Source organism: Cannabis sativa, chromosome 6 (genome assembly GCF_029168945.1).
Source record: "Cannabis sativa cultivar Pink pepper isolate KNU-18-1 chromosome 6, ASM2916894v1, whole genome shotgun sequence".
In the NCBI taxonomy this organism is placed as follows: domain Eukaryota; kingdom Viridiplantae; phylum Streptophyta; class Magnoliopsida; order Rosales; family Cannabaceae; genus Cannabis; species Cannabis sativa.
This window is the reverse complement of record NC_083606.1, coordinates 61,066,661-61,138,749: the sequence shown is the minus strand read 5'-3', so window position 1 is coordinate 61,138,749 and position 72,089 is coordinate 61,066,661. Positions and strand designations below refer to the sequence as shown.

At 35.9% G+C, this 72,089-nt stretch overlaps 3 protein-coding genes and 1 long non-coding RNA gene across 6 annotated transcripts in view; all 4 read right to left on the bottom strand.

Moving 5' to 3' along the window:
• The window catches only part of LOC115695666 (probable plastid-lipid-associated protein 4, chloroplastic), a 6,282-nt gene extending 635 nt beyond the window's left edge, over positions 1-5,647 (bottom strand). The window contains exons 1-6 of one of the 2 annotated variants that reach the window (XM_030622724.2): positions 5,180-5,641; positions 4,523-4,636; positions 3,722-3,817; positions 3,146-3,220; positions 2,507-2,574; positions 1-79 (exon numbers count right to left, since the gene is read on the bottom strand). The exon at positions 1-79 is cut by the window's left edge and continues 635 nt beyond it. In XM_030622724.2, the coding sequence (XP_030478584.1) occupies positions 70-79; positions 2,507-2,574; positions 3,146-3,220; positions 3,722-3,817; positions 4,523-4,636; positions 5,180-5,512 (696 nt within the window). In that variant the 5' untranslated portion in view covers positions 5,513-5,641 and the 3' untranslated portion in view covers positions 1-69. Of the gene's footprint in view, positions 80-805; positions 1,372-2,506; positions 2,575-3,145; positions 3,221-3,721; positions 3,818-4,522; positions 4,637-5,179 lie in introns of those variants that run through there. The other variant, XM_030622723.2, reaches the window with a different exon arrangement.
• A 21,718-nt stretch (positions 5,648-27,365) lies between these two features.
• Positions 27,366-29,162, bottom strand: LOC133039501 (uncharacterized). Its single transcript, XR_009688646.1, has 3 exons — positions 28,861-29,162; positions 28,084-28,146; positions 27,366-27,597 (listed from the first exon to the last, which is right to left on the bottom strand). It is a non-coding gene; the product is annotated as an uncharacterized LOC133039501 (long non-coding RNA).
• Positions 29,163-58,291: 29,129 nt separating this feature from the next.
• Positions 58,292-60,208, bottom strand: LOC115724716 (B3 domain-containing protein At3g19184). Of its 2 annotated transcripts, XM_030654055.2 has the most exons (7): positions 59,814-60,208; positions 59,612-59,710; positions 59,490-59,521; positions 59,229-59,391; positions 58,912-59,118; positions 58,688-58,765; positions 58,292-58,503 (listed from the first exon to the last, which is right to left on the bottom strand). In XM_030654055.2, the coding sequence occupies exons 1-6, from the start codon at positions 59,952-59,954 to the stop codon at positions 58,736-58,738; spliced, it is 672 nt and encodes a 223-aa protein (XP_030509915.1). In that variant the 5' UTR covers positions 59,955-60,208; the 3' UTR covers positions 58,292-58,503; positions 58,688-58,735. The 2 variants fall into 2 exon arrangements, with proteins under 2 accessions (XP_030509915.1, XP_060973326.1); XM_061117343.1 differs by having other exon boundaries at positions 58,292-58,765; positions 59,814-60,204.
• Positions 60,209-63,152: 2,944 nt separating this feature from the next.
• Positions 63,153-65,668, bottom strand: LOC115695988 (uncharacterized). The gene is made up of 5 exons (XM_030623104.2): positions 65,160-65,668; positions 64,933-65,061; positions 64,685-64,849; positions 63,536-63,841; positions 63,153-63,391 (listed from the first exon to the last, which is right to left on the bottom strand). Exons 1-5 carry the CDS (start codon positions 65,427-65,429, stop codon positions 63,251-63,253), a joined length of 1,011 nt encoding a protein of 336 aa, XP_030478964.1. The 5' UTR covers positions 65,430-65,668; the 3' UTR covers positions 63,153-63,250.
• Positions 65,669-72,089: the final 6,421 nt, after the last annotated feature.

The following is a 72,089-nucleotide window of genomic DNA, read 5'->3' as shown; positions in this document are numbered from 1 at the left end:
CGCATGAGCAGTGGAGGAGGAGGCATTCGCCATTGTTGCAGGTGCAGAAACAGATGAAGAAAACGTTCGTCAAAGGCATCTGGTACCATGAAACAGTAGGAAAGTGAAAAATGCTAATTGAGATTAGCTTGACAAAAACTAACCTAACAATTAGAGTAGTCCTTTATTTATATAAGCCACAAGAGTTTGTTACAAAGCAAGAAAGAAATCAAGACAATAACTAACAACTACCTAACCAATACTAACAGATTTTTAACTAACAAAACAGAAAAGTTGTTATGTGTTATCAGTTCCTACTAACCAAGTTTGCTTTGGGCGTGGAAACAACACTATAGAAGATATCAGCCACGCTCTTTAGAATTGCAAGGTTGAAAAGTATATTTGGGAAAAGAACAGTTTTGGAGATGAAGTCAAGCTTTCACAACAAAGACATCACTTCCTGGTTGAGATTATCCTAAGATGACTTCGAGTGGTTCATTGTCTGGTTTACCCGTCAAAAGGAAAAAAAAACAAAATGCAGTCATGGTGGGTATAACCTAATTAGATTGCTGTTGGAATTATATGTATGAGTTTAGGGGTTGTAACACGAGATCTACCAAAGGAAAAAATGGCTCCCTAAGATCAATGTGGATGCTGGTACTTGTTTTATAACCGGCAACTGTCGTCTTGGGCTAGTGGCCAGAACTTCTGATGGTTTACCGGTGAGTGCTAAGAAAGTGTTTATTCAGCAACCTTATTGCGTTAAGTATTTTAATGCAAGTAAATTCTTTTCCCAAGTCTAATGCAATAAAGGGCACTCTAAAGCTTTTATATAAGAAAATTTTGAATTTCTTTATGAATGATGGGCACATGTGATAAGAGATCTGTAAAAATATTTCTTATACAAGCATGAACTCATCTCTAATACTTGAGATACTACTACCAAATCCCAAGCATTCCACAATGTCACTTATTCCACTTTATGTTACAAGTCAACTCTTGAATCTGTTTCCAAGGGAAGAATAAAAAGAAATCTAATTTACATTACACTAGATTACATTACAAGTACTCCACAAAGCAATAGTTCACTATTATTGCTTTTCTTGATGGTTTCTGTGCAAATGATGATGGTAGCTGAACAATTGGAGGAAAAGTTTCTGGCTTCCAAGTAACTAGCATTGTATATATGAGGAGAGACAAACAAGTTGGTTGGAGTTTCTTCCAGCAAAATCATCAAGTTTCAGAATTCAAGTTCATTTATCAAAGCTATTAAAGCATTTGATCAGGGGCAATGTGAAAGACAGCTAGTTGAGAACCAGTCAGACAGGAACCCGGTATGACGGGTCAATCATTTTCAAGATGAACAAGTTTCCCTTATCACCTCTAGACACACTGCCAATGAAACAAGACATATCACCTTTCATGAGTTGGTATTTATTATCATTTGCATATGGTCCATAACAGAAAATCAAAGGAAAATGGCATCTTTTCAAGTTCTACTAATTTTCTGTCAAAACAACGTTTGAGGACATGTTAATGAACAACAGCCACTCTAGTAGAAAGAATTTAGCACTTTCACTAATATCGAATGAGACAAAAAGAAATCAAAACACAATGTTTAGTAAAGAACTTTGTTGTCCTTTTAGGCCACTCAATCCTAGAACAGAAATACAAATGGGGATTATTGCAATTGAAAACTGACTGAAGTGAGGCATTTGATAAGATGTAATTCTGAAGTCTGATTAGTAAACCGCCGTACAAATAAAAATTTCTCCTCTTTTTTTTTCATTTGCTTCTTTCGGAAAAACATTTGTGATATAATTTTATTCTAAAAGATATATTTACCACTTGAAAAGTGTATTATAATTATAAATTACTACTGAGTAAATCAAAATAATAAATTATTGTGATTAGAAAGATTAGTCTTGGCTATCAATATCATAAATTCTCTTGCTTTGCTATTATTTATTTTCTTCCATTTTTGTCAAGGCTCTCAGACCATAAAGTGCTCATACTAAAAGACAAAGGAATGAGATGTCTTAAGTTAAAAGGATTTAACCGAACTCTCATATCATTACTATTTCTAGTTAGTAGACTGTATTAAGAATGTCTTCCTCCATATCATCAATATATTGAGCAAATAAGTTTAATATGGTTGGAATAGTAAGGATCATTGATGACACAAAGGCTGTTTTCTTTATCATATCTAATTCTTTAATTAATTCTATTTTCCCTAAAGAACATTAGGAGTATGTATTTTTAGCATCTATAGGACTTAGTTCTCAGCATAGATAGTGAATACGAGTTTCAAGCTGTATGAACAAAAAATTTCACAAAACCAACCTACCAGACCTCTTTCTACACGGTAAGAGTTTGTGTTTTTCAAGCAAAACTATAAGTTTGAGGTCCTTTTATATGTAACAGCAAATTTCAGGAAATCAATTTAGCAAGACTCTTTGGATGTCTTATTTGTTTTGAGGTTGATATATGCATATGTATTTGTGATTTTCAAGGATGTTTAACTTACCGTAACTCTTCATCCAAGTATGTTATTTCTAATTCTCCACGGGCTCTATCAGGAGCTTTAACTGGAATCTGTATATCATGAAATAAGCAAATATGAATTCAACCATCATAGAAAACAGTTCTACTGATCACATTTTTTTTACATGGCTGAAGCCATTATATTATCAATGAAGAATTAAGCATGTATCAGTAATTATTTAACCGAGACATCAAGATCAGACTACGAACTACCTTTTATGAAATCTTATCTATTGTAATGGAGAGAAAAAAAACTTGGAACGTTGTAGGAGAACTAAAATATGTTAGAGCACACAAATTTGAAATTAGTTAAAGAAAGTAATTTATTAAAGTTTAAAATAGGTGTCTAGAAGTTCCAGCATTCCCTAGGAAAGAGTTTTACCAATTTTTTACCCCTATGCGAAAATGGTATTGCCATATGATTTTGTTTAATCTATAAAAATGAATAATGCTAGGCACAAACTCATTTTAAAAATAGTGTGGTCGAACCTATAAATAGTGGGCACAAATTAGAATGATTCGACATCACATTCAGACATAATATTATAAACCAAGAAGAAGAATTTCCCTTCTCCAAAATTAGAAAAATAAATAAATATATAAGAAGAAGAAAAATACTTACAAGACCTCCAATTTTGAAGTAATCAAACTTTACTGCCACCTTTCTTGAGTTTAAAGGTGTTAAATCTGCCGTTACCTACAAAACGTTAATGAAAATTTTGAAAGAAAAAAATGTGTTTAAGAGTATTGTGCATGGTGGAAAATGTTATCCTATGCTGCTAACTCTGAGTTGAATGAAAAAAATTCACTTTGGAACTTTGCAATAGCATGTGTGGTAAGATGGGTTTCCCAAGGTTACAATAGTTTAATGATTTCCTTACATTTTCAATAAAATAGTATATTTGAGACTGAATCTTCTTGAGAAAAGCTATTAATATCTAATGTTAATGACCTACAATACAACATGTTGTAATCAACAGAGGATTCCAAGCCTTTTAAACAATGAAGCTGTCATATGTTTCTTGAACTGTTCCCTCAATTACTACCAGTTGGAGGTGATTAATGATTCATTAAAACAAATTAATGCTTTGATATAAGGCTTTACAAACATGCTATTGAGTATTGTACAGCCATGGATCATGAAGCTGTGGCAAAAAATACAATAATTGATTAACAAATATAAGAGAGAAACCAATACCTGATTAAAGAAAGGCCAGGATTCCATATTTTGCGCCCTAAGTGTCTCCACATTGATAGCTTGGTAATTTGCAATTGATCTTAAAAATTTAGGTCTCTGTCATAATAACATTATTTATGCGAATGTCATTTGAACATGTATGAAACAAGTTTTTAACTATTGGTTTGACAAGAAACTGTAGTAACAATTGTCATATTGATGTCTTGTGCCAAATAGAAAATCTAGTGATGCATTAAAAACAAATGATCAAACTAACTGCCAAAAAGATGGAAGTAACATAAAATGACTAAAGTATTACCCTTTTAAAAATTCCTAAGGACAAAAGATAACTGGGAAAGACATTACAGGAGTTGAGACTATATAGAAATGTGCAGACCCTTTGTGATAAAAAAGTTGAAGAAATAAAGAGGAGATGTTTACGTTTTTATGGAGAGAGTGCATTTTCCTGAGGTATGTTATAATTTTTCATCCCCAACACAGTGCAACAATACGTGGAAAAGAACATAATTACTTTATTATTACAAAAAGAAGCAAATAAAATCAATATTTTTCTAGTTTTGGGTTTAAGCTCAGGACCAAGCACAAGGCTAGAATATTCTAGTTTCTTGAAATCAGTTCATAAACTGACTTATACAAGTATAAATAAGGACCTTAAGTTCCTTCCTAATGTGATCAAAGTGTCCGAGTCTTGGTGTAATCACTTTTGTAATTATAGTAGTAATAGCTTTTGTGCTATGTTGTTCTACCTTATCTGACATAATTAAAAACATAAACAAAGTGAAATGAGGAGTTGAAATTCACCCCGGTTTGCAAAATCGATCTTGACGTAGTGTATATGAGTTCCCATTTTCCGTCCAATAAATCAGATTTAAGTGGCTCTTTTGTTGGATTAGCTGCTTCAAGTTTGCGGGCAATCTATTTAGAGATAAATGCAAGAATCAAAACACAAAAATGTGTACACACATTAGTAATAAATAATGTAAGATAAATTACAGCTCAAACTTTTCCACAAAAGAATCTATCCTAAGTTAGAGATTCAAGTAAAATAAAAGATGTTATACAATAATAGTATATGGGGCATCAAAGAGGCCTATAGGACCCCAGAACCATATGCAGCCTTTTATAATTTTGTATAGGTCAATCCTAATTATTTAATATCATAAAAAAAATCACACAAGAGATTTAATGATTATCATCCATACAAAACAATTATCCTCCAAAAATATAATGTATGCTTTTGCTTACTAACACTTATGTTGGCAATCTAAATATCCTTAAAGCCCCCAATCAGATACAAAATTCAAACATGAACAATATTTCCATTCCTCAACACACAGTCACACACACACACCATACAATTACTCCATACATTTTAAGTAATGCAATTCATTTCAAAGGTGAAAAATCAATAAAACCCAAAAGTTAAGTATAAGAAAGGAAAAAAAAAAAAAAGGAAACCTGATCAATTCTCTCCTGGTCTTCTGGGGTGGCCTCTGCGCCACGATCAAGAGGGGCAATGGCCTCGAGAAGCTCTTCCTTGAGCTCTGTAGCGTCTTTGCCTTTTTTGGGCAAGAGTGAAGAAAAGAATGAGACATTGGTTCTCCACTTGTGGGGATCAGAAGTAGTAGTTAACGGCGTGTGGATGGCGGTGAGGGGTTGGGAGGTTGGGAAGTAGTGATTTAATGGCGTTAATGTCGGAGAAGAAGTGAGGAGTAGTCTCGGAGCTGAAGAAGATGAGGAAGAATGGAGGGTGGGAAGGGATAGTGGAGAGTATGAAGATAAGAAAGCCATGATTATAAATAATTATGGGTTTTACAGTATGTATTATGTAATGTATGAAAGTTGTGATTATTTAAGTGACAAAGAGTTGGTTGGGATAGCAGTTGTGGGATATTATTTCGTGAATCAAATCTCTTATCATTTTCTCACATAATAAGATAAAATTTCTCAAAAAGGAAAAAAGACAAAAAAAATAAATAAATAAATAAATACTCTACAAACAGGACAATTGTCAACCAAGATTAATGGATAAATACGATTGTTGAACTTGTGTTTTGCTTCTTTCCAAAAAAGAAATAAATAAATAACTTGTCTTTTACAAAAATTACTAATTAGATTTTCTATTTTATTAAATGATAAAATGAACTTTATATTTTTTAAAATAATAAAAATAAGACTCTAAGCTCAATTTTTAACAATTTTATTTTTAAATATAATCAATTTTTAACACGAATAGATACAGAATAACAATAATTTTTAACACGAATAGATACAGAATAACCATTTTTATCATAACATCATCAGATTATTATTAAGTTTTATTTCGACAAAAAATCAGTTCAGGATCTTATTAGTACAATTTTAAAAAATACAGAGTTTATTTTATCATTTAATAAAATAGAGAGTCAAATTAGTAACTTTTATAAAATACAAGATTTAAAATAGTACTTACTTAAAATTAAATAAAGGTTAGTATTAAAATATATTTAGGATTCCATATTAAATTACACTAAAAATTATATAATATTTATCGTGATATCGGCCAACCTAAAATGTTATTAGCAATTTTTATTGTGTAAAGGTACAAGGCAACAAGTAGTAGTACCGTTCAAATCATATGCTACGAAAGTTTATATTCTTTTAATTAGTTAGTGTTGTGATTCATAAAAACACAAGACCATGCAATGTGAATTAGAACAAGTGCAATGCTAAAAAGAAAAAGATGAACTGAATTTAACAAAATACATGAGACGTAAAACAGAACACCAAATCTTAACCAAGTTTGAACAAGATGATGAAGTTTACATCACAAGCCTACTCTCCAGCCAGAACAACTCCAATGGCTTTAGAATCTTTATTGATCTAAGAATATAGTTGCATTAAAATCAATTCACTCAATGAATACTTGAACTCAAGACTCAAAGAAGTTTTGCATCAATTACAATTTATCCTCACTTGTGGCTATAGTGATGAGATACACACTATGTCATTGTAACCTTCCATTTCTTTCTTTTTCTCTCTCAAAAATAGCTCACTAACCCTCTCTGAGATTCCCTATCGGTGCCTAGAATTACAAATGAGTAGTTATTTATAGCTTATAAGGTTTGGAACTGGTTCTAACTGTCATAACAGACAGTTAATACAGGTAGCTTAGGAAATGTCCCTTAATTAGTGACCAAACATAACAATTATCCCCCCTTGATCATTAAGTGAGGACTTAGCCATAGAGACTTGGGATTGGACTGGACTTTATTCCTTAACTAGCACTTGAAGATGTTTAGCAAGTTTAGATAAAGTCTAAACTTAGCTAAACTCACATACTTGGTCATCATGTTTGTTGGGTTCTCTTTTGTCCCAATTTTCTTCATAGACACTTCATTTTCTGTTATGATATCTCTGATGAAGTGCAGCTTGATATTTATGTGTTTTGACCTCTCATGGAATATTAGATTTCTCATGAAATGCAGTGCACTTTATTTGTCACAATTCATTATTATTTCATTTGATTTGAACCCCAATTCCTTTGTAAGACCCTTGAGCCAAATTGCTTCTTTTTATGGCCTCTGTTGCAGAAATATAATCAGCCTTAGTTGATGATAGGGCAACCACATTTTAGAGATTAGATTTCTAGCTAACACATCAACTTAAAACTGTGACAGCATATCCTATAATTGATTTCCTTGTGTCTCTGCTTTATGCATAGTGAGAAATAACATAATAATATTCACTTTAGTTTCATCTTTTGACTTGTTGTAAATAAGTCCTACATCTATTGTCCCTTTTAGATACCTTAGTATTCATTTCACAGCAAACCAATGCTCTTTCCCTGGATCTGAAATGAATATGTTGACCATGCTTAGTGCATAGGCCAAGTCAAGCCTAGTGCATACCATGTAGTCCATTAGGCTGCCCACGCATGATGCATAGGGTACTATATCCATATACATCTTCTCTTCTTCTGTCTTACGTGTGTGTCCTTGTATCAATTTAAAATGTTGTGCTAAAAGGGTGCTGACAAGCTTTGCCTCACTGATACAAAATTTGTGAATAATTTTCTATATGTAGTTCCTCTAAGATAGTGATATTTTTTCAGCTCTTTATCTTTTGATATCTATTCCAAGTATTCTCTTTGCCTCCCCTAGATCTTTCATTTCAAATTCTGAGCTTAATTGCATTTTCAATTAGTCTATTGCATCTCTTTTCTTTTCTATGATGAGAATATCATCAACATATAATAATAACAAGATTGGTTCATTATTATAGTACACATATGGACTATAATCACTCCTTGTATATCCAATGTAAATCATGAACCCATGGAATCTTAAATTCCACTATCTGGGGGCTTACTTGCTTGAGCCCATAAAGAGATTTCTGCAATAGACATACCTGATCTAGTTTGTTACTTTTGTAGCCATCTGGTTCTTCTATGTATATTTGCAATTCAAGTTTGCCATGGAGAAATGTTGTCTTTACATCCATTTGATCCATTTTTAGATCAAATTGAGCTACCTTTTTCATCATGATTACGATAGAAGTCTGTGTTTACACCAAAAGTAGCCCTGATGATGTGGACATCAATATTTGACATATGGAAAGAAAGAACACATCTTGAAGTTGAGTAGTCTCGAATCATAGCAAGTTGACCTGAGAGGGGTCCCTAGCCCTGCACCTAGGTTGACTTCGAGAACTCTGAAATGGATGTTTAGATCCTGCCAAGTTGTTTTTAACTCACTATCTTTCAATATTCTATACCATGAAGACATGAAGCATTCAAGTCCAGGCCCCAGGAATAAAAAATACACGAATCAACACCTCAAAAATCAACTTGGACACCTAGGGTTTCACCTAACGTCCAGGTTGACAACCTTAATTAGGGTTTCAGTTTTTGGAATAGTCTTAGTGCAAATGGGTTGAATTTTGCATCATAACATAAACTAGACATACCACGAACATATTTTAGGCATTAGAATCAGATTCAGAGAACTTTCATTTTTGAGCAGCCAGACACCCGGTGCCTGAGCACCCCTACGCCCAAGTTGACAATCTATCAACCCAGACCACTTCTAAGCATCAGATCAAAAATCTGACTCGTGCATCTTCTTTGTCTTCATCAAAAATGGGGAAATAAGTACTTTTGGGGAAGAAGCAGCCCGTCCTGGGTGCCAGAATAAGGGACCAATGCCTAGGTTGACACCTAAGGCTGGCCCAACACCCAGGTTGACATTTTTTCAACCCGAACCAATTTCGAGGATTTTTTCCAAAAATAATTCCTAGCATATTCTCCATTTTCACTAAAGATTAAGATTTAACTATTTTTGGGGACCAAGAAAAATTTTCAGGTGGCTTGAAATTGGACCCAACGCCCAAGTTGACACCTGGTGCTGGGCCCAGTGCCCTAGTTGACAAATTATCAACCTAGGCTATTTTGAATTAGTTTCCTGAAAAAGTGTTCAAAGCATTTTTTCTCCATCATCAAAAATAATGAAAATACAAGCAAACTCGGAGATAAAACCACAATCACAAGGGCATCAAAACTGAGCCCATCGCCCAGGTTGACCTGGTGCTTGGCCCAGCGCCCAGGTTGACAATCAACCTGGTTCGTTGGTTTTCATCATTCAAATGTCAATTTTTCTTCGAGCATTGTCTCTAAAATTGTCAAAAATGGGATAGGAGACCTCATCCTTAAGTTCTATAACCTTGGAAGTATCAAAACAACATCTCAGAAACACCAACAAAAAAATAATCTCGTGACAACTATAATACAATTATAAAACAACAAAAAAATGGTTTATTATTTTTATTGAAGATGTATTTTGTAAATAAAAAACTTCAAAGAGTAAAAAAAATTCGTGTTAAAGTATTTTTGTAAATTTTTTTTTTTCAAAATTTTGGCCATATTTTGTAATTTTTTTTATATTATTTGTGAATTTTATTTATTTTTTTGTCAAGAATATTATTTGTGGACTTGATATTGAGTATATTAATTCTTTAATTTTTTGGGCAAAGAAATCGATTTATTTTGATCAAAGGATATAATGCAAATAGATAAAAAATTATTATTATTATTATTATTATTATTATTATTATTATTATTATTATTATTATTATTATTATGTATATATTTTCATATATGCATAAAATATGTCATGATCACATAGATAATGTTTGGAATAAATAAAGCAAATAGTATTTTTTTTTTCAAATAGTATTTTTTTTTTCAAAAAGTATAAAAAAAGGACACTAAAATATTCAATGATTAAATTTTGGAATCATTCATGGTTTAGAAAAAAAAAAAAAACTAAGAATAATCAATTATTAAAACCAAATATATATTTTAAGAAAAATCACTATCTATACAATAAGTCACCAACAAGTTACCTATTTCTTGTATATTTTTAAAAGAATAAATAATTTATCGTATTTAATATTTTTGTTCATTGTATTAACTATTAGATTCAGATCTAAAGATTATAAACAAATCACTATGAGTAGTGATTAATGTGTCTATCTAACGATTTTCGTTGGTTTAACAAAATATTTAAGAATATAAGAATATTTCGTTAAATTTAATGGTATTAGTAGTGTGACAGTCAGTAGTCTCGTGATCCGTAAGAAAAAATACCGAGTAAGCTGTGTTGGGTTTTATGCCCTAAATAAAACTCATTTCAATATAATCAGATTTACTTATTAATATAGATCAGAAATAACATTTAATGTTGCATGGTTCACATGACTTATTTCATGATTATATGTACATAATGTATGAATTCGTCTGAAACCCTTTTCACATACTTGATCCTGTTTATTGTGATGTCAACACATTGGAAAGTAAACATGACTATGTGAATAAAGTTTCCTAGATTTATCAGACACAAGGTTTTACTGATATGATAATCTACAACAGAGTTTACTTGCATTTGGAGAAGTACTATGTTCTTTCCAGAGCATTGGTTAAAGTAAAGCTCAGGTTGGATGCATGGAGTATGCATCGGAAGGGACCGATATTGAACTTTGATTTAGATTTATTAAACTTACCGTAATATCTATTCAAGTCAATATCGCCTAGTTGATCCTACATCAAATGATCTTAATCCTGTTATGATTAGGCTCAATCTTAAGAGGCTATTCGTGTTCTTTGATTGGTTAGTTAAGCCTACTTTTAGGTCAGGGTGATACGTACATTTTGGGAACACGGTAGTGCAATTGAGTGGGAGCGCTAACATGAACATGGAATCTATAGCTTCTATCTGACGAATAGTAAGTAAAGGATGATCTCCTTCGAGCTTGACCAAACGAAAATAAATGGTGGAGATCTCATTTCACTTAGCTAAAATATCATTTATACGGGGTTAAGTGTTTTAAGGATTAAATACATTGTAGGGTGTAACAGTAATCTAATCCCTTTACAGTGTAGATCATTCATATAGAGGATCATTGATCAAATTAGGATTATAACAATGGATAACTAATGATGTGTCTATATGGTGGAACATATAGAGCATTCTATATACTGAGAGTGCAATTCTAAGTTCTATGCGTGGGTTCAACGAAAAATTAATAAGTTAGTGAATTTTAGTAATAAATTCTTGATCTGCTTATTGGAAGCTCGGTCATATTGACTCATGGTCCCCGCACTAGTTGAGATAATATTGCTTGTAAGACTCATATAATTGGTGTTGATTAATCAATTATAATTCTCAATTTAGACTATGTCTATTTGTGAATTTTTCACTAAGTAAGGGCGAAATTGTAATGAAAGAGTTTTAGGGGCATATTTGTTAATTATGATACTGTGTATGGTTCAATTAATAAATATGATAAATGACAATATTATTTAATAATTATTTATAATTATTAAATAGTTAGAATTGGCATTTAAATGGTTTAATTAGAAAATTGGCGTTTTTGAGAAAATCAAATGCAGAAAAGATAAAACTGCAAAATTACAAAAAGTGAGGCCCAAATCCACTTGTATAGGGTCGGCCACTTTTGTAGGGAATTTAAACTGATATTTTTATTATTTTAATGCCAAATAATTCAAACCTAACCCTAGTGGAATGCTATACATAGATAGTGAAGGCTTCAAGAAAATTACACTTCTGATTTAGAAAAAACTGAGCCTCTCTCTCTCCCTATCTTTGGCCGACCTCTTCTCCTCTTTCTTCTTCATTGAAATTTCGAAATTCTTAGTGTGAGAATAGTGCCCACACACAGCAAGTGATACCTCAATCATAGTGAGGAAGATCGTGAAGAAAGACTTTCAACAAGAAGGAGTTTCAGCATCAAAGAATCAGAGAAAGAGATCCAGGTTCAGATATTGATAATGCTCTGCTACAGAAAGGAATCAAGGGCTAGATATCTGAACGGAAGGAGTCATTATATTCCGCTGCACCCAATGTAAGGTTTCCTAAACTTTATATGTGTTTATTTCATCGTTTTAGAAAGTTCATATTTAGGGTGTTAATCAACATACTTGTTAGTAGATGTAAGATCCTGGTAAAATAATTTCCAACAACTGGCCTCAGAGCCATGGTAATTGATTTGTTTGCAAGAAATTTGGACTTTAAAACGATTGTTTGATGTTTTGGATTGTATCATGTTGTATTGAGTGTTATTTGATGATTGATTGATGTTTGTGAATTTTCGTGAAAAATATTTGAATATCTGTTTCTAGAATTATTTTTATTGGATAGTATGGAAAAAATTAAGCAAGTTACTTTTTTACAGAACTTAATTTCGGTTTAATTTAAATTAGTTATGATTTTTTGAAGTTTCGAAAAAATATCGGGCAACAGGGACATGCGCGCGGAACAGGCTGCATGCAGCCTCCTGCGCCCACATCCCTCGCCCATGCAGCCCCTTGTGCGCCCTGGACAGTATGCTGTACAGCTCGCATTTTTTTTCGTTTTTCTTCGATTTTTCATACTTTTTCATGGATTTAACTTCCGATTTTTTGTGTAGTTCTGTATTTATACATTTACTATTCCTAATTCAATTCTAATTATCATAATTAAATTAATTAATATTTTTTAAATTTAATTCATGATATTAGTGTAATTTGAATTTGAAAAATAGTAAATATTTATCTTTTTTGCTTAATTATCTATCTTATTTTTAAATTTGATTATATCTTATCTTATTTTTAAATTTAAGGTCAGATATTAAATTTTTTTAAATAATTTGACCTTATTTAAATTTAAAATAAGATAACTATAATCATGTAATTTTAAATAGATGTAAGATATTTTGCTAACTTTTAAATTTTGTTATTTTATTTATTTAAATTAAATTATAAAATCTGAAAAAGATATTTATTTATCTTTTTTAATTTTTATTTAATTTTTATTTAATTTTTATTTATAAAATAACATTAAATTTTAAAAGTAGTTAGCAAATTTTGAAATGATATTTAGGTTGGTTGAAACCTAATTTTTCAAAATTGTAGGTTTAATTTTAAATATTAAAATATTAATTTTGAAATTTATTAAATTTTATTTTATTAAATTAATTTTCGAAATAATTTTTTTTTATTTAATTATTTTTTCGAAATTATTTATTTAAAATTAAATAAATCCTACATCCAACTATCCAGCTAACCTTATTGCAGGAGTATGTGTTTTAGCTTGTTTGTAAGCTTTTAAAACCTATTATTGCTTGATTGCAAATAGCCATGGTTAACTTGTTGACAGATCCAATGATCTGATTTTAACTCATGGCTCCCTTGGTCAAGTAAATAATATGTAAGAGGTATATTTACAATCTTCTTTCATCTGTGTATGACCTAGCAACATGATAGGATCCATCCAAATTGTGTGCCTGCGTGAGCCTATGTGTTTAATTTTATTATAGATGCATATAGGTTGTTGTTGCTAAATAAAATATCATAGTTTTTGATAGATTTTATTTAGGCCCATTTAGTTTTTGGGCCTATTCAATTAATAGCAGTTGTTCATTTTAAGGTTAAATTCTTCTCTTTTGGGCCTTGTGTGAGAGTTGGGAGCCATAGTAGTGGGTACGACATACTGAACCTAGCACCCCCTCACATGAACTACCCCTATTGTGAAGGCCCATTTGCCTGATTTGAATAACTGTGCTAGGTTAATTAAACTAGTTTAACCTAATAAAATTGATTAGCAACATAATTAATTTCATTTATTTTGAAATTAATTTAAGAAAATCATAGTTTAAAGAATTTTTTTCTAAGTTAAACTATATGTATTTTCTTGTATTTAATTAAATATAGAATTATAACCATCTAGATTCTTTCTGAAGCTTAATTTAAATTTTTCATTAAATATTCTTATTTAAGTTGATATTTAGTTATCTATAACTAATCAACTTGAATCTGAATATCTTTTGGATTCAAAATTTCAAAATTAAGTTGAGGAATTTTAGAAATTGGTTATTAAGATTCTTTAGATATTTTTTAAGTTAATATCTATTCGAATATTAACTTAAAATAGAATATTTTAGATATTTTTTAAGTTAATATCTTTTCGAATATTAACTTAAAATGGAATATTTTCAAATTAAGTGGTTACAACTTAATTTTTGATATTTAATTAAATTTAAATTTGAAAATATTTAAGTTCTAGATTTTTTCTAGTACAACTTAAATTAGATATTTTTTCAAATTTTATGGAAAATATACTTAGTCAAATAAGATATTTTCTAGATAGTTATTTCTAGACTACTTATTATTTCTAATATTAAATGGGAAAATATTATAAATTGTGAAATTAATTATTTAAATAATTAATTTTGGTACAACTTATTTTAAGTATATTTTTCTTAGTATTAAACTAGAGATTAATAATTAAGCCTTCTCTACACTTAATTATTTATTTCTTGAATTTAATACATTTAATTAATTTGAAAATTAAATATCTAAGTTGATTTTCATCATGATACTTAAATATTTCTTTTTCATGACATTTAATTAAATAGAAAATTATTTTGAGTTGAAATTTATTTTTTCAACTGAAATTTAAATAATTTTTCAAAATATATTTTTCTTTATTTTATTAATCAAATTTCGAAATTGCATTTCTTAAATGCTGGAATTTCAAATTTTATTTGAAAAATAGATTAAAGTTGTAAATTATTTATTTTAATTTTGGACCAACTTAAATCAATGATTTTTTTTTTCATTTATTGATTAATTTAAAATAAATGAATTAAAGTATATTATTAGAAATTGAATTAATTAGTCAAAGGAAAATCTAGATAGATATTATCTGTGTATGCTTGAAGTATTTTTCTAGTGTATTTAATTAAATAGAAAATTAATATTTAAGTTGATTTTCATAATCATACTTAAATATTTGAAATTTTTCTTATATATTTAATTAAATAGGAAAATTATATTTTTTTGTTGTAAATTAATTTTATTAATTAATTTTGGGCCAACATTAAATTAGAATAATTTTTCCAGGATTTATTTTTTATTTTAACATGCATTTTCGAAAATTGTATTCTTAAATACTTTAATTTTTCGAAATGCAATATATATTTATAGAAAATTAAATTTGAGTTGTAAATTAATTTAAATTAATTTTGTAACAACTTAAATTGAATATTTTTCTAAATATTTATTGGAAATTATTACTAAGATGGAAATCATTCATGTTATTTTCATATCCATCTAAGTAAAATTTATAAATATTAAATTAAAATTTATATTTAGAATTTTTCATTCTAAATTGGAAATTTTAATTAAATAAATATATATTTAAAATAAATAGATTAAATAAAGAGAATCAAAGAAAATACAACTCTCTTTAAATAATGAGCTTTATTATTAAGATATTCGATCTCCATTGTTAGTTTTACATCGCGTTTGTTTTAGTGAGTAATCCTCCCTAATGGAGGAACGTTCATTAGCAATTTCGCACCGTTTAATCTCGAAAGATAAGTAGTTTGTAAGTGTTTTATATGGTATGGATCACCCTAATGGTGGCGACCATATTTGACTTGAAAATTGCGAAACAATGGTGGAAGCTCATAAGATAGAATTGCCTTGACTCTCGCCTAAACGGGACAACGTTGAATTCCAATCTTGATCGAATAAAAGGTTGCTAGAATGTTTAACATTTTAGATGAGCTGACAACTCTATTCAATGGATGGTAGCTTTGACTCTCGCCTAAACGGGACACTGATATCAGTTTGTTGAAAACCTTGGAAATTATTTAGGATTGTATGTTTTAGTATTTTCACTTGTCATTCCTACTTGCTATATGTTTAATAATTTTTGAATTGTGTATGAATTTATATTGAACCATGTTATTTTCTGTTATTAAGTTGTAGTTTAATTTCGAATCTTCATTGTTGGTCTAACTTGGTTTGTTTATCTAATGAGATAAATCCCTAATGGATTTTCACCATTAGACATACATAATAGTGTTAGATCTCGACAGATAAATATTATATCTGCGACATCTAGCTGTTCATCAATTGATGACACCTTAGACTAGTATTTTTACGATATGAAACAAGAAGATTATATAAATAAGATTACTTTGACTTTCGTTAATCGAAGCATCGTTGGATTCTTATTTAAACAACGAAATTATCCTAATTCCTCTTAGCTTATTCATTTCGAATTAGCTCAATAACATATCATTGGATGAATGGTCTATAAATCATTTCATGTCATTCTATATTTTCTCTTAAAAATTAAATGACGCATATGATTATAATCCCAAAATTCTATTCCCAATTGATATAAATCCTCAATCTTAGAAATCTCCTACTTGTATGGGCAAATCAGACTTAGAGTTAAATTAGTAGTGGTGGTCCAAGAAAGAATTACTCATTATATTTGGTTGAATTTAAGTCTTTGACTTTAATTTTAGAATCCAAACAGAAATTTTCTTATATTTCTATTTCCAGGAAGCAATATAGTTACACTTTCCAAGTGTTTAATATCCATCTTCTATTAATGGATTCAAACTGTATGGAATATGAGTTTGGTATTCTGTGACCAGGATCCACTTGCACTATTCTAAGAACTCTTTGATGTAACTAAACCTAAGTCATCAAAACGACACAACCACATTTTTATTAATCTATGGCATTGTATCTTGTTCATAGTGGATTTGACAAGATCAATCTCTGCAAAACTTCCTGTTCCTAGTATTATAGGTTTGAGTTTATCTAAACCTATGGCTTGTGGTATACCTGGTATTTACTTACTCTAATGCAAGCAACTTACTTTAATAAGATGCTAAAGCATTTTCTTTCTAATGGCAATCTATAGAAGCTTCACAACTTCTTAGGCATAGATTTTATTTATCTAAGAAAAAGTCTCAACTATTCCAGAAAAGATAAAGCCATGAAAGAATTTCTTAAATCAACAGTGAGAGGTCTTAGATATGCTTTTGTATGCCTTAGACCAGACACCTGCTGTTGAGTGGGAGTAATGAGTAGGTATCAGATTAATCCAAGAGAAGAACATTGGAAGACAATCAAGTAAATCTTAAGATTAAGAAGAGGAACTATATGTTAGTCTATAAGGGTGTGTTTAAAACTCTTAGACTACACCACATCAGATTTCAAAATTTGCCTTTGTGCTAGAAAATCTTTCTGATAAGATGGTGATTACTCTGGGGGTGGAATAGTGATTTTGGAGAAGTATAAAAACCTATCTGAAGTCTCTAGGTCTACCAGGAAGGGACTGAATGTTAAATTTGCAGGAAAGGTACTTATTCAGTCTAAGGAAAGTTCTATATATTTTTGGCACCATTCCAAATTGCCTTAACTACTAGTGTTAATTTCCTGATTAACCAAAAAGTAGTTGCCAAAGGTATAGAATCTAGTATCCCAAGAGAGTAGACATATAGAGAGGAATTTCACATTATCAATGATTTTGTAATTAAGGAAGAGTAATGGTGGAGAAAAGGTTGTGTTTAATTCAACCTTTCAGATCCTATTACGAGGAGTTTACTACTACTACACTTGATTTGTATATCAAGGTGTTGAGATTATTTGAAATGCACATTTTGTTTTATATTAGTGCAAGTGGGAGTTTGTTGGGTTTTATGACCTAAATAAAACTCATTTCAATATAATCAGATTTACTTATTAATATAGATCAGAAATAACATTTAATGTTGCATGGTTCACATGACTTATTTCATGATTATATGTACATAATGTATGAATTCGTCTGAAACCCTTTTCACATACTTGATCCTGTTTATTGTGCTGTCAACACATTGGAAAGTAAACATGACTATGTGAATAAAGTTTCCTAGATTTATCAGACACAGGGTTTTACTAATATGATAATCTACAACAAGAGTTTACTTGCATTTGGAGAAATGCTATGTTCTTTCTAGAGCATTGGTTAAAGTAAAGCTCAGGTTGGATGCATGGAGTATGAATCGGAAGGGACCGATATTGAACTTTGACTTAGATTTATTAAACTTACCGTAATATCTATTCAAGTCAATATCGCCTAGTTGATCCTAGATCAAATGATCTTAATCCTGTTACGATTAGGCTCAATCTCAAGAGGCTATTCGTGTTCTTTGATTTGTTAGTTAAGCCTACTTTTAGGTCAGGGTGATACGTACATTTTGGGAACACGGTAGTGCAATTGAGTGGGAGCGCTAACATGAACATGGAATCTATAGCTTCTATCTGGTGAATAGTAAGTAAAGGATGATCTCCTTCGAGCTTGACCAAACGAAAATAAATGGTAGAGATCTCATTTCACTTAGCTGAAATATCATTTATACGGGGTTAAGTGTTTTAAGGATTAAATACATTATAGGGTGTAACGGTAATCTAACCCCTTTACAGTGTAGATCATTCATATAGAGGATCATTGATCAAATTAGGATTATAACAATGGATAACTAATGATGTGTCTATATGGTGGAACATATAGAGCATTCTATATACTGAGAGTGCAATTCTAAGTTCTATGCGTGGGTTCAACGAAGAATTAATAAGTTAGTGAATTTTAGTAATAAATTCTTGATCTGCTTATTGGAAGCTCGGTTATATAGACCCATGATCCCCGCACTAGTTGAGATAATATTGCTTGTAAGACTCATATAATTGGTTTTGATTAATCAATTATAATTCTCAATTTAGACTATGTCTATTTGTGAATTTTTCACTAAGTAAGGGCGAAATTGTAAAGAAAGAGTTTTAGGGGCATATTTGTTAATTATGATACTATGTATGGTTCAATTAATCAATATGATAAATGATAATATTATTTAATAATTATTTATAGTTATTAAATAGTTAGAATTGACATTTAAATGGTTGAATTAGAAAATTGGCGTTTTGAGAAAATCAAATGCAGGAAAGATAAAACTGCAAAATTGCAAAAAGTGAGGCCCAAATCCACTTGTATAGGGCCGGCCACTTTTGTAGGGAATTTAAACTGATATTTTCATTATTTTAATGCCAAATAATTCAAACCTAACCCTAGTGGAATGCTATAAATAGATAGTGAAGGCTTCAGGAAAATTACACTTCTGATTGAGAAAAAACTGAGCCTCTCTCTCTCCCTATCTTTGGCCGACCTCTTCTCCTCTTTCTTCTTCATTGAAATTTCGAAATTCTTAGTGTGAGAATAGTGCCCACACACAGCAAGTGATACCTCAATCATAGTGAGGAAGATTGTGAAGAAAGACTTTCAACAAGAAGAAGTTTCAGCATCAAAGAATCAGAGAAAGAGATCCAGGTTCAGATATTGATAATGCTCTGCTACAGAAAGGAATCAAGGGCTAGATATCTGAACGGAAGGAGTCATTATATTCCGCTGCACCCAATGTAAGGTTTCCTAAACTTTATATGTGTTTATTTCATCGTTTTAGAAAGTTCATATTTAGGGTGTTAATCAACATACTTGTGAGTAGATCTAAGATCCTGGTAAAATAATTTCCAACAAGCTGTGCATTTCCACGCCTCCTAGGGAAGGCCAAGTGTAACGATTTTAAGATTTTGTAGCTATGGACTACATAGTTGAAGAGGACTAAAATGGATTAATTGGTATTGTTTTCCCAAATTTGGCACTCTGATGTGGCATCACGAGAATGGTGACAGGTGGACTCTACTTAGAGCATCTGTTCGGATCAACATGCCGAGCAGGATTCCTCGCTGGCATATCCAAAATGGAATATTCGACGAGCCGTGCAGAAGGAGCAACACTTAGCGAATTCAACTAAACGCATCGTGAGTCACCAGCTCAATTCCTATAACTCAGGGATCAACTTACGTGGATGTGGCATACACACGATCCCACTATCAGTGTATTCAGCCTCAATCCCACGATCCTTGCATTCAGCATTGATCACACGATCTTTCTGTTTATGCGCATTGGACGTGAGAGGAAACTCTTCCTCCTCAAGTTTCCAGCCGTATAAATAGTGAGGAATGTTCACTGGGCAAAGGATCGGAAAAACTGTAATCCAAGAGATTGTACACCGAAACGCTATAAGCTAAGGCTATCTAAGAATTATATATTCAGAGATACTATTGTAAGAGCTATAAGAAAATGAAACTTCTTCCTTATTCTTAAGTCAATACAACTAACGAGGATTAGGCTATTACCGAACTGCTCGGGGCTGAACCTCTATAAAATTTCTGTGTCTTATTATTGCTTTACTACATATTCTTATTACGACATATCGTTTATCGCTTATCAAAAAGACTCATTGTCGTTGGCTAAAAGGGAAGTTAACATTTTGGTGCTTTCATTGAGAGCAGAATCACAAATCGCTCTTTCGACGCGATGGTACAAACTCGTAGAGGCCTGTCCGACCCAGCAAACTCACAGATGCTGGATCCGACGTTGCAGAACCCAGGGAGTTCAAGGGTTCCACCCGCTGTCAATCCTGGACAGGCGTGAAGCGTGGTGAATGGTGGGACAACTCCTGTTACTGAAACTGCGCCTGGTGTGCAAGAGACTGGAAACGACGGTTCCGCACACAGCCAGGGCGTTCATAACACGACTGTTCCACCAGGCATCAATGCCCAGACGACCATCGGAGACACAACCAAATTAGAAAATCTTCGCGCTGCGCTCGGACTCATGCAGGGTCACAACAATACCATACATCACGATCAGGAGGAATTACGTGTCGCAGTAAACCTTGCGTTTGACGAACAGAGGCGTATGTTCGCCGAGTGGAGGGACAAAGAGATGGAGGCATTAAGGGCTCACCATGCAGAAATCGAAGATCGTAGTCGGCAAGCCACTGTGTTGATACGAAGAGCCTATCAGACTATAGGCCAGCAAACGCCGAGCGTCATTCCCCTAGGAGAAACTGAGGATGACCCAACGGTGAATGCTTCCCAGACAACCAACGGTCAGCCGTCCAATCCCCGGTCACGAGTTCTACTCGTGGGCCAAGAGGTAGGCGGACAGACCTTGTCTGGGAATTCATCAGGAGGGGTCATGCTCAACGGATCCACACAAAATAATGGAGCTATTCCACCTGCCAACCAAGCGAACCAATCGCTAAAGCAGCCAGGTTCTTCTGTGTTCGATAGGTTGGGAACAACCCATGACCTAAGGGACCATCTAAACAGAAGAAGGGGAACAGACGAGTAGAATACTACAGCGAACGTGCAGTCCGGAGCCCACACTCAAATCCCCGCTCAGAAAGATGCTGACATAATCCAGCTCGACCAGAATGCCAATCAAGTCAGCCTATAGGCCCAGCTCGACGAACTGAAGAATATGTTTCATGGCATGGCCAGGCAGCGTGACAACGGTCTTGAGTTAGACCGTGCACGCGGAACTCCTTTCTCACCAGAAATCAATCTCATGCCACTACCTCACAAGTTCAAGATGCCAACGTGGAAAATGTACACTGGGAGAGAAGATCCTCTCTCCCATCTCAAGTATTTCGAGATGCAAATGGATTTACAAGGGGTACGAGGAGACATATGTTGCAGAATCTTCCCCGCTACTCTGTCGGAGGCTGCACAGCAATGGTATTTCAAGTTGGCTCTTGGAAAGTTTAGTTCATGGAAAACCTTCTCTTCGGAATTCCATGCACAATTCTCTTCCTCACGCCAACTCCCATTGCATCTGGGAGATTTGGTCGAAGTAAAACAACGACCAGGCGAGCCACTCTGGGCATACATCAGCAGGTTCATGACGGAAGCGACCAAGGTATCACGGGTAACCGAGGATGGAAAGTTATCCGCAATACTGGGGGGCATTGAAGTCCTTGGCGAACTATGGAAGGATATAAGGAAAAACGGACTGGTCGACTTAATGAGTGATTTCCTTGACCGAGCCGAAGGTTTCATCAAGCTTGAAGAAGCCATTTAGCAAGCAGAAGGTGAGCAAAAGCCGAACAAAACGAAGGTTCCTTCTAGTAGAACGTCCGCCCAGCTTCCCCAATATTCCAACAATTCAAGTGGCAAGCGTTCAGGCAACAACCACAAGCAAGGAAATGGGACGAAGGGAAAGTTCATCGAAAAACCCGGGCAGACTCCCCGTGATCGCGCCAAACACACTGCATTCACTATCTTAACTGAAGATATAGAAAGTGTGTATATAGCGACTCAGTCGCTAATTCTGTACAAGAAGCCCGGGCCCATGAAGAAAGATACCAACAAAAGGGACACGACAAAGTTCTGTCGGTTCCATGGAGACTACAGCCACGACACCAACGAATGCTACAACTTGAAGCGGGAAATAGAACTTCTGATCAAGAAAAACAACCTGCACTTGCAGAAGTATGTCAAGGCCAACCAAGGTCAGAACAACCAGGATCTGATGCCTCCGCCAATAGATGGACACTTGCAAGTCATCATTGGAGGCCCGCACATCGCTGGAGACACGGGCAAAGCTCGAGAACGATATGCCCGTACAGCTCAATACGAGCAAGAAGAAGTCATCCTGGTCGTGGAAGAGAGGAAGCCCAAAGTTCCACGTGCAGGAGAGCCAACTATAACATTCAACGACAAAGATGCTGTCCAGATAAGATTTCCGCACAACGACCCGCTAGTCGTGGAAGTCCAGATAGCAAACAAAATGGTGTCCAGGACCATGATCGATAATGAGGCTTCTTTAAATATCTTGTTTAAGACTGCTTACGAGAAGATGGGGCTCCAGCTCAAGGATTTAACTCCATGCCTTCAGCCCGTCTATGGTTTCTCCGGCTAAGGAGTTGCGCCTCTAGGACAAATCCGGCTACCCCTCAAAGTTAGACAAGCTCCGACGAGCATAACTATCATGGCACAATTCCTGATATTAGATGTTCCTTCAGCCTTTAACGTAATGCTAGGTCGACCAGCCTTGTATAACTTAAAAGTTGTCACATCAATATTCCACTCGTGCTTGAAGTTTCCAACCAAAAACGGGGTAGGGTGTCTTAGAGGGAATCAGCAATCTGCTCGGGAATGTTACAACCTTGTAGTGGCCAAGGCTAAGAAGGAAGTATCCTCCAGCCAGAGCCCAGACAAGGGAATAAATATTCCCAAGTAGGAAACTTCCCAAGGCGAGGATGAAGATGTAGATCCTCGACTTGGGGACCCAAGTACCAATGTTGGACCTGTGGAAGAATTAGAGGAGATCGAGATCGATCCAGCTATCCCGACTAGAAAGCTAAAAATTGGAAAGGGTTTGTTGCTCAAAGTAAAATCGAAATTGATAAAATTTCTGAGAGCAAACCTAGATGTTTTCGCCTGGTCACATGCGGATATGGTCGAAATCGATCCTTCTATTATTTCGCACATCTTGAATATCGATCCTAACATCCGACCAGTTCAGCAAAAACGAAGATTGCTGGATAAAGAACGAGCAATAGCCCTGAAAGACGAAGTTGAAAAGCTACGCAACAACAACTTCATCATTGAAGCCTTTTACCCGGCTTGGGTCGCGAACCCTGTACTCGTGCCTAAGCCAAACAAGAAATGGCGAGTCTGTATTGACTTCACAGACCTCAACAAAGCGTGCCCTAAAGAATGTTTCCTACTTCCAAGAATCGATCAGCTCGTCAATGCAACAGCCGGGCACGAAATATTAAGCTTCATGGATGCTTATTCGGGCTACAATCAAATCAAGATGCATCCACCAGACCAAGAACATACAAGTTTTTGGACAGATATGGGTATCTACTGCTACAAAGTCATGTCGTTTGGTCTTAAAAACGCCGGAGCTACATACCAAAGATTGGTCAACAAGATGTTTAAAGATCAGATCGGCAGAAATATAGAAGTGTACGTGGATGAGATGCTCGTCAAATCTAGAAAGGTTGGGGGGCACATAGACGACCTGGATGAATGTTTTAAAGTCCTCAGGAAATACAACATGAAACTAAATCCCTTAAAATGCTCCTTCGAAGTCAGCTCGGGAAAGTTTCTAGGCTTCATCGTCAATGCTCGAGGAATTGAAGCCAATCCGGAAAAAATCCAAGCCCTCCTGGATATGAACTCGCTAACAAAAAGAGGTACAAAGCCTAACCGATCGAATCGCCGCACTTAGCAGATTCGTGTCAAAATCAACGGATAAATGCGTCCCATTCTTCAACATCCTGCGAGGAAACAAAAAGTTCGAATGGACAAAAGAATGCAAACGAGCTTTTCAAGACCTAAAGGCATAGCTCGCAAAACCCCCCATCCTTTCTAAACCTCTGGACGGTGAGGAACTGGGGATATACCTAGCAGTAACGGAGCATGCCATAAGCGCCGTACTAATCAGAGAAGAAGACGGCGTGCAACATCCAGTCTATTACATCAGTAAAAGACTCGTCGAGGCCGAAGGCCGATATCCGTTGATAGAAAAGCTCGCCTACTGCCTCATCTTAGCAACAAGAAAGCTAAGACCTTACTTTCAAGCTCATCCTGTTCGGGTATACACCGACCAACCACTACGACAAATACTGCAAACGCCAGATGCCTCTGGACGGTTACTCAAGTGGGCGGTGGAATTGGGGCAGTACGAAATCAACTTCCAACCCCGAACAGCAATCAAAGGCCAAGCCTTGGCTAACTTTGTGGTGGAATGCACAGGAAAAACTGAAAGCATCCCAGAAGGCGATCTCGAGTCAACACCACAGCCAAGCAACACTAAAAATAAGCCGACCTGGAAGCTACATGTGGATGGGTCGGCCATAGATCAGCTATCTGGCGCAGGAATTGCCCTTGTCACACCTGGGGGGGCAACACCTGCATGCAGCGGTCAAATTCAGATTCAAAACCTCCAACAACGAGGCCGAATATGAAGCCCTAATCGCTGGACTCAAACTAGCGAATGAGATGAAGGCCGAACACATCGAGATCTGAAGTGACTCACAGCTAGTGGTAAATCATGTATCCGACGAATACGAGGCTCGGGGAGAAAAAATAATAGCATATCTAAGCAAAATACATGATCTGCTCACACAATTCAAAAGCTATAGCCTCAGGCAAATTCCAAGAGAAGAAAATACAACGGGAGATGCGCTAGCCCGATTGGCGAGCAGCAACATAAGTGACAAGGCGAACCTGGTCCCGATCCAATTTCTTGAAGAGCCTAGCATCACCGGCACGGAAGAAATTGAAATGATCGACACATCTCCGAACTAGATGACACCAAGAGCAGCCTATCTCAACTCTGGGGAACTCCCAGATAACCGAAATGAAGCTCGAAAAATGAGAAGAAAGGCAGCACGGTACATCATCGTAGACGGGATCATGTACAGAAGAGGATTCTCAATGCCATTGCTCAGATGCGTCACCCAAAATGAAGCTGCACGACTTCTATATGAAGTTCACGACAGATTCTGTGGAAATCATGCAGCCGGACAAAGCTTATCCAAGAAAATTCTAAGGCAAGGCTACTTCTGGCCGACGATGATTGAAGATTCGAAAGCTTATGTCAAGAAGTGCGACAAATGCCAGAGATTTTCAAAGATACCAAGAGCTCCGCCCAACGAGCTGACATAAATGCAAATTCCATGGCCCTTTGTCGTCTGGGGAATTGACCTAATAGGACAGTTACCTAAAGGCAAAGGCGGAGTGCAGTACGCAGTGGTAGCAGCCGACTACTTTACCAAGTGGACTGAAGCCGAACCACTCGCAACTATCACATCAAAGAAGGTTCAAGACTTTATAGTGAAGAACATCATATGCCGGTTCGAACTATCGTACAAAATAGTTTTGGACAACGGCAAGCAGTTCGACAGTCAATCTTTCACTGATATTTGTGTGAACCATGGCATCATAAAAAGCTTCTCTGCAGTGGCACATCCCCAAGCAGATGGTCAAGTTGAAGCAGTCAACAAGACCTTGAAGGATACACTAAAGAAGAAACTTGAAGATGACAAAGGAAATTGGCCGAAAGAACTCACCGAAGTTCTATGGTCATACCGTACAACGGAAAAAACACCAACCGGTCAGACACCATTCTCAATGGCGTACGGTTATGAAGCTATGCTGCCCGTCAAACTCGAGTCACCATCCCACAGAAGGTTGACGTACGATCAAGGTACCAATCACATACTCCTTACAGAATCACTTGATGAAATCGAAGAAAAACGAGTAACTACAAACTTAAAGTTGGTAGCTCATCAACAAAAAGTAGCTCAGTATTTCAACAAACAAGTGAAAGCTCGGAAATTCTTTGCGGGAGATATGGTCCTAAGAAGGGTATTCCTAAACACCAAAGACAGCACAACAGGCGTACTAGGACCCAACTGGGAAGGACCATACCAGGTGGTCGAAGTTCTCGACTCCGGAGCATACAAACTGGTAAGTATGAAGAAAAAATGCAACTCATTCTAGTACCACGGTATTGGAATGGAGAACATTTAAGGCAATACTACCAATAGAGTACTCAGGTCAGGTAGACCACTTCAAAGTACTCTGGTCGAATAGACCACTTCAAAGTACTTAGGTCGGGTAGACCACATTAAAGTACTATTGAACATTCGCTTCTAAGTGAATGGCCTCTTAGGCGGAGTACGCGCAAAGACTTCAGAAACAAAAGTACTCAGGTCAGGTAGACCACTTTAAAGTACAGTTCACTATTTGTTTTATGTCATGTTAAGCTAAAAAGATCAAATTAGATCACTAGCTCTAATGTAAGTTACTACGGTAACAAATACATTTTCGATCAATAAAAGAATAAAGATAGTATTTCCAATCTATTGAGTCGAAAAAATCAGCATGATTATAATTTACCTAAAGTGCGTACAAAAGGTTTTAGTCGAACCCAAAACACCGAACAGAAAAGCAATATATTTGCAAAAGACAAGTGACCAAGAGTCATACGTCTGCTCGGTCACTTGGGGGGCACCTATACCTGCACAAAGCATTTGGTAAACATAAAACAATCACAATTGCACTGCAATTATAAACAGAGAATAAAATTCATTAAGGATAACAAGAGCATATAGTATCGGGATTAAAAGCTGCCCGGTCAGCCCGTTGTCCGAAAAATAAAACATAATTCCAAGTTTAAAGACCGCTTGGTCAGTCGTGATGTCTTAAAGGCCTTGAGGCCATATAATATATATATATAAACAAGAGATAAAAAGAGAAGTGTTCAAACAGCTGGAGTCCCAGGCTGTAACGCCCTAAATAATTAGGCACGCTACCCAAAAAGATTATGAAACCCTAATCCCCTAAACGGGATTACTAATTAAAAATAGCGCAGAATTTAAACTTTTATATTAAACAGACTGAAAATAAACTTGTAATATATTTAAACTTTTCAAACATAGTTGGGATCCCAAAAATAATTACAAAATTATTACAAGTTCTTTCTTACTAGCCGACCTAAGCGGCAAAACAGAATACAAAAGTCAACACTGCTAGACCCATAACCCGCTTGGTCTGAAGTGGCGTGAACATGTACATTCTTCGTCTGCTCCTGAAACTCATGGTTGATCAGCTATTGCCTTACCCTTTCCTGCACAGTAGAGCACCCGTGAGCCAAGCCCAACAAGACAGTATAAATCATAACACATATATTATGCTTATTCACATATATGTCTGTATGGCACAGACCTGATCACTATATCAACATGCCTATTTATGTCTACGTGGCGTAGACCTATGTGTTGTGCTCACACATCTATTTAAATCTACGTGACGTAGACCCACGTGTTGCTCTCACACGTCTAATTACATTAAGGCCTTAGAATGGTTCCTCTCGGTTCTAGTTACCGAGTCCAACCTGGTTATGCCTTGAACACATAACCCTAAATCTCAACATATTCATATATATAACATGGCATAGCATTTACACAACATATATCACTAGGGTAATAACCCTAGGCTATCAAACCGCTCACATTAGGGTAATAACCCTAATCCCGGTTATTAATTACTCACATATTCCATTTCCAATATAAGCGCCACCGCGCATAACTCTACGTGCTAACTACTATCTTACCTGTTGTCCCGCAATAGTAGAGATTCCAAATCCCCGGGTGCTCCTGACCAGGTGCCGGTAATCCTAGTCACAATACCGGGATTTACACAAATAGGGTTAATCCCTAAATCTCACTTCCACAAAAATATAAAATTGGCATCCAAATCACATATAATCACATAGAGCTCGAAAAGAGCTTTCCAACGGTATAAAGAACGTCCCAAACGGAGTCCCGAGTCAAAAGTTATGGCAAAAAAAAATAGCAATCTGCCATTATCGTGGTCGCGACCATGGTCGCGACCACTGGGTTTAAAACCCAGAAAACCCAAATTTCAGCTTCGAAAATATGCCAAACTCACCCCCAATTCAACCCAAACATGCATGTAACTCAAAATCACCAAGTAGAGCTGCTAGCATATATCAAAGGATCAAAAACACATATCTCATGCATCAAAATCCCATAACAAAAACCAATATTCAGATTGCACAACACTCAACTCATGCTTAAACTTGCAATACTCAAACTCAAGAACATTGAGCTTCATTCTCAACAACTCAAACTATTTTCCAGCAATTAAACACCCTAGAAACACATAAATCAAAGCTCAAAACATACCATAAAATCTCAGCTTAACCTATCAAAGAAGCATACAACAATAAGAAGCCCAATTCCACAAGATTCATCAATTCTCATCATCAAGCAACAAGAAAATTCCAAACTTAAGAACATGCTTTTTACCCTAAAATTCAGCAAGAGAAATCACCAATAATCTTTACACAAACTCAGCAAGAAATTACCTAATTCCAAGCTCAAGAATCCACAATTCAAAAGCTTTAATCCACACCCAACTTCAAGCAATTTCTCAACAATTCAATTTTGAAAATGGAAAGGGTTAAAGGGAGAGAGAGAGTTCGGGTGAGAGAGAGATAATACCAGAAAATACAATTCATTTTCTCTCAAAATCCATTAAATTCAATATAACTCAATAATGGTCAAATGACCATTTTGCCCTTAAGGCTATAAAACATACATATTCATTTTCAAGGGAAAATATGCCATTTCACACTCAAATATTGCCAAATAAATTTCAGATTTCATAATATCAAATATAATGCCAATTAATTCAATCCAATTTGCATTTCGAGCCGAGAACCCGATTCGGCCCGAAATACCCGGTTGTGACTATACCGCGCTAACCTGTCAGAACACACCTGAAAAGACAACACAGGCATACTATATAATAATATAGTTCTATTAAGCACGTAATTAAATTAATTTCATCATTTTACCCTTCTCGGGTCATAATTACTAAAATGCCCCTGGCTCACCAACGGGGTCTTAACATAATAAAATTCATATAATTTCACATATATTGAACTATATAATAATATAATTCCTCAATTATGCATAATTATCTAGTTAGGGTTTTGCTAATCCATTTCTTAATTCCGGGTATTACAATTACCCCCTCCTTATAGAAATTTCGTCCCGAAATTTACCTGAACAACTCTGGATATTTCTGCTGCATATCCGTCTCGAGTTCCCAGGTTGCCTCTTCTACTTTACTGTTCATCCACAGTACTTTCACCAGTGCCCCTGTCTTGCTTCTCAAGACTTTTTCTCTTCTATCAAGTATCTGCACTGGTTGCTCCTCATATGACAAATCTGACTGGAGTTCCAATGCTTCATAACTCAGAACATGGGACGAGTCTGAGACATATTTTCGAAGCATTGAAACATGAAACACATTATGTACAGCCCATTGTGTGGGGGCATAGCCAACCTGTACGCTACTTGCCCTATCCTCTCAAGGATTTCAAAAGGTCCAATGAACCTCGGGCTAAGCTTTCCTTTCTTCCCAAAGCGTTTTATGCCTTTCATCGGAGATATTCGGAGAAATACCATGTCCCCGACCTGGAAATCAATATCTCGACGCTTTGGATCGGCATAACTCTTTTGCCTACTCTGAGCCGCGAGCATTCGCGCTCTAATCTTATCAATTGCCTCACTTGTTTTCTGAACAACTTCGGGACCCAAGAACTTTCTTTCACCCACTTCATCCCAGTGAATAGGTGATCTACATTTTCTTCCATATAAAAGTTCGTAAGGAGCCATCCCGATTGTTGCCTGATAGCTGTTATTATAAGAAAACTCGATCAGGGGAAGGTACTTTACCAATGATCCCTCAAAGTCAAGCACACATGCCCGTAGCATGTCCTCTAAAATCTGAATGGTCCTCTCGGATTGCCCATCCGTCTGAGGATGAAAAGCTGTGCTGAACTTTAACTGAGTACCCATAGCTTGATGTAAACTTTCCCAGAATCTTGATGTAAACTTCGGATCTCTATCCGATACAATGGACTTTGGGACACCATGCAAACGAACAATTTCTCTGACATATAACTCAGCATACTGATCAATGGAGAAGTTCGTCCGAACAGGTAAAAAGTGAGCAGACTTTGTAAACCTGTCCACTATGACCCACACAGAGTCAAACTGTCCCGTGGTTCTAGGCATACCTACCACAAAGTCCATAGCTATATCTTCCCATTTCCATTCTGGTATTTTCAACGGTTGCAGCAACCCTGCAGGTCGTTGGTGTTCAGCCTTCACTTGCTGACACGTAAGGCACTTTGCAACATACTCAGCGATGTCATTCTTCATGCCTGGCCACCAAAACATGGCTTTCAGGTCTTGGTACATCTTTGTCGACCCTGGATGAACTGAATAAGGAGTCGTGTGAGACTCATCCATGATTTCTTTCTTGATGTTCTCATCCATAGGTACACAAACTCGACTTCCAAATTTCAACATTCCCGTTTCATCTACTGAGAAATCACTAGCCTTCCCAGCCAAAACCCTAGCTCGGGTTTTTATCAATTCCGAATCCTGCTTTTGTGCTTCTTTAATTCTCTCTAAAAGAGTGGATTGCAGGGTAATATTAGCCAATTGCCCCACAACCAACTCAATTTGAGCTCGAGTCATTTCATTTGCTAACTGTCGGGAGATTTGCTTCATAGTACTCAACTGACTCTGACCTTTTCTACTTAAAGCGTCAGCAACCACATTGGCCTTACCAGGATGATAAAGGATCTCACAATCATAATCCTTCACCAATTCTAGCCAACGTCTTTGTCTCATATTCAAGTCCTTCTGGGTGAAGAAGTATTTCAGACTTTTATGATCAGTGTATATCTCACATTTCTCGCCATAAAGGTAATGCCGCCAAATCTTTAGCGCTAATACCACTGCTGCGAGTTCTAAATCGTGAGTAGGGTACCTCTTCTCGTACTCCTTTAACTGCCGAGAAGCATAAGCTATTACCCTCCCAGCCTGCATAAGCACACAGCCGAGACCTTATCTGAAGGAAGAGTTAGTACAGGAGCGGTAATCAAGCGTTGCTTTAACTCCAGGAAACTTTTCTCACACCGATCAGTCCAAACAAACTTCTGGTTCTTTCGGGTCAGCTCCGTTAAGGGTACAACGATCTTTGAGAAACCCTCAACGAACCGACGATAATAACCAGCCAAACCCAGAAAACTTCTGACCTCCGTAGCTGACTTCGGTGCTGGCCAATCCCGAACAGCTTCAATTTTGACCGGATCCACCATGATCCCATCTTTATCCACTATGTGCCCCAAAAATGAGACACGAGATAACCAGAATTCACACTTTTTGAACTTAGCATAAAGCTTGTGATCCCGTAACCTTTGCAAAACCGCTCTGAGATGCAACTCATGATCTTTTTCTGTCTCAGAGTACACCAAAATGTCATCGATAAACACAATCACGAACCTATCCAGGTAATCTTTAAACACCCGGTTCATCAAATCCATGAATGCCGCCGGGGCATTAGTGAGTCCAAAAGACATCACAAGAAATTCATAGTGTCCATACCGAGTACGGAACGCAGTTTTCGGGATATCTTCCTCTCGAATTCTCAACTGATGATAGCCTGAGCGAAGATCGATCTTGGAAAAGACCGTCTTCCCCTTCAGTTGATCAAACAGATCATCAATTCGAGGTAAAGGATACTTGTTCTTAATGGTAAGCTTGTTCAACTCCCGGTAGTCAATACACATCCGCAGGGTTCCGTCTTTCTTCTTCACAAACAAAACCGGAGCTCCCCAAGGTGAGTAGCTCGGTCTAATGAATCCCAGATTCAGCAACTCTTGCAATTGTATCTTCAATTCCTTCAACTCAGCTGGAGCCATTCGGTACGGTGCCTTAGACACTGGATCCACTCCCGGAGCCAATTCAATAACAAATTCAATCTCATACGGTGGCAATCCCGGTAGATCTTCTGGAAAGACATCAAGAAACTCGCATACCAATCTCGTATTTTCAGGCCCTGATGTCACAGGTTGGCTAGTGTCCACTGCAGTAACTATGAACCCTAGACAACCTCTACCCATCAGGTCTTTAGCTTTCAACAATGATATTCTCGGTATGCGTGCCCCCTGAACTTTACCCACGAACACCGCTGGGTTAGCACTCTCGGGCTCAAACACTACCATCTTCCGTTTACAGTCGATCATTGCTCCATACTTAGACAGAAAATCCATTCCCAGGATTATGTCAAAATCAAACAATTGTAACTCAATTAGATTGGCGGTCAACTCACAACCGTCAATCCAAAAAGATAAAGACAGAATCCACCTTGTGGATACTATCAGGTTTCCCGAGGGTAACAGGGTTCCAAACCCCGAAGTATAATTATCACATGGCTTATGCAAACTTTCTATCACCCTACTCGATACATATGAATGAGTAGCTCCAGAATCAAATAACACAGTATAAGCACAACCATTAATAGATAATCGACTGTCTGGCGACGGACTAGCATCAGCATCTGCCTGAGTTATAGTGAAAAGTCTCCCCGGGTTCTGAGCAACATTCTTCTTAGGCTCTTCTCTCTTAGCTTGGGGACAATCCCTGATAAAGTGGCCCACCACGCCACACTGGAAACATGTCTTGGCTCGGCACTCACCAGGATGATGCTTCTTGCATTTAGGACACTCGGGGTATGACCGGAATGAGGAACTGCGGCCTTGACGGCCACCTCTGTTTCCCTGAAACTTTCTATTTCCTCCTGAAGCTCCGGAAGCCTCAGCCTTCCGCTTGTGCTCAGGGTTGCTACTATCGATCCCCTTACTGAAATTACCACCAGCAGGAGGGTTTGATGCCATGGCGGCATCCTTTGCAGCCTGCTCCTTCATTACTTGCTGCTCGGCCTCCTCAGCAATTAAGGCCAAGTCTACCACTCTCTTATACAGAGTGTCATGTGATGTGGTAATCTTCAAGTCCCGACTAATTGTAGCATTTAGTCCTCGAACATATTTCTGCTTTCTGGTAAAATCTGTAGGCACCAAATCACCAGCAAATTTAGATAACCGATCGAATTCCAGAGTATATTCGGCCACAGACATTTTCCCCTGAGTCAACTTCACAAAATCTTCTTGGTGTGAAGTCCTCACTGCAACGTTATAAAACTTTTCTTCAAAAAGTTTCTTGAACTCTTCCCATGTCATGACACTGACATCTCGAGTCTGATTCACTATATCCCACCATACGCGGGCATGATCTTGAAACATAAAGGCCGCACAATTCACCCTCTCAGTTCCCGTCACCCCCATATTATCGAGGATACGGGTAACAGTACTCATCCATTGATCGGCCTTAATAATATCAATGCCTCCCAGAAAAGCCGGAGGTTGCAGCTTCACAAACCGCTCGAACACAGAGTCCTGGTGCGGCATAATATACCCTTGGTTACCCACCGCTGGCACAGGAGCTGGTTGTAACCCTTGATTAGCTGGGATAGCTTGTTGCCTCAAACGTTGCAACTCTTCCTCTTGACGAAGTATGACACTTCGCATTTCATGAAACATTTGCTGCCAGTCAGCAGGAGGATTAGCATTAACAGCCCCCGCATTATCCCCCAGATTTTGCGGAGGTGGAGGCGGTGCGGGTGGATCGGTTCGGGTAGCCCCGGGCTCTACTTGCTCGCCCTGTGGTCTGGATGATTGCAGAGGGTCCATTACTAGTACCCCTGAAATCAACAACCCCAGCGAGTTAAGCACCGATACCACACTTACGCACTTATTGCCTTAAACCCTAACTCATCTATTTACCTCATTCATATACACATAATAATTAACATTTATAACATGGCATCACATAACACATACATACTCTAGATGCTTGCATACTGCCTAAAATGGAAAGCGGTAAACAGATGATCACACATTCAGTCAAGTATTTACTCTCAATACTTACTGCACCATGAGTCGAGCTTATCTCTGACGACGAATGTACATGTTCGGCCGGTCTACAGGAAGTTTAAAAACCTTGGCGCTCTGATACCAAATTGTAACGCCCTAAATAATTAGGCACGCTACCCAAAAAGATTATGAAACCCTAATCCCCTAAACGAGATTACTAATTAAAAATAGCGCAGAATTTAAACTTTTATATTAAACAGACTGAAAATAAACTTGTAATATATTTAAACTTTTCAAACATAGTTGGGATCCCAAAAATAATTACAAAATTATTACAAGTTCTTTCTTACTAGCCGACCTAAGCGGCAAAACAGAATACAAAAGTCAACACTGCTAGACCCATAACCCGCTTGGTCTGAAGTGGCGTGAACATGTACATTCTTCGTACGCTCACAGGCGATGGGCGATCGGCTATTGCCTTACCCTTTCTGCACGATAGAGCACCCGTGAGCCAAGCCCATGAGACAGTATAAATCATAACACATATATTATGCTTATTCACATATATGTCTGTATGGCACAGACCTGATCACTATATCAACATGCCTATTTATGTCTACGTGGCGTAGACCTATGTGTTGCGCTCACACATCTATTTAAATCTACGTGACGTAGACCCACGTGTTGCTCTCACACGTCTAATTACATTAAGGCCTTAGAATGGTTCCTCTCGGTTCTAGTTACCGAGTCCAACCTGGTTATGCCTTGAACACATAACCCTAAATCTCAACATATTCATATATATAACATGGCATAGCATTTACACAACATATATCACTAGGGTAATAACCCTAGGCTATCAAACCGCTCACATTAGGGTAATAACCCTAATCCCGGTTATTAATTACTCACATATTCCATTTCCAATATAAGCACCACCGCGCATAACTCTACGTGCTAACTACTATCTTACCTGTTGTCCCGCAATAGTAGAGATTCCAAATCCCCGGGTGCTCCTGACCAGGTGCCGGTAATCCTAGTCACAATACCGGGATTTACACAAATAGGGTTAATCCCTAAATCTCACTTCCACAAAAATATAAAATTGGCATCCAAATCACATATAATCACATAGAGCTCAAAAAGAGCTTTCCAACGGTATAAAGAACGTCCCAAACGGAGTCCCGAGTCAAAAGTTATGGCAAAAACAAATAGCAATCTGCCATTATCGTGGTCGCGACCATGGTCGCGACCACTGGGTTTAAAAACCCAGAAAACCCAAATTTCAGCTTCGAAAATATGCCAAACTCACCCCCAATTCAACCCAAACATGCATATAACTCAAAATCACCAAGTAGAGCTGCTAGCATATATCAAAGGATCAAAAACACATATCTCATGCATCAAAATCCCATAACAAAAACCAATATTCAGATTGCACAACACTCAACTCATGCTTAAACTTGCAATACTCAAACTCAAGAACATTGAGCTTCATTCTCAACAACTCAAACTATTTTCCAGCAATTAAACACCCTAGAAACACATAAATCAAAGCTCAAAACATACCATAAAATCTCAGCTTAACCTATCAAAGAAGCATACAACAATAAGAAGCCCAATTCCACAAGATTCATCAATTCTCATCATCAAGCAACAAGAAAATTCCAAACTTAAGAACATGCTTTTTACCCTAAAATTCAGCAAGAGAAATCACCAATAATCTTTACACAAACTCAGCAAGAAATTACATAATTCCAAGCTCAAGAATCCACAATTCAAAAGCTTTAATCCACACCCAACTTCAAGCAATTTCTCAACAATTCAATTTTGAAAATGGAAAGGGTTAAAGGGAGAGAGAGAGTTCGGGTGAGAGAGAGATAATACCAGAAAATACAATTCATTTTCTCTCAAAATCCATTAAATTCAATATAACTCAATAATGGTCAAATGACCATTTTGCCCTTAAGGCTATAAAACATACATATTCATTTTCAAGGGAAAATATGCCATTTCACACTCAAATATTGCCAAATAAATTTCAGATTTCATAATATCAAATATAATGCCAATTAATTCAATCCAATTTGCATTTCAGGCCCGAACCCGATTCGGCCCGAAATACCCGGTTGTGACTATACCGCGCTAACCTGTCAGAACACACCTGAAAAGACAACACAGACATACTATATAATAATATAGTTCTATTAAGCACGTAATTAAATTAATTTCATCATTTTACCCTTCTCGGGTCATAATTACTAAAATGCCCCTGGCTCACCAACGGGGTCTTAACATAATAAAATTCATATAATTTCACATATATTGAACTATATAATAATATAATTCCTCAATTATGCATAATTATCTAGTTAGGGTTTTGCTAATCCATTTCTTAATTCCGGGTATTACACAGGCTTTGGGTTCAGTTCTTCTGAGCCAACTGGAGCAGGAGGATTTGTTGCTCGAGCAGGAGAAGCATCTGCAGCCTGGTCAGAAGCCTAGCCGGAAGTTGAAGCAGCCACCTCTTTCCCACCATAGGCAACTTAGGCCGCATAGTACTCGAGGTACATGTCCTTAGCGTCGCCCAAGTAGTCAAAGTTGGCCTGGGGATTAGCCTTCCAAAAATCAAAGAAGAGCTCAAGGCCGGCAGTGTTAGAAAAATATGAGATATCAATAGAAGAATAACAATAAGATGAATAAAGAGACCAAGAAAATTACAACTCTATGCAACAAAATTACAAGGACTATAGATTAAATAAAAGTTACAATCCCAAAGCACAAAATACAAATAAAGAGAAAGAAAAGATGAGGACAAAGATACAACTCAAAGCAAATATATACACATAAATGTAAAAGTAAAAAGAGAATATATATATATATATAATAAAGAGATATATATATATATATGATATATAGTGGATATATAGTATATATATATTAATGAATATAGAAGAGATATAATATATGTATATATAATAAAGAGAAGAAGAGGCAGAAAACAAATAGGAAAAAGAAGATGAAGAAGAACACAAGTAAGTAAAGGGGGATCACCAAAGGCTTGAACAAGGTTTAAACACCTTTGTCCAAAAAGCTTATTTCCCCCTATAAAAAAACTTAGGGAACAGAATGGAAATGCTTTTGGGAATAAACAAGCCTCTCAATATTTTCTAGCTTAGTGTTTAGAAGATAGAAAATTGTTGTTGTCTACAAGTGAACCAAAGCCCTCTATTTATAGTGTTTTGAGGATCACATTTGAAAATCAAATTCCTTCATCACATGGCTGTTACCAACACACTAATTTGTATTTAATGAGATAAAAACGTTGGACAAGAGAGCTGGAAACATGCTCAATTAATTTGTATACGTTTATGAACATTTTCAAAAATCAGTTCCAGATGTTCGAAAACAACCATAAAACAACATACAAACAACTATTAAACAACTGTTTCCTGAGAACTCAAAATGTAACTCCTCTCCGAGTTAAATCATTTCCAAACGTCCCAATAGCCATTTAAATGATATAATTGAGTATTGTAACAGTTTCTAACAGCTAGAAACTTATCTCATTCATTCCATAACTCCCATATGTAACAACTCACATAATTACATATTTATCAATTTTTGATCCTTAGGTTACAATCTATTTCAGATTTGTAACTCCTCATTTGTTACAATTTGTGTATTATTATACTATAATGATATAATAACCTCCAACACATAATATATATTAATCTCATATTAATATATAATATGCCACATTTTAATCTTCATTATATATTTGTTAAATAACAAATATATAACAGGCAGTCTCCAAAGCATTAACCTTCTCCTTCAAACGGTCCACCTCGGCCACCTGAGCGTCCTTATCTTCCTTTAGCCGAAGAAGGACTAGCCGCAGAGAACTCCTCTCATCTCGATGACGATCAACTTCAACAGACAAGGTCCCGATGGTTTCCTCAAAGCGATTAGCAGCCTCAAGGTCCTTCGTTAGCACGGTTGTAATACCCGGAATTAAGAAAAGGATTAGCAAAACCCTAATTAGATAATTATGAATTAATTGAGGAATTATATGATTGTATAGTTCAATATATGTAAAAGTATATGAAATTTAACATGTTAAGACCCCGTTGGTGAGCCAGGGGCATTTTGGTAATTATGACCCGAGAAGGGTAAATTGATGAAATTAATTTAATTACGTGCCTAATAGAACTATATTATTATATAGTATGCCTGTGTTGTCTTTTCAGGTGTGTTCTGACAGGTCGGCGCGGTATAGTCACAACCGGGAATTTCGGGCCGAACCGGGTTCGGGCCCGAAATGTGAAATGGATTGGTTTAATTGGCATTTTATTTGATGAGTGATAATCTGAAATTTATTGTGAATTATTTATGCATGGAATGACTAAATTACCCTTGTGAGGGTGTATGTGTGAATTTAGGCCATGAGGGAAAAATGGTCATTTGACCAAATTAATTTACATTGAATTAAAAGTGATTTTGAAGGAAAATGAATAAACTTTCTGGATTTTTCTCCCTCTCACCCGAACACTCTCTCTCCCTTTAACCCATTTGATTTCAAAGCTTGAATTGTTGAAGAAAGCTTGGTTTTGGTTGTGATTTAAGCTTTTGGAGTTGTGGGTCTTGAGCTTGGAGTTTAGGTAACTTCTTGTTGTGTTTTTGTAGAATTTAATGGTGGTATCTTGCTGAATTTATTGTGGTAAAAGCATGATTTGAATTGTATTTTGCTCTTGTGATTGCATGTTCTTAAGTGTTGTTGTGATCTTGATAAATTGAGTGTGTTAATCTTTGGATTTGAGTTCTTGATCATGGATTTTGATCTTAGGGTGTTTTCTAGTGTTGAATCATGTGATATGGTGATATTTGTTGGCTGGAAAATTGTTTAAATTGTTGAAGATGAAGCTCTTGTTCTTGAGCTTGGGATTTGCTTAGTTTGAGCATGATATTATTGTGTTTCTCAATCTGAAATTTTGGTTTTTTTTATGAGAATTTGGATGCATGAAGTATGTTATTTGAGCATCTTATAATTGCTAGTGATCCTAATTGTTATATTGTGAGTTTGGTTATGAATTTGGGGTGAAAATAGTGAAGTTCTTGCTGAAAATTCGAAGTTTGCTTGCTGGTTTCTGGGTTCTGCACCCAGATGTCGCGGCCCGCTCCTCTGTATGGACCTGGGAATTTGTCCCAGGTGCCACGGCATGGTATGGGCATGCCATGGCCCGCCCTCGTGTTTTTGGGCAGTTTTGAGTTGATTTTCGAAAGTTTGTAACTTTTGATTCCGAACTTCGATTTGGGAGTTCTTTATATCGTTGGAAAGCTCGTTCCGAGCTCTGTATGATTATCTGAATTGTAAATGCCATGCTTGAATTTTATGGAGTTTAAAGTCAGGGGTTAACCTTAAGTGTGCAAATCCTGGGTTTGTGTGACTAGGATTACCGGCACCTGATCAGGAGCACCCGGGGATTCGGAATCTCCTTCTATTGCTGGACAACAGGTAAGACAGTAGTTTGCACGTAGAGTATGCGCAGTGGCGCTTATGTTGAATATGATATATGTGAGTTATTATAATCGGGATTAGGGTTATTACCCTAATAGGAACGGTTTGATAGCTTAGGGTTATTACCCTAGTGAAATATGTGTATAAATGCCATGCCATGTTGATTGAAATGAGATTTAGGGATTATGCGCTCAAGGCATAATCAGGTTGGACTCGGTACTCATAACCGAGATGAACCACTTCTAAGGCCTTAATGTATTTAGACATGTGACATGTGGGTCTACGTCACGTAGATTTAATTAGATGTGTGAGCGCAACACATAGGTCTACGCCACGTAGACATAAATGGGCATGTTGATATAATGATCAGGTCTGTGCTATACAGACATATGTGAATGAGCATATTATATTTGTTATGATTTATACTGTCTTGCTGGGCTTGGCTCACGGGTGCTCTACTGTGCAGGAAAGGGTAAGGCATTAGCCGATCAGCCATGCGTTTCAGGAGCAGGGCGAAGAATGTACATGGTCATGCCACTTCAGACCAAGCGGGTTATGGGTCTAGCAGTGTTGAACTTTTGTATTCTGTTTTGCCGCTTAGGTCGGCTAGAAAGAAAGGACTTGTAATAAGTTTGTAAATATTTTTGGGATCTCAACTATTTTGAAAAGTTTAAATATATTACAAGTTTATTTTCATTCTGATTAATATAAAAGTTTAAATTCTGTGCTATTTTAATTAGTAATCCCGATTAGGGGATTAGGGTTTCGTAAGTGTTTTGGGTAGCGCGCCTAATTATTTAGGGCGTTACAACAGTGATCTTCTTCTCGGCGGCAAACAGCTTCTTGTTGGCCTCATCCAACTCATGACGAACAACCGCAGTCTCCGCCCTGGCCTCCTCAGCTTCCTTCTTGGCCAAGTCTGCCTCCGCCCTCAAGGTGTCAGATAGAGTCGCACTCTTGGAAGTAACAGATTTAGCCCGGGAGTAGGTGTAAGCCAACTTCATCCCGACCTGCATAAAGGAAAAAGTCAGCATATTGAGCTAAGTGTGAAAAGTTAAAAGGGAAGTATCAAAAAAGGCTAACCCTGGTGAGCTCCTTCAAGACTCCGCCCACCAACACATCCAGAGATAAGTCGTCAGCACCAGCCAGTTGCTCACCGACCTCAGGAACCAGTCGGTTCATGTTATGAGCCATCACCTCCTTGCCATTCTTGGCCTCAGGCAGCACGGGCACGGGTGGAGTCGGTGCCTGCACCCGCTCAGGGATCCTCCTGACGAGTTCGGACCCAGTTGTTGGTGGCCCAGACTCCTTAGACTTGGCACATTTGGAAGTGGAAGGATTCGCAGCAGTCAGCTCCTCGGAAAGGTTAATAACCTCTCCAAAAGGCCTCTTCTCTGAAGACCCCTATCCGCCCTTAGACTTCTTGGTCGGAGGGGAGGCGCTAGAATTTTTTCCCATCCTCTTCCTCAGAGCGTCAATCATCTGCCGAGACATGTCTGCACTGAACAAAAACAGTATGGTTAGCACAAACCAGCAAAAATACAAAGCATGAAATTCAAGAAGCTGAAAAGAAGTAAAACGCAGAGTGACTGCCCGCCCAGAAAGTCAGAAGTCCATCATCACCTGATATCTCAGACATAACAGCCTTCCCTTTTCCAGCATAGGGATAAGATGGCCGAACATGTGAAATGGGCTCCCTTATGCGAAGTGCATGTTCAACAAGCCTGGGCGTGGCCGGGAGTTTCTTCTTCCTCTTCAAATGAGTCACCTGCTCAGCCTCAGCCTCAGCCTCGGCTTCATCTTCAGGATTCATAAACTCCTGAGCATACTGCTTTGCCCGGGCACCTCCCTTCAACTTAGCCTCACGCTTGAGTTGAATGAGCTCATCCTCCTTATTAGCTCATTCGGGCCGGGCAGCATCAGATTTCCCCTTCTTCCCCGCCACGGACTTAGGAGAAAAGTCCTCAGGGTAAAGCCCGTACTGCACCAAATTCTCGATGGAGGTCAACTGGATGATATCCCTGTCTTCTGCCGGCAACCGGGCAAGTTTTTGAGCTCTATCCCTAAGAGCAAGAATGAGGGGAGGACGGTGATATGTCGGGATCTGCTGAAACCAAGTCCGGTAGATGCTCGGATCCTTCACCATGAAGTACTCATCAACAAAACGCCCTATTTTGCTGATGGCCTTGTGGTTCGTCCCGCTCAACCACTTGAAGCTTGGTTGAGAGAAGTAAAAATACCCCGACCTACCTTGCTTGGGGGTAGACTTCAGGTCAAAGAACCAAGCGACCTCGTGGGGAGAAGGAGCATCCCATCCCTGGGAAGCGTATAGGACGAAGAGAGCGGACAAATACTTAAATGCCCTTGGGAGTAATCTGGGCCAAGCAGAGCCCGAAGAAGTCCGCCACATCCCAGAAGTACTTATGCAAGGGCATCAGCGCCCCTTTGCCGGCCGTGAACCCCCGACCAGGCACACATCCCCTTATCAGGGTTTGTGGCACGATTGTCGTGGGCGGGAATGTAGCAGTCCAGCTCGCCCAGGTATCCTTCCTGGTCGAGAGTGCGGAGGCGTGCCTCTGAAATCTTGGACAGAGGACTTACCCACCTGGCGCCCAAGGCACCTTGCCTCCTGTGAGGAACCGCCTCAGCAAGCTCCACACTGACGTAGTCAACGCCCTCAACAAGGACGTCCCCGTCAGCATCGACTGGTTGCCCAGCCTCATTGTACTCCCCGAAGTTAGGGGGTTTAACCTCTTCCTCTCCCTCCTCAGCGGGAGGACTGCCCGGACGCGCTTTGTCCAGCTCATCAACCTCTTGGATCTCAGTGTCCCCCTCACGGTCCTCCTCCATTGGGACCGCCAAATCCTCTTCGGCGTCGGGCAGAGTGGCAAGCCGAGCCACTTGGGGGTCAGAAGCGTCAGCCAGACGCATAGTTTTCTTTGTACGAGCCATCATCCTATGGCTGGGTACGGAATCAGAAGAATCTCCTTCTCTAGAAGGAGAGTTGGCACGAAGACGAGGGTGGACTTCGTGCAGAAGTTGAAGCAACTCCTAGTCGATTTGATGCTCGGGCTCCCAAGACTCACCTGAGTTCATCTACAAAAGACAACACACGAGATGAGTGTTGGACGGAGTATGAAACGAAAAACAAGCAAATATGCCGACCAGGAGTACCCAACAGATTAAAGAACGACCATGTTCAAAGAAAAGTCTAAACTCAAGAAGTCAGAAAGTTTTTCTTGAGTTAGGGCAAAGAAGTTCATGAAGCTTGGAAAAAGAAGAATGAAAAACAGACGCAATGCAGTTCTAAAATAAGCCCTACGGCTGAAAGCTAACACAAGGACATGGAAAAGAAGAGTCACAGAAGTTTCAAACGCTAGGGTTTCCTAAAGTGTTCTTTCTACAACGAAATAACATTCAAAGCGTAAGCATGCAAAGGAAAAGCATAAAGAGGATCAAAAACTTACTCAAAGATTCGAATGTCCGGGTTCAAGCAAGCCAGCAATCGTCTGTAGGCACTTTGGCAACTCTGAAGCCAGAAAATTTTCTCTTTTCGCTCTGAAAGTTTACTTAACAACGAAGGGTGATGAAATGAGGTAATGTGCCAGTACTCCAAGAATTTATAGGCAGAAGGGTAATTGTACGTAAAGGAACCTTAAACGCCTCGGCTTCCCGCCTTAAAAGCGAATATGGAAAATCAAAAGTAATCGAGTGCAACCGTTAGCCGTGGAGAGAGAAATTAAGATTTTCAAAATATTAATTGTCAGAGCATTAATTAGCCGAAAACCGAATGGACGCCCAGTTAGCTTCAAATCGAGTCTCGAACGGTCATGCTCGACACGTGTCCCCATATAAAGGCAGAGCCAACTCGGAATAAGTCTACACGCAACTTCGGAGGTCCCGTACAAACTTGGAGGGCAAATGTTATCCCAAATTTGGCACTCTGACGTGGCATCACGAGAATGGTGACACGTGGACTCTTCTTAGAGCATCTGTTCGGATCAACATGCCGAGCAGAATGCCTCGCTGGCATATCCAAAATGGAATATTCGACGAGCCGTGCAGAATGAGCAACACTTAGCGAATTCAACTAAACGCATCGTGAGTCACCAGCTCAATCCCTATAACTCAGGGATCAACTTACGTGGATGTGGCATACACACGATCCCATTATCAGTGTATTCAGCCTCAATCCCACGATCCTTGCATTCAGCATTGATCACACGATCTTTCTGTTTATGCGCATTGTAACGTGAGAGGAAACTCTTCCTCCTTAAGTTTCCAACCCTATAAATAGTGAGGAATGTTTACTGGGCAAAGGATCGGAAAAACTGTATTCCACGAGATTGTACGTCGAAACGCTATAAGCTAAGGCTATCTAAGAATTATATAGTCAGAGATACTATTGTAAGAGCTATAAGAAAAGGAAACTTCTTCCTTATTCTTAAGTCAATACAACTAACGAGGATTAGACTATTACCGAACTGCTCGGGGCTAAACCTCTATAAAATTTATGTGTCTTATTATTGCTTTACTACATATTCTTATTACGACATACCGTTTATCGCTTATTAAAAAGACTCATTGTCGTTGGCTAAAAGTGAAGTCAACAGGTACTACCTATATCAACAAGGTGCATCTTGTTTTCTGGTAGCCTATCATGAAAGAACTCCACAATTAAGTGTGGTTGACCTAGGGTAATTTCTAGGAAAACGTGCGAGTGAGGACAAAGCATGCTTAAAATACTCGTGTTGGTCTATAGGGTCAGCTGTCATTCCATGAAGCAATCAGAGTGATGTACTTGAATATAAAAGCCATCATTCTGTGGGTGTAAGGGCCCAATAGAGGCTTGAAGCGGGGGCGTTACAAATGGTATCAAAGCCTTGACCTAGCCGAAAGTGTTGTCGACAAGGACGTCGGACCCTGTAAGGGGAGAAATTGTGACAGTCAGTAGTCCCGTGATTCGTAAGGGGAAATACTGGGTAAGCTGTGCAATCCCACACTGGCTAGGGAAGGTCAAGTGTAATGATTCTGAGACTCTGCAGCTATGAACTACATAATTGAAGAGGGCTCAAATGGATTGATTGGTACTTCATATATCAACAAGGTGCATATTATTTTCTGGTAACCGATCACGAAAGAACTTCACAGTTAAGCGTGCTTAACTTGGGGTAATGTCAGGATGGGTGACCTCTTGAGAAATTTTCTCAAGAAGCATGGCAGTGAGGACAAAACATGCTTAAAACACTCATGCTGATCTGTAGGGTCACTCGTCATTCCATGAAGCAGTTAGAGTGACGTACTTGTGTATAAGAGCTACCATTTCGTGAGTGTAAGAGCCTAATGAAAGCTTGAAGCGGGGACGTTACAAGTAGGATTAGTATTATAAATATATAAATATTAATATTATTTATTTTAGATTAATTTAACTATATATAAATATTAATATTACTTATTTTAAGATAATTGAGTGTATACCAATTTCAATCTAATTTAAATATATATTAATATAATATTTATAACATTATTATTTTTTTATTGTTATTTTTATATTAGAAGTATCCTCAATATACAATAATTAATAAATATTATTTTTTTAATGGTAATAAATATTATTTAATATACCATATTAATATATTTATTTTAATAAATTAATGAATGGTTTCCTTTAATTTATAAAATTTTAAAAATATACTTAACAAAAATAAAAATTAAAAATCGTATATTGAGAAAATAAAAATTAATTTTATCAAATCGTATTCTCTCTCTTCAGATAGGGTTTTCTCTCTTCCCTTTCTCTTAAGCTTCGACTAGGGTTCCTCATGCTCCCATGGACGTTGCCAGCCAGATCTGAGCGGGTGGCACCCAAGAGCCTTGCTTCTGGCTACTCTCGTTCGAAGGCGGAGGTCTCCATTTGTGGGTTTCAGCGACGGGTGAATTGGTCAGCGTCGGGCTTAGCTCCCTAGGGCCAAATTCGAGATGCCTAGATTTCTAGGCGAGTGGCCACCGTCCTTTGTGGTTGGCCACTTCGGTTGAGGCATCGCTCGCCTTTGCGTTGCGATGTGGCGTTGGTGGTGGGCTTCTCTTGATTTTCTCTCCTTCGTTTTTGGGGATGGCTTTTTGAAGAGGCCCTTTTTAGGTGTGACCTTGGGCCTTGGTGTTGGAAATTATTTTACCAGGATCTTAGATCTACTCACAAGTATGTTGTTTAAACACCCTAAATATGAACTTTCTAAAACGATAAATTAAACAAATATAAAGTTAAGAAAACCTTTTATAGATGCAGCGGAATTAATGTCTCCTTCCACTCAGATCTCTAACCCTCGAATCCTTTCTGTAGCAGAGTATAATCAAGATCTGAGCCCGAATGTCCTTCTTCTTCAAGTTTGATCCTTCACAGTCTTCCAATCTATGATTGAGTTACTGCTTGCTGTGTGTGGGCACTTACTCTTTCACTAGGGTCACGAAAAAGATGAAGGGAAAAGAGAGAGGTATTTCGGCCAAGGTATAGAAAGTGGGGAAGGCTCAGTTTTTCTGAAGAGAGAAATTTCTGTCAGAAAGGCATATTCAAAGATGTGTATTTGACTGAGCCATCACTTTCTATTTATAGGCAACTACTAGGTTTAGGTTAGGAATTATTTGGCATTAAAATAATGAAAATATTAATTTGAAAAACTCCATATAGTGGCCGGCCAAGGTGTATAAATGGGCCTCACTTGATTTTGCAGTTTTATCAAATTTTATCTCTATTTTCTCAAAGACGCCAATTTTCCAATTCTAACATTTTAAATGCCAAAACTAACTATTTAACAACTAAAATAGATTATTAAATAATATTGTCATTTAATTTAATTATTAATTAGACATATAAAGTCCATTAATAAATAAATAAACCTAGAAACTCTTTTCATTACAATTTCACCCCTGCTTAGTGAAAATTCATAAAATTAGACATAGTCTAACTTTAGAATTATAATTGATCAATCACGAATCAATTAATGAGTCTTACAAGCAGAATGTTCTCAACTAGAATGGGGACCATGGATCTATATGCTGAGCTTCCAATAAGTGAACCAAATTTACAAAGTAAATACCTACTTATTAATTCTTCGTTGAATCCACTCTTAGAACTTATAATTGCACTCTCAAACTTATATAGAGCATATTGTATGTTCCACGATATCAATATACTATCTCATTTAACCATTGTTATAATCTTATTGTGATTTAAAGATCCTCTATATAGATGATCTACATCGAGATGGGATTTCTTTACCGTTCTCACCCCTCAATGTATTTTGCCCCTTAAAACACTTAGCTACCTGTAAATGGTGTTTAGTGATCTAATAATTAGTCAGTTAAACAAGAGCTCATCCATTTACTTCTATTTGCTAAGCTCAAAGGGAATCATCACTTGACTTCTATACACCAGTAGAAGCTATAGATTCCATATTTATGTTCAGCACTCCCACTCAATCATACTATCATGTTCCCAAAATATACGTATCACCCTGACCCAAAGGTAGGCTTAACTAATAAATCTAAGAACATGAATAGCACTCCTGAGTTGAGCCTAAGCATATCAGGATTTAGATTCTTTTAATCTTAAGATCAACTACTGATATTGACTTGGAAAGATATGTATAACGGTAAGTTTGTAATATCTTAACTTAGTTGCAATATCGGTCCAGTCCAATGTATACTCCATACATTCGAAACTAGTATACTTTACTAATGTCCTGGAAAGAACATAACACTTACTCCAAGTGTAAGTACACATCATCGCTGATTATCACATTAGTGTAAATCCAATAACACTGATGAAACAGGGACCAAGATTTTTGATTCATATGATAACAATCACATTCCACTGTGTTGACGATACTGTAATTGTGAATAAACATATGATCTGGATTTAACTGATTTTGTGTGTATGAATGTAATAAACATATTAAACCATTATCATGTAGAATTCATGCAAACATCAATCACTTCAAATTTCTTATAGTGATAACTAATCAGATTGTAAAGAGTTTTATTTAGGGCATAAAACCCAACAAACTCCCACTTGCACTAATATAAAACAAACTGTGCAAATAGGTCAATCTGATGTCTTGATCTTCAGATCAAGTGTAGTATATTTGAATCCACCCAAACTTCTGGAACTAGTTCATAAAAACTCTAATGAAACATCCTTTACTATATGCTTTACTTATCAAGGGATACTGAAATCTTTACTGTTTTAAAAGTACATCTGAATTAACAGAAGACATATCTCTCATATTTTAAAATATGTAATTGAGATAATACAGTGTAGACTTTTCTTCAGTGATATAACTTTCTGGTATTTTCGAATAGACCAAGTTACAATTCTTCTCTGGTAGAGCTTGAATTATTATTCAATAATTCCTCCACCCCCAAAGTAAGCACCATCTTATAGAAATCGAAATTAGATGGTGAGATACAAAGACAACTGATCCACAGTTCGTTAATATCTAACATATAGATCACTTTCATAAATCCTTCTTGAATATCTTCTAATGTTCCCTATTTGATTACATCTCAGATAGCTCCCACTCAATAGCAGATGTCTGGTTAAATAATACTTTTAACCTCTGATTGTTTAGAGAGTTACCTAGTTGTGACTTTTGTATTAGTCTGAAACTTTAAGTCAAGACTAAGTCATCAACATAGCAGACTAGTATTTGAAGTGAAAAATACATGCTAGAGATAAAGTAATCAAAATTAAGATACCATCAAATTTTATGAGGATTAAGAATTCTTGGCTCAAGTCATTCGAATGGACTGAACTAGAGTTCTTTATCTTATTCTCATAATTCTGATAAGCTATTCCTATCCATGTGAATGGTTAGATTTGCTTTTTAGTAGTGTTCTTAAGTATCTATCACAATTATCAACCTAATGAAGATGGGTATAGAACTTTAACATTCTCCCACTCAATTAAGGTAGTGTGAAACTTTAACAAAGAACTTTCAAAGGTATCATACTTTTACTTACAACAGTAAAATCGAAATGGAACATACAATCAAGATCAAGAATTTATATTGACTATAGTTGACTCATTATATTACTTCCATGTTTAAAGAAGATATGTGTTTCATAGGGAATTGTGGAATAGACTCCACCCCTAAGAATATACATATAGGGTACTATGGATAACCTCCACCCCTAAGTATATAGAGATTATGATCCACCCCTAAAGGTTGTAAAGATCGTGATTCTCTAAGTGTGATAGAGTTTATGTGGAGTTGAATACTATCCAGAGTTCATTAGATATAAAAGATCGTTGAACTGCATAGTTTTCTTAACTTTTCTCCACCCTTATCAGATCATAAGATCCTTTTATTAAACAAATTCTTAATAATTGTATGAGAATTAACAATTATTGATAAACATAGAAATAATTTCTAGTGTTTATATAATATAACTCTATGAAGAGTTGTAAATATTATAGAATTTGCATCAATAATAAAAACACTTACACATACAAACATACAAATATAATGTGGTAATAATTGATGAAGATAAAATTAAATGAAGCTCAATCTCATAAATTGCCATAGTGAATTTAAAAAAAAAAGAAATTTTATTAATAAAAAAAAAATGTATTGCAACAATATGAGAAAAACAGGGATAAATATCCCTAAACTAAAATTTGAAATCCAAATTGTCTTTAAACTAAAACAATTAATTCAAAAAATAGATTGAAGAGCTTCATCTTCATCTGGACAATTTCACCCTTGGTCCAGCTTTCTGATCCAACTCAATTGAGTTCAAGTAGCTTGGCCTATAAGAAGAAAAAAAACAAATAAACAAAGTTTAGTCCAGAATCATAAATCCAATTGGATAATAATTCACTAAACTCTTAAAGTTTATAAATGGAAATACATTGTTTCTTTGCAAGAAGTTTAGGACATTGGGGTTTCCAATGACCTTTCTCATTGCAGTAGAAACACTTTCCTTTAAGTGTAGCATCACCAGAAGAAACAGCCTTTTTATTCTTCATGGCTTTTGTTCGCTTCTTGGTGTTGTTCCACTTCTTCTTCGATTTGGGTTTTGAAGCAGAGGCAACATTTGCTTCAGGTTTTATCGTCCCATTACCATTCCCAGGATTGTGAGGTTTACTCCCTTTCTTCTTGGGTCCTCCAATCAAAGTTTCATAAGTTTGAAGGTCATTGACTAATTCATGAAAGTCAATTTCCTTCTTATTCATGACATAATTTGATGTGTATGGTAGAAATGCTGGAGTTAGGCTATTCAAGATAAGACTTACTTGAGTAGCACTGTCCATTCCAGCACCATGATCCTGGGCTTCTTGGAAATAACTAGACATGAGGAGAACATGGTCACGCACGTTTTGATGAGGTTCCATCCGTGCATTAATGTACTTCTTAGTCGCGTCAAAGCGTGACTGAAGTGATGCCTTACCGAATAGCTCATTTAACTTCGTCATAACTTCAGCAGCCTTCTCGGTTTTAGAAAACCGAGTTTTGAGGGTGTCAACCATGCTAGAAAGCATAAAGTATATAGAGCTTTGTCATTTGCTTTCTGCCAACGCTCATACTTTTCTTTCACAGCTTTGGAAGCATTGTCCCCAGGCACTTCAGGTGACGGCTCAGTTAAAACAAACAAGGCACTTTCTCCTATGAGAGCAATATTAATGTTCTCATTCCACTTATTAAAGTTAGATCCATTCAGCTTGTTTTCAGTCAACAGTGATAACATGGGATTCATTTTGACAAAACAGGATACTACAAAATAATAGAAATCAACAAATAGAAACTAATAATGGTTTAACACACAAAATCAATTCAGAAATTATAAGCACATAGCAATTAGGAATGATATGAGAAAATACTTAAAAAAAATTCAATCCTAAATAATTTCCAAGGTTTTTCAACAAACTGATATCAGTGTCCCGTTTAGGCGAGAGTCAAAGGTACCATCCATTGAATAGAGTTGTCAGCTCATCTAAAATGTTAAACATTCTAGCAACCTTTTATTCGATCAAGATTGGAATCCAGCGTTGTCCCGTTTAGGCGAGAGTCAAGGCTATTCTATCTCATGAGCTTCTACCATTGTTTCGCAATTTGCAAGTCAAATATGGTCGCCGCCATTAGGGTGATCTATACCATATAAAACGCTTACAAACCACTTATCATGCGAGATTAAACGGTGCGAAATTGTTAATGAACGTTCCTCCATTAGGGAGGATTACTCACTAAAACAAACACGGTGTAAAACCCACAATGGAGATCGAATATCCTAATAATAATAAAGCTCATTCTTTAAAATGTATTTTCTTTATTATTCTAATAAATAAGTTCTCATTAAATTCGAAATTTAGAATTGAAATTCAAAAATAAGAATTTAATATAATATTTATAAAATTATACTTAGATAGTGATTGAAATAAAATTAATTATTTCCATCTTAGTAATAATCTTAAATATAAATATTAAGGAAATTAATTTAAGTTGAATTAAATTAAATAATTAGCAACTTAAAAATTTCCTTTGAGAATATATTTATTGAGTTCGAAAATTTAAAGTATATAAAAGAAATATACTATTTTCGAAAATAATAAAATTAGAAAAGAAATACTTCAAGCAAAAAAAAATATCACCTATCTAGATTTTCTTTTGACTAGTTAATTCAATTTCTAATAATATATATATTTTAAATTCATTTATTTTAAATTAATAAATTAAATGAAAAAGTCATTGACTTGAGTTGGTCCAAGAATTAATTAAAATAAATAATTAATTTACAACTCAATCTATTTTTCAAAAAAAATTCAAAAATTTTGCATAATTAAAATGCAAATTTCGAAATTGATTAATAAAATAAAGAAATATATATATTGAAAATTATTTAAATTTAAGTTGAAAAATTAAATTTCAACCAAAAAATAATTTTCTATTTAATTAAGTGTCATGAAAAATCAATAAATATTTAAGTATCATGATGAAAATCAACTTAGATATTTAGATTTTTCAAGTTAATTAAATGTATTAAATTCAAGAAATAATAATTAAGTGTAGGGAAAGCTTGATTATTAATTTCTCTTTAATACTAGGAAAAATATACTTAATAAAATTGTACCAAAATTAATTATTTAAATAATTAATTTCACAAAGTATAATATTTTCCTATTTAAATATTAAAAATAATAAGTAGTCTAGAAATTACTATCTAGAAAATATCTTATTTGACTAAGTATCTTTTCAAAAATTTGAAAAATATCTAATTTAAGTTAGATAGAAAAAATCTAAAACTTAAATAATTTCAAATTTAGATTTAATTAAATATCAGAAATTAAGTTGTAACCACTTAATTTGAAGATATCTTTTTAAAGTTAATATTTGAAAAGATATTAACCAAAAAATATCTAAAATATTCCATTTTAAGTTAATATTTGAAAAGATATTAACTTAAAAAATATCTTAAGAATCTTTAATAACTAATGCCTAGGATTCCTCAACTTGATTTAAAATTTAAATCAAATATTCAAATTTAAGTTAGATAAGAAAAATCAGTTGATACAACTAATTTATAACTTAAATAGGAATATTTAATTAAATAAGCTCTAGAAAGAATCTTAGTTAGTTAAAATTCTATATTTAATTAAATACAAGAAAAATACAAATAGTTTGTCTAGAATTAATATCTAAACTAAAAGTGTTTTTCTTAAAATTAACTTTAAAATATTAAAATGAAAATAAATTTTCATATATTTTAAAAGTTAATTATGTTGCTAATTCAATTTTATTAGGTCAAACTAATATAATTAACCTAGTACAGTTATTTAAATCAGGCAAATGGGCCTTCACAATTGGGGTAGTTCATGTGAGGGTCTTTGGGTTCAGTATGTCCTACCCACTTCTATGGCTCCCAACTCTCACACAAGGCCCAAAAGAGAGGAATTTAACCTTAAAATGAATAACTGTTATTAATTGAATAGGTCCAATAACTAAATGGACCTAAATAAAATCTATCATGGTGTGACATTTTATTTAGCAACAGCCTATATGCATCTATATAATAAAATAAACATATAGGCTCACACAGGCACACTTTGGATGGATCCTATCATGTTGCTAGGTCATACACAGATGAAAGAAGATTGTAAAATTTACCTGTTACAAATTATTAACTTGACCAAGGGAGCCATCAGATCATTAGATCTGGCAAAAAGTAACCATGGCTATTTGCAATCAAGTAATAATAGGTTTTAAAAACTTACACACAAGTTAAAACCACATACTCTTGCAACAAGGTTAGCTGGATAGTTGGAAGTAGGATTTATTTAATTTTAAATAAATAATTTCGAAAAATAAATAATTAAAAAAAATATTTAATAAAAAAAATATTTTAATTTTCGAAAAAATAAAATTAAAAAAAATACTTAATTAATTTCGAAAATAAATTTAAATTTCAAAATTATTTAAAAAATAAATATTTAAAATTAAACCTACTATTTTGAAAAATTAGGTTTCAACCAACCTAAATATCATTTCAAAATTTGCTAACTACTTTTAAAAATTAAATGTTATTTTAAAAATAAAAATTAGAAAAGATAAATAAAATATCTTCTCAGATTTTAAATTTAATTTAAATAAATAAAATAACAAAATTTAAAAGTTAGCAACATATCTTACATCTATTTAAAATTACATGATTATAAATATCTTATTTTAAATTTAAATAAGGTCAAAATATCTAAAAAAGATTTAATTTTTTTAAAAAAAATATATTTATAAAATCTGACCTTAAATTTAAAAATAAGATAAGATATAATCAAATTCAAAAATAAGATAGATTTTTAAGCAAGAAGATAGATACTAATTCTATTCAAATTCAAATTACACTAATATCTTGAATTAAATTTAAAAAATATTAAATTAATTCAAAATGATAATTAGAATTGAATTAGGAATAGTTGTAGTATATATATACAAAACTATACAAAAAATCGGAAGTTAATTCCATGAAAAAGCATGAAAAATCGAAGAAAAACGAAAAAAATTGTGAACTGTACGGACAGATTTGCGATCGCAGGAAAATTTCAGCACAGCCCCGATTTTTTCAAATCTTCAAAAATTCAAATAAAATCGAAATTGAGCTGTAAAAGGCTAACTTGCTTAATTTTTTCCATACTATCCAATAAAAATAATTCCAGAAACAAAATCGCAATTATTTTTCACGAAAATTTACAAACATCAATCAATCATCAAATAACACTCAATACAACATGATACCATCCAAAAACAAACAAACAATCGTTTTAAAGTCCAAATTTCATGCAAGTAAATCAATTACCATGGCTCTGAGGCAAGTTGTTGGAAATTATTTTACCAAGATCTTAGATCTACTCACAAGTATGTTGTTTAAACACCCTATATATGAACTTTCTAAAACGATAAATTAAACACATATAAAGTTAAGAAAACCTTACATTGATGCAGCGGAATTAATGTCTCCTTCCACTCAGATCTCTAACCCTCGAATCCTTTCTGTAGCAGAGTATAATCAAGATCTGAGCCCGAATGTCCTTCTTCTTCAAGTTTGATCCTTCACATTCTTCCAATCTATGATTGAGTTACTGCTTGCTGTGTGTGGGCACTTACTCTTTCACTAGGGTCACGAAAAAGATGAAGGGAAAAGAGAGAGGTATTTCGGCCAAGGTATAGAAAGTGGGGAAGGCTCAGTTTTTCTGAAGAGAGAAATTTCTATCAGAAAGGCATATTCAAAGATGTGTATTTGACTGAGCCATCACTTTCTATTTATAGGCAACTACTAGGTTTAGGTTAGGAATTATTTGGCATTAAAATAATGAAAATATTAATTTGAAAAACTCCATATAGTGGCCGGCCAAGGTGTATAAATGGGCCTCACTTGATTTTGCAGTTTTATCAAATTTTATCTCTATTTTCTCAAAGACGCCAATTTTCCAATTCTAACCTTTTAAATGCCAAAACTAACTATTTAACAACTAAAATAGATTATTAAATAATATTGTCATTTAATTTAATTATTAATTAGACATATAAAGTCCATTAATAAATAAATAAACCTAGAAACTCTTTTCATTACAATTTCACCCCTGCTTAGTGAAAATTCATAAAATTAGACATAGTCTAACTTTAGAATTATAATTGATCAATCACGAATCAATTAATGAGTCTTACAAGCAGAATGTTCTCAACTAGAATGGGGACCATGGATCTATATGCTGAGCTTCCAATAAGTGAACCAAATTTACAAAGTAAATACCTACTTATTAATTCTTCGTTGAATCCACTCTTAGAACTTAGAATTGCACTCTCAAACTTATATAGAGCATATTGTATGTTCCACGATATCAATATACTATCTCATTTAACCATTGTTATAATCTTATTGTGATTTAAAGATCCTCTATATAGATGATCTACATCGAGATGGGATTTCTTTACCGTTCTCACCCCTCAATGTATTTTGCCCCTTAAAACACTTAGCTACCTGTAAATGGTGTTTAGTGATCTAATAATTAGTCAGTTAAACAAGAGCTCATCCATTTACTTCTATTTGCTAAGCTCGAAGGGAATCATCACTTGACTTCTATACACCAGTAGAAGCTATAGATTCCATATTTATGTTCAGCACTCCCACTCAATCATACTATCATGTTCCCAAAATATACGTATCACCCTGACCCAAAGGTAGGCTTAACTAATAAATCTAAGAACATGAATAGCACTCCTGAGTTGAGCCTAAGCTTATCAGGATTTAGATTCTTTTAATCTTAAGATCAACTACTGATATTGACTTGGAAAGGTATGTATAACGGTAAGTTTGTAATATCTTAACTTAGTTGCAATATCGGTCCAGTCCAATGTATACTCCATACATTCGAAACTAGTATACTTTACTAATGTCCTGGAAAGAACATAACACTTACTCCAAGTGTAAGTACACATCATCGCTGATTATCACATTAGTGTAAATCCAATAAGACTGATGAAATAGGGACCAAAACTTTTGATTCATATGATCACAATCACATTCCACTGTGTTGACGATATTGTAATTGTGAATAAACATATGATCTGGATTTAACTGATTTTGTGTGTATGAATGTAATAAACATATTAAACATATTAAACCATTAGCATGTAGAATTCATGCAAACATCAATCACTTCAAATTTCTTATATTGATAACTAATCAGATTGTAAAGAGTTTTATTTAGGGCATAAAACCAAACACTTGGAGTGCTGCTTCTCTTCTATTTCTTTTAGATCTCGTCATATTCTATTAGGTTACTATTCAGGCGTCATGGCTCTATTGCACATTGGCTCGTGTTGAGTCTTCAGAGTTCCATTGATGTAGAGGTGGAGAATCAAGTTTTATCAAAAGGGATGTGCTTCCCTTATCCCTTCAACTTCACCGTTCAGAACTACATTAGGAAGTCGAGTGTTGACATATCTAGTCGAAAGATGGCAGCGCTCGCTTGCTTTTGGTCTGCTTGCTTCGGGTTTTTGTGTAGCCTCCTGTGCATTAGGGGGAAGATCTTTAAAGTTGTTTTTTGTTCCTTGTTGGTTAGGTTTGTATATTTTAGTTTGTTTGGTATTGTCCACTTTATGTCCTTAGTGGCGTTGGCTTTAAGCCTTTTGTGGGGGGTTTATCCCTTTCTATGCTCCTACGTGAGCCTTGAGCTTTTTGCTCCTTTGTTTATCGGTGTGGTTGACCAATATTTAAAGTCATCTCTTAGTGAGATTATGTGATTCTTTATCCGTCAGACATGTAGGGCTTCGATTTTTATTTAACCTTGAATGAAGTTTACCTTTTTCAAAATATATATATATATATATGGGTGACTATTCAATGGTTACATTTTTATTGTAACCATATGGTTACATTTTTCTTTAACCTGTAATAGTAGGTTACTAATAGGTAGACTTTCCTTTTTTAGATTTAATTAATTATAATTAACTATTTTCTTAAAATAATTAATTAAATAGACATTCCTTTTTAGAATTATTTAATTATAATCAACTATTTTCTTAAAATAATTAATTAAATATTTAACAAGACCTCTTTTAGCAATTAATATTTATATATAAATCCTTACTTGAATTATTTTAATAATTAAGCCATTTAATTATAATATTTACAATAAAATTTATTTTTTTTTACAAAAGTTAAACTTCTTTTGACACAAATTAAAATTCTCTTCTTATAATAAATTTTCAAATAATTAATTATTTTTAAATGATATTTAATTATTTTGTTACAATTATATGAACTAAGTATGAGGTCTCAAGCTAATCAATCGATAACAAGTGCAGTCATTTTTTTTTTCTAAAAAATCCTTCAATTTATTTCATTTTTTAATTTTTAAATATTTAAATAAAAAAAATTAAATAATTAAGTGTAATAATTTAAAATTAAGATTACATGTATAATAAAATTTAAATTATAAAATTATCTGTGTATAATTTTAAATTATAAAAAGTTTTGCTATAAAATTTTAAATAATTTAAGTATAAAAAAATAAATTGCTAAAAGATCCTTATATAGTAATAAATTGCAAAAAATTAATTAATAATTATAATTAATTTAATTTTAAAATATAATTAATCTTAATTAAAGTTTTATAAGGAAACAAATGATTAGGTTACTTTCAGGTTACAAGTTATTTATTATTTATTTTTATTTAATTTCCAAATTAATCACAACCATTTAATAGTAATCCAATGGCTTAAAAAAATGTAAAACCTCTTCCATATATATATATTGAATATTAGTATGTTAATTGTTGGAATCAATATTTAATACACATTACTACCACATTATTATTGTGCACACATATCAATGTTTGGTATATTTTAAGAGCATTATTATTGGGGTACAAGTGGTGTTTGAGACTTTAGGATTAGTTAACAATATATTTTTAAAATTTATTAAATTAAATTATATAAAATTTAGGGTGAATATCATTTTGGACCTTGTGTTTTGTAAAAGTTACATATTGGACAATATATTTTTAAAATTTATTAAATTAAATTATATAAAATTTAGGGTGAATATCATTTTGGACCCTGTGTTTTGTAAAAGTTACATATTGGACCCTGTGTTTTGTTAAATGACAAAATAGACCCTGTATTTTCTAATAGTAAAAATAGGACCATGAGCTTAATTTTTGATAACTTTTTTTTTTAATACAACCAACTTGAAGACAATGCTTAATACGAACAGATACAAAAAATGTAAACAGTTTTGTCATAGCACTTTTAGATCGGATTATAATTAACCTTTATTTTGACAAAAAATCAATTCAAGGTCCTATTTATACTATTTTAGAAAATACAGGATCAATTTTGTCATTTAACAAAATACAGGTCTAATTGATAACAAAATACATGGTATTTACCCTAAAATTTAATAGTTAATTGCACCAACATGATACCTAATAAATGCTAAGCAGCTCTCGTAACTAATATGTGTTATTTTAAATAAGTAATTAACATTTCATCAACTTTACTGAATATCTAGCTCGAGAATGATGAAACTATTACATAATGCTTTACAATAATCATTACAAATTAAGTAAGTCGAAGCTAGAACGAGGAATACTCATCCATAAACCAAAAAGCTTCCTAAGGTTTTACACCACTTCTTTCTTAATTAACCTGCTAGTACACATATCAAAATTTAAGTCTTCAATAAGTTTGAGTAACTTCATAATTGATAAATAATAAGTGGTGCAGCTGTATTTGGTTAGTACAATTGAGTTATAATTTAGGACCAGGCTTTGCCATAGATTAATTCATGAACAAAATTGAGAGTTTTTTGAGAGTGAGAAATGATAATTACCTAAACAAAGTGATAAATGAGTTAAACTTGTGGAGATACCAACCGGCGCTACTGACTATTCACCCTTATAATGAATACCTGTCAAGACAAACAATAAAGCATCCACAGATGATTTGATTAGAGAAAAATATAAGCATACTGTGACAGTAAGATTTTATGGAAAAGTACTCCATGTCCATTGAGGCTAAAATCAAATGAAGTTTTCATGTTCCAAATCGAAATACCTTGAATGCAGAAGGCCTTATCAACTGAAAAATCAATGCATCACCATCCACCAAATTATGAGCAACTGCAAACCCTTTCCACCCACCACTCAGTCCTGTTTTCCTGGCCAAATACACTGTTTTATGTTCCTCACCATCTTCATCTATTAATGTCATCACTTCATCTCTCTTAGGAAGGTTCTTTCTGCAAAAATGAACAGGAAGTCCCTGCTTGATATTCAAAAAATTACATCAAATACACAAACACAAAAACTACTTCTAGTCAAGACATAATATCTAACTCAACTTATCAATAATAATATTATGACATGCATTACCAGCCAGAATCCACCAGTGACATGGGATTGGAGCATTGTTTTAATAAAGATGGGATATTCAGATTCCAACTCAGATAGTAGTTTCTCTGCTCTTTCTAAGGCATTTGTTCTAGCTTCATCCGAAGCATATACCCGGTTAGACAAATCTCTATGCTTAGAAATCCTATCATACAAAACAACAAAATTAGTTTAAAAGGGCATCACCAAACAAAACAACCACACTGTTTAAAAAAACACACAAATGAATCTGTGTCAATATACCTTCTGGGTATCACCACACGTTCAATCACAACCTGGTTAATCATCAAAAGGGTATTTAAATTTTCGAATAATCAGAAAAATTAAAAGGGTATTTTTCTATTTTGAGTGATTAAATAACTCACTTCATTGTAGACAGGGATAGGCTTGTTTGCCACACGACTGGATCTCCTCACCATTACTACCTGTTTTTCCATTGTACGGGGTTTCTTCACGCTTTTCATCTATGCATTATTCAAAAATCAAAACAAATAAAGTTAAAAAGGTGGCTCCTTTATAGAAATGTTAAATAAGAAAAAGAGTGTTAAAGTTCAGGGATTTATTTACAGGGGAGAGTTTCGAAGGGGATGAGTTTCGGAGTGATTGAGCAAGCATGGTGAGATTGAGGGCCTCCATTCTTTGCTTATTTTCTTCCAATCTCTGGCGGCGAGATTCCTCGTAAGATATCTTGGACTTAGCCATCACCATTCCTTCAGTATTTTTTTTTTTCCTTTCCTTTCCTTCTATTTTCTTTTCTTTTGTTTTCCTGTAAACCAAACAGAAAACTTCTCTTTCTTCCAATTCGGTAAAAACAGAGAGAGCTCAAAAACCAAAATGGCGAAATTTGAATTAGTGAAGAGCCGACCGTTGGGTTCCTACTTAAATAGTGTCATAGCTTATGGAATGGGTACTCACTATCCACTATTCTCATTGGTTCTGCTGTACATAACCTTTTTTTTTTTCAAATATAAAATTAAAATTATAAATGTCTCTTTCCCTGTAAAAAAAAAAATAAGGCTAATTAGTAATTTTTCCTCCCAAACTTTAACATGACTTTTATCTAATTTTAATAAAAAAATTCTAACATAGATGAAAGTTCAGGGGGCATGATTTAATACATATAAAAGTTTGAGGGGCGTGATTTGGTAGATATCAAAGTATGGGGAGCATGATTTAGTACCTAAAACAGTAAAATTGAATGAAATTAGAAAAAAGTCCTTAAATTCAACAATCTCAATAGTTCAGGGGAAATTTTTAACGGCCGAAAAAATTCAGGGGGCATAATTTGGTATATGTCAAAGTTCGGGGGTATAAATTGCTAATTAGCCAAAAAATAATAGACATTTTTGTAATTTTTTTTGTCATCATAATAGTATTATTGTAATTAAGTATTAGGTCTCAAAATAGTTTTTAAAAAATATCACTAATTAATTGTGAAGTACCACCTATAAAAGTTATTGGGCATCACTCGTGTCCAATAACAATACTCTTGTCTTTTAAAAGAAATTCTTTAAAGAAAAAAAAAATCCAAGTTTTAACTCATTTTTTTCGCAAGGTTTTTAACTCCATATTTTTTTTTTATTTTTATATTTTTAAAAAAGAAAACAAAAATATTTATTAATAGTTAAATTGGACAAATTCCATTACATGATATGTTTACTTATTAAGTAGGCTGTCATTTTTTCATAGCCTACTTAAGTAAACAGGTCCACGTTGTTCGACGACTCGTTAAGAACTCGCAAGTTCCACATTGTCAACACACGAGATGTCTGTCTATGCGATCATAGGTGAACGCAGACATCTAACAACAGGCCCATGGGCCACCTAGAAAATACTAAACGCATCAAAAGCCTGGGAGCTTGTGCGAGAATACGAACATGCAACTCGCGCTTAGTAAGTCGCATATATTTCCACACTTAATACAAAGACGAATTAAATAGTTCTTCGTATATTCTTTGACGTTTATTCTGATTTAATACAGTATTTATTGTAAAAAGATTTTAAAACCGATCATTTATATATATCCTAAAGGTCACTTGCTTTCTATACAAAAGAGTGACCCGAATCAAATAAACTAAGCTAAAATCTTTGCAACAGTGGACTAAGCAAACCAAGTTTTGACTGAACCACTATACTTCCTTTGTGTTCTTGTTATTTTTTGCTTTTTGTTCTGTTTCTTAGTAGCCAATTCTTTGAGTACTTGCTACTTTAAGTGAGTAGTCACAAGTTTTATCCAAGTGTTCTTAATAGCATCAAATACTCGCACGAATTTTGTCCCCCTTGCTTCATACTTAAGCAACCTATAAGTCTAGGGGTAAAGTGGTCCAAAACCACAACCTCGCCTAACCCCGATACTCTAAATATCTCAAATATTTATTCCACTAAGAAATAGATTCTATACTTACTCATGTGACACGGCCATCCGTCGCATTTTCCGTCGTTGCCGAGCAAAAATCATAAAAATTACATAATTCATATTTAGCTTAAATAATATTCTTAGAGTTTAATAAAATCTCTGAAATTAAGAAATTATAACTCTAATGTCTATTTCTAAAAATTTAAAACACCTTTTTGATTTTAAACCCAAACCACCAAAATACAGACACAACGGGCAGTGATCAAAATTACTAGTCTGAAAAGAGCACAAGGCAGCCTTCAAAAAAAGATTGAGCCAACTACCATTAACTAAGCCCTTGTCAAGAGTTGATTTGACATGATCCCTTCCATTACGATGGTTGTCCCAAGTTAACTTATCTCCTTAGATTGGCAAATTTATGAGAGCCCGAGAATTCACCAGCTCCGAAATGATGGGGATAAAAGGGTCTCTTCCTTTGGATCCTTCTCGTTCAGACTCATTGAGGGCAAAGTTAGCATCCCCCAAAATTAGCCAAGGGCCACCAAATCTATCCCCTGCCTTCATAAGGTTTGTCCAAAATTTCTTTTTCGCATGGAGATACGGGGACCCATAAACACAAGAGAGAAGTCAAGGGTGAGAGGTCGGGTCAGAGTAAACAATACCAGGAATTTGGTTACGAGAAATATTGATACTTTCAAATACAAACAATTTTTTCAGGCTAAAATAATACCCCCCACATTCCCCACAGCCAGAATAGAAATACTGAAATAAAAGTGAAGGTGTCTAAGAGTACGTACCAGTGGAGTTACATCGACTTTTAATTCTGTCAAAAAGATGAAGTCAGGTAAACACGACCGAACTAGGGACTTTAGTTCAAGAACTGTAGAGATTTGTCCCAACCCTATACAGTTCCACGCCACACCTCTCATGGCTCCTGTGGAGGAAATGAACTATCTTACTTCACAAGAATACATTAAAGAGAAGACACTCGAGAACCAGCATCCTCAACAACAACGGGGACTCAAATCAGTCAAATGAGAATTCTCCACACCGTGAACCATACAAATCACTGGGTCAGCACAATCTAACACATTCTTAGAGAAAGCTTTAATAGTCACCACCTTAAGAGACCCACTTCCCAATTCATGATTAGTACGCTCCCTAGGGGCTGATACTCTTGCCAACAAATTTCATTACACATTACTTTGTTCAAGTTTTTTATCTTTTACAATTTATCAATGCTTGCATTTGTTGCTCACGTAGTCACTTGTAAATCCCCCAAATCCATGTGTTCCAACCCACCTTCAAATTTGTCGAATGCATTGCTATAAATGAAGCATTCGTGGTAAGTGTAAATGTAACCACACTCTACTACAATCAGATTCTCAAGTGTCCAGCACATGTTGTCTCTAAGCATTCTCATCATCACGTGCCATTAATTTTGAAAAGAGTCTACTTCTCCCCCACCAAAACCAGGACTTGCTTCAAATCTTTCCACAACTTTTACAAGTAAAATTAAGATTGGGATAAATTTGTGGACTATCAGAATATGATATGCACATGAAAAGTTACTTGATGATTACGCATTATTATACATTTATAAGCATTAATATACAAGGAGGAAACAAAAAACATGGCTTTTCTCATTTTAGTATTTAATCAAGCCTAAGTTCTTCAGCCATGGCAGAACCTCTTCCAACCCTTCTTTCAAGCTTCTGGGGTTGTAATCCAACTCTACCTTGGCCTTCTCACAGGAATATGCCCACTGATGCCTTAAAACATTAACTGTCTGTCTCCAATATTGACCAAAAAACGAACATAATTAGATATAATAGAACATGTAATCTTCTTTTCTAGCTACAGAGCAAGCAGTACATAAAATGCCCAGCATCATAAAATAGCAGAGGGGAATTGCAGAAAAAATAATTCATACCGGGGGACTGATTAGCGGTAGAGTTCCCACTATCCGAGAGAAAAGAACTGATACCCATCCATAGGCCTCAATCAGCCATAGGGGAATGTTAAATTTAGGCCTCGATGTTGCAGTGATGATAGCTGCTATATCAAAAACATGCTTGAATGATGCATTTTCACCGGTTAGTAGATATCTCTCACCAAGCCGACCTTTGTTCATGGCTGCGATATGCCCCTCTACTACATCATCTATATGGGAGAAGGAATATTTATCAAATCCACTGCCTATATAACCAGGTAGCCGCCCATTAAAACGTTCGATTATCTGTTGCAAAAACAATTTCCTCTAATTTAGTTATGTGCTAATAGGTGCAACAATAGTAAAACTCATGAACTCTGTACTCATAACAGTAGACGATAGAACAGTGAAAATTAGCCAAGCAAGCCAAGAGTCGGGTATTGTATGAAACAATAAATGGAAATGAACAAAATATTGCTCTTTTCGGACCTATGATGCAGTGAATGAATACTCAATTCAAGCATACCCACACACTACCAATTCCCCACTCAATAACTACCCTCAATAATGACTCAAATACCTACTTTAGTTGACGATACTGTAACACATTATCCTACAATTCCTGGGGTCTAACAAAAACATTTTCCCAGAGAAAACAATTTCTGGGAGATTAATCTCATCCCAAACATAATATACCTTTCTCCCTTGGACACACATCACTGATGACCCCTTAGATAACTTCCTTGATGGTTATGACTATAACTTTTAAAGGCTATTGTACCACCTCAAACATATTCTTGTTTGTTGGGAGTTTGAAAATTTTCAAAGGGCTTTAATGAGCCTTATTTCCTCATTTCAAGGTACAGATAATATCAACTCCAACTATATCAACCTACCTTATATGAGTAAATCCTAATCTCATTATAAGAGCCATCTAAACCAAGTCACCAGAATCAATAATATACATTCATGTTTCGTTGCAGTATGGTGAATTTCATGACATTGTTCCACTTCCACAGAAGTGAAGTACTTAATCAGTAAAAATCTTACACTTAATCAGTTTCCCAATTCTTCAAAATTCAAATTCAAAATCACTTTATCAATATGCACAAAAACAAAACAAAACAAAGAAGAAGCAAAGATTAATACCAGGCGAGCCACTATATTCCCAGCTGTGACCTTTCCGGGTCCATAAAGAACTCCGGGATAAACGACTATGATTGGGAACCCCTCTAAGGCAGCTCGTAATGCAATCTTATCAGCAGCAGCTTTGGATTTCTCATACTCAGTGCAAAAAATCTTTTCTGGATGAACCTGATATCGTCACAGTTCTTGATAAGAGAAAGCATAACTAAATAAATAAAAACACTATATATGCATGACTGAAGTAACTGTACTTGATTCTCGTCGGCTACATAGCCATCGGTTGGTCCCAGGGCGAAAAACGACGACGTATATACAACCTTCTCCACCGTCTTCGTCTCTCTAACAGCTCGCAACACGTTCTCTAATCCACCTATATTGACCTAAATCAATGTAAGATAAATTTCAAAACAAAGTTTCCCGCTGGCCAAAATGAAGTAGATTACATTTTATCGGAATCAGAACAAGAAAATGTGCTCACCGAGAAGAACTTAGAAGGATCGGGAAGCCAGGGCTCGACCATGGCGGCGGCGTGGAAGACGACGTGGCAGGCAGAGAATGCTGATAGGAGCGAAGAGTAATCGGTGACATCACCGTAGACGATCTCTAAGTCGGCATCCGTGTGCGGCGGCAGGAAGGAGAGGTCGCTGGTCGGCCTTACCAAGGCCCGAACGGAGTGACCCTGACGCAGTAGCGCGTGGCACAACCGACCTCCTAGGTAACCTGACGCGCCGGTGACCACTATTTTCATAGCCTTGTCTTTGATATTGTAAAGCCAGTTTCCTCTTGTATGATCTTCCGTTGACCTGAAGAGAGATCAAATCCAAAATCAAGATGGAATAGAAAAGTAAGGATTGACCATGTACGCGACAGATTTTGCCTACTCTAGTAATTTTGTTATAGCTATTGATTCAATTACCTAATTAATATAATTTAGAAATTTTTACTCTATATATTAATTTGTTTACAACACAATTTTTGCATTTATATTTAGCCTAGTCTATAAGTATAATTAGGGGTGGGCATCATTTAATCCAATCCAATTTAATTGAACCGAACGGATTCAATCCAATTCAATTACAAAAAGTTAGATATCCAATTACAATTGGATTAGATTGGATGCTAAAAGTTAGATTCTAATTGGATTGGATCGGTTATTGGATGTCAATCTCAAAATCCAATTAAAAACTGATCCAATCCAATTATATTTATATATATTAAAAAATTATTATATAATAAAAAATATAATAAATATTTATTAGATTTTTTTTTTTATGTTGAATTTATAACACTTGATTGTTTAGTGTATTTATTTTCATGATGTTTTGTTATATTTTATTAATTAGAAATGTTATTGTTTTAATTATTTAAAATTTTTAGCTACAATACACTTGTAAGAATAGTATATTTATGAAGTATTAAACTTAAATAAAAAGCGATACTTAATTTTTTACGTATTTTTCTTTATATTTTGAAGCTAATATTGAAATTTAGGTGTGTAATTGGATATCCAATTAAAAAACCGATCCAATCCAATTAGTAATTGGACTGGATTGGATCGGATGAGGAAAAAAATGTTGTATTGGATCAGATGTCCATCCCTAAGTATAACCATTAATATATGCTTATAACCACTATTCTTTTTTATTTATTAAAGTTTTTTTCTTTTCTTTTATATATATATATGTATATATATATTGTATTTTTTTTCATGACTTTTTTATATTAGTTTCGAATTTGGGACATCCTCTTTGTAAGATAAAGTGTGAAATTAATAGGCTATATATGTATATTTGTATTTTTTTTCATGACTTTTTTATATTAGTTTCGAATTTGAGACCTCCTCTTTGTAAGATAAAGTGTGAAATTAATAGGCTATATTTATGACCACTCATTAATTTTTTATTTATTTTTGGCCGACTTCTTTCTTTTTATCTTACCTCTATTTATTTTTTTTCTTTTTCTAATTTTTCCTTTATCTTTTTTTTTTCACACTAATTTTTTTTAGGCTAATTAGGATTTTTACCGTCTGAACGTTGACATGTAATAAAGCATGCCCCTGAACTTTTAAGGCCGTTAAAAGTGTTCCTTGAACTATTGGAATTGTTGAATTTAAGAAATTTTATCTAATTTTAGTAAAAACAGTCTAACATGAATGAAAGTTCAGGGGATATAATTTAGTACATCTCAAAGTTCGAGGGGTATGACTTAGTAGATATCAAAGTACGGGGAGCATGGCTTAGTACATAAATAATCACTGAAATAGTAAAATTGAATGAAATTAGACAAAAGTCCTTAAATCTAACAATCTCAATAGTTCAGGGGGAATTTTTAACGGCCAGAAAAATTCAGGGAGCATGATTTGGTACATGTCAAAGTTCGGGGGTAAAAATCGTAATTAACCCTTTTTTTATATATATAATAAGTGTACTTTTTTATATTTTTTTTCTAATAGTTTTTTACTCTCTCACAAAATTTTATTTTATTATTATTTAAAAAAAATATAAACACTTATTATATTTATCTCTCTTTTACACTTTCTTACTATTCAAACTTAAACTATTTCATGCTATTTTTCTTTAATTAACCATATTTTATATAAAAAAAAAAAAAAAAAAAAAAAAAAACTTAACTAATTTATTTTAATGATAATTTTACTTTCACTCTTTTTTTATTTTTTTATTTTTTTTATTTTTCTTAACACTCTTTTTTTATCTTACAAAAAAAATTAAGAGCAATCCTCCTATATCTTTCTCTCTTTTACATTATTAATAAATGTAGCATTTTTTTTGGATATTTTGTAGTTTATTTAGAGTTGATTTATGAATGATTTGCATATTTTAATAATGAGGATGTCTTGTTATTTTTCTATTAATTTATAGTTATTTTTTGTTATTTTATAGATTTTTTATAGTAATTTTTATGTTATTATTTAGGTGTTTTATAGTTATTTTTATATATTTTTTTGTACAGTTTGTTTAATTTATGTGCATTTTTTATAGTGTATATTTTAGTTTATTCCACACAAAAATTTTGTTGTATATATGCACATTTGTTATTATTTTTTAGTTGTTTTTAGGCGATTTTTAAAATATTTTTTTTCAATAATTGTTTTTTTATTCATGTTTATTTTTTTATAGTGTTTATTTTTTTATAGTGTTTATTTTTAGTTTCTTCCTAACAATTTTTTTAGTTGTATGTGTATTGTTTTGTAGTTTAGATACATATATTTAGTTTTTTTTTTTTTTGACATATTTTATTAAAATACAATGATAAGATTTTTTTAATTGACACAATGTGCAGTAGTAGGTGTTGACCGAGGTTTTCGGCAACTAATAAAATATGAATATAATAATGAGCTATAAGAAAGCGAGATGAAGACTTTTTACGTGGTTGGGGCGTTAATGAGCCTTAGTCCACGAGCCACTGATATTTATGGATGTCTTTAATACAGATCTTATACTTGGGAGAATGTTTCTCTCTTTAATACAAAGAATGTTCTTGGTGAGTTTTTTCTCTGTTTGCTCTTAAGCAACCAAGATTCTCCGACCCCATTAAATGAGCTTTGAGGGGGTATTTATAGTGTTTTAGTGGGGCAATCCCTAGAATTGTACTTACACATGTGTCTGTAAGTATCCATAAAGTTGGGCATTTCCGATGAATATACCATGGGTGATGCATGGTCAAATCCCTAGGTGCTGTAGGGTTTTTATGGAGAATGTCCTTTTTGTCTTATGATTGACGTAACTCTTCGCAGAGTAGCCGTCGCTAGACTTAAATGATCATTACTGTAGCGCTGCTGTTTGGGGGATGTGCCGTCAGACTTTATTGCGTGTACAGTCCCAACACGCTTCCTCCCATGCAGCATTAAATGCGACTTGATGTCTCGGGAGAGACCTGACATATCCCGGAGTGCCTTTGAGCTATGTTCGCTTCCGGGAGTACCTTGTACTCCGGGTGCATCTTCCGGGACCCGTTTGAATAACGCTTCCTGGTGTCATACAAGGACTTAGCAGTTCTTTCTCAAGTAATTTGATCCACGTGTCCCTTCCTGACTGGTCCACGTATATTGGGCGATTTTAGGAGCAACATTTACCCCCCAAGCCTTGTTTACTTAGTAAAAATAAACCAAGGCTTGTCCAAGTATCTCCAGTTGACTCCTCGTTTCCCCAGCTCGAGTCTCGAGCGCGCGGGGGGCACATTAAATGATGTTATTTAATGCGACAATACGTTTGTTCGTAGGAATGTTTCCAGCCGCCTCCTCGGTCTTACGATACGACGTGGGGCGCGTGAAGGTGTGCCTAATAATGGCATTAAATGCAGTGATTCACTTTTGCAGAGGTCGATTCGTTTCACGCCCCATGATTGATGCGGCGCATTGATGGTGTCAGGCGGATACTCAAACGTTTGCACCGCCTTAATGGCGGATTGATCTGGCCCGTTGATCTGTTGGGAATTCGAATCGTGCGCTTCCCCAACCGTACGATTGGTAGGTGAAGACGCCTGTTCCTCATGCATTTTTGCCTATAAAAGCCACCACCTTTCCTTCATTTCGGTTACTTTCCATTCCTTACCATTTTTGCTTGAATTTCTCAGAGAGAAAATTTCCTCAAAGTAGCACAAACCGTCTTAACACTTGAACATTTTCTGTAGTCTTCCAGTGTTCGATTTCGCCAGTGCTTCTCAACTCTCGCTCAACCATACCCAGTACCCCCAGTTCAACAATCAACTGTAAGTTTTTCGAATCTTTAGACTCTAGCATGCTTACATTTGTTTTGTTTGTTTTCTGGGTTCGTACTCAGAGATTTCTGGAGTGTGAGTGTTTGAGCTCTTTGAGTTCTGCTCTTACGTTTTACTGTATTAGTTGTAGTCGTACAGTTTTGTTTGAAGAAGGCCGTGTATCCTTCGTTTAGCATTCGCTTAGGGCATAGGAAGACCTTTTCTTTTTGCAAAACCACTTTTACTGTTATTTTACTGCACCCGACACTTGTTCAGGGATTCTCTTTCGAGTTTCCCAGGTGACACGTGTCCGGAGGGGGCCTCTTTCCAGCGGTTAGGGGACCCCCACTCCCTTTTTTCTGGTTTAGGGTTTGATATGGGGCCTAACTGCTGGGTTTTTTCTTTTCGTTTTTCTCAGAGCATATCATGTCTGCTTCTGGCTCAAAGTCCTCGAAGAAAAAGGGGAAGAGTATTGCCACCCTGGAGGAGGTTTCTCTGGGACCTGTTGCCCAGGAAGGGTACAAGTCCCGCGCCACTGGCTGGGAGGCGGCCGAGCTTCGATCGACCCTGACCTGCCCTCACCAGCTGGAGAACATCATTAACGTAGCTGGAATCAAACCCTCTACCTCAGGGACCTTCCACCGGCCTCCTCGTGACTCGGAGACACCCAACCTCAACTATGATGGCTTCGGGGCTTGGAGTCAGACCCATCTGATGGCCGGTGCTATGCTCCCGCTCCAGGACTATTTTGTTGATTTTCTTGTATTTGTCGGCCTTGCGCCATACCAACTTATTCCTCAAGCATACCGCCTGCTCTCAGGCTTATTTATTTTTTATGCCGCACGCGGCTGGGGGTCTCCCAGCCCGGCGGAGATTTTGTATTTTTACGAACTTGTATCCGTCCCCAAGAAAGGGGACAAACTTAAGGACGGTTTTTATGGGTTCCGGATCCACCCTGCTAACGAAGGGGTGGTTCCGTATAATAGGCAGACTCATGTGAAGGAGTACCGCCACCGATTTTTCTTCTCCTCCGGTTTTAGGGCCGTGGACCATCCGGAGCTGCTCACGGAGTGGGTGCGGATCCCACCTTACCAGCGGACGCTCACCACTCAGGCGTTCCTTCGAAGGGCCCAAGCCTTCGCCTCTTACGACCATGCCGATCTTGACGTCGGGGGCTTGGTCACCACGGAGAATTGCAGAAAGGCCAAACTTATCCTTTCTCACCAATCCGTGGATGACTCCAACCTTTCAAAGGTTATTTGCCCTAACGTGAGGGCGCCAGTCGCGGAGAAGGCCTTCCGGGATGAGCTTATTGCTACGGCAGAGAAGAAGTACCAAGATTATCTCTACCGGAAGGCCCAGGAGAAGGCGTATTCCAGTGCCCGGGCGCCTGCGGGAGAGGGCTCCGTGTGGGGAGCCGGTGGTGCGGAGGAGCCAAGCCATCGGCGGGAAGTCCGAGGCAAAATTTTTTGACAAGATTCTTCAAGAAGAGATTGGAGGTCCTTCCGCCGGGGACCCTTCGTCTTGAAGGTTCTTCCGAGAACCGAGACTTCCGGCCTCGGCCTTCGGTCCCGAACCAAACTCGGGCGCTCCCAGTGCTTGCTTCGCAGTGCGGTGGTAAGTCTCCTTTGATAATTCAATATGTCCCTTCGAGTTGATGAATATACCGGTCGTAGGCCCATAGGGTTCGACGAGCGTCTCCGTAGGTTTAAGATGCCGTCGACCCGGTGGGGGGATCATTTGAAGGAGTTTTATTTTACAAACTTAGGAGATTACCTAGGTCGGTCCCGGATGGGCCCCGGCCCTCCGGAACCTATTCCCTTAGGTCCGTCGGCTTACATAGCGTCCAGCTGGTTTCGGCCCTCGGACAGTTATCTTGGAGACGATGCTGACAGCATTAAAGTTCGGGACTTTGCTAGGGCCGAACTAGGGAGTCCGGGTAGGAGTAGTTTATTTACTGCGCCTTTTTGTAAGTAGCTTCTCACGGACTTTTAACACTTGCTTGCTTTTTTGGAACAGGTACCTCCATGGATGCCATCCTGGAACGGCTGGCTGGGGTCCATACTCCGGTGGCTCCTCCGGCCTTCACCCCCTCCCCCGGCCCCTTCCTTGAAGGTTTCTTCGGCGCTCCTCCCGAAACCATCGACTTGGTGGATGACGAGGAGGTGCTTCGGGAGAAGGCCGAGGAAAGGGTGGGACTTCTCGGAGGAAGCCGCCGAGGGTCTTGGAGACCCTCGAAGCTCTCCCGGTGGTAGCGAGAGGAGGACGAGGAGGAGTCCGAAGTGGCTCGATCCGCAAGCGCAAGGGCAAGATGATTGCCCAAGACGAGCCGAAGAGGCCTCGGAGGCCGACACTCCCGCTCATGGCCTAGACGGCGGGGTGTCTCCAATGTAGGAAAATCCCGCTCCTCCTCGCATTGAGCTTACCCCGATTCGGGGGATGAGGCGAGGCGGAGCTTCGCATAGCCAAGCACAACTACGCTATGGACGAGTACTCCCGGGGATATGCGATGTGGAGGCCCTTAGGAGGATTCAACGGGCGGAGGTTGAGGCGAGCATTAACCATCCGGACTATCATGATCCGTGGAACCTCAACCCGGATCCTTTGGCGGTGGGTTCCGTCCCCTCCTAGGGCCCACTCTGGCTCCTTTTGCTGCGGAAATGACCGGTGAGTTCGCCTCTCAGCTTACACG

Coding starts and splice junctions, on each gene's coding strand:
- LOC115695988 (XM_030623104.2), bottom strand. CDS start 65,429: ATGAAAATAGTGGTCACCGGCGCGTCAGGTTACCTAGGAGGTCGGTTG. Junction 65,062..65,159: donor ATCCTTCTAAGTTCTTCTCG/GTGAGCACATTT, acceptor ACATTGATTTAG/GTCAATATAGGTGGATTAGA. Junction 63,392..63,535: donor TACCGCTAATCAGTCCCCCG/GTATGAATTATT, acceptor TATTGGAGACAG/ACAGTTAATGTTTTAAGGCA.
- LOC115724716 (XM_030654055.2), bottom strand. CDS start 59,954: ATGGTGATGGCTAAGTCCAAGATATCTTACGAGGAATCTCGCCGCCAG. Junction 59,711..59,813: donor CCCCTTCGAAACTCTCCCCT/GTAAATAAATCC, acceptor AATAATGCATAG/ATGAAAAGCGTGAAGAAACC. Junction 59,392..59,489: donor CGTGTGGTGATACCCAGAAG/GTATATTGACAC, acceptor TTTGTATGATAG/GATTTCTAAGCATAGAGATT.